General features: G+C 44.5%; 3 protein-coding genes across 9 annotated transcripts in view; 2 read left to right on the top strand and 1 right to left on the bottom strand.

Annotated features, from left to right (window-relative positions):
• The window catches only part of LOC100468534 (cytochrome P450 2C23-like), a 20,470-nt gene extending 8,208 nt beyond the window's left edge, over positions 1–12,262 (top strand). The window contains exons 4-10 of one of the 2 annotated variants that reach the window (XM_019809407.2): positions 1,349–1,498; positions 1,668–1,828; positions 2,218–2,394; positions 3,134–3,275; positions 5,684–5,871; positions 9,753–9,894; positions 10,372–12,262. In XM_019809407.2, the coding sequence (XP_019664966.2) occupies positions 1,349–1,498; positions 1,668–1,828; positions 2,218–2,394; positions 3,134–3,275; positions 5,684–5,871; positions 9,753–9,894; positions 10,372–10,559 (1,148 nt within the window). In that variant the 3' untranslated portion in view covers positions 10,560–12,262. The remainder of the gene's footprint in view (positions 1–1,348; positions 1,499–1,667; positions 1,829–2,217; positions 2,395–3,133; positions 3,276–5,683; positions 5,872–9,752; positions 9,895–10,371) is intronic. The other variant, XM_019809406.2, reaches the window with a different exon arrangement.
• An 11,221-nt stretch (positions 12,263–23,483) lies between these two features.
• LOC100468285 (zinc finger protein 883) lies at positions 23,484–39,702 on the top strand. Of its 5 annotated transcripts, none has more exons than XM_011236575.3 (5): positions 23,484–23,571; positions 26,318–26,472; positions 34,881–35,007; positions 35,257–35,349; positions 37,220–39,702. In XM_011236575.3, exons 2-5 carry the CDS (start codon positions 26,383–26,385, stop codon positions 39,025–39,027), a joined length of 2,118 nt encoding a protein of 705 aa, XP_011234877.2. In that variant the 5' UTR covers positions 23,484–23,571; positions 26,318–26,382; the 3' UTR covers positions 39,028–39,702. The 5 variants fall into 5 exon arrangements, with proteins under 5 accessions (XP_011234877.2, XP_011234875.2, XP_019664958.2 ...); XM_011236573.3 differs by having other exon boundaries at positions 23,490–23,571; positions 24,235–26,472; XM_019809399.2 differs by having other exon boundaries at positions 23,490–23,571; positions 24,238–26,472.
• A 2,550-nt stretch (positions 39,703–42,252) lies between these two features.
• On the bottom strand, positions 42,253–49,548 carry SYCE1 (synaptonemal complex central element protein 1). Of its 2 annotated transcripts, XM_002928695.4 has the most exons (13): positions 49,396–49,548; positions 47,554–47,616; positions 46,668–46,727; positions 46,280–46,354; positions 45,597–45,644; positions 45,291–45,345; positions 44,496–44,585; positions 44,172–44,235; positions 43,336–43,402; positions 43,140–43,263; positions 42,956–43,066; positions 42,712–42,799; positions 42,253–42,388 (listed from the first exon to the last, which is right to left on the bottom strand). In XM_002928695.4, the coding sequence occupies exons 1-13, from the start codon at positions 49,463–49,465 to the stop codon at positions 42,311–42,313; spliced, it is 993 nt and encodes a 330-aa protein (XP_002928741.1). In that variant the 5' UTR covers positions 49,466–49,548; the 3' UTR covers positions 42,253–42,310. The 2 variants fall into 2 exon arrangements, with proteins under 2 accessions (XP_002928741.1, XP_034519441.1); XM_034663550.1 differs by lacking the exon at positions 46,668–46,727.
• Between the last annotated feature and the right edge of the window lie 4,540 nt (positions 49,549–54,088).

A 54,088-nucleotide genomic window follows, 5' to 3' on the forward strand; every position in this document is an offset into this window, starting at 1 on the left:
CTGGTGGCTTTCTGTGGCTCTTCTGAGAGTCAGAGCAGCAGTGGCCGTATCCTAGCCTCTGTCTCAGAACAGAGAGATCGCAGTCTGTTCTCCGCTGAGCTCTCTGGCCACTTTAACTCTGTTTCTGTTGGTGATGTTAAAAACCCTGCAGCGGCCTGGGATGTGCGCCCCACAGCCACTCTCCCAGCCCTCGCTTCCAGGGCTGGCACGTTTCTGTCCTTTGTGCTTCTAACACCGCCAGCCGCCCCCAGTTCCCACACGCGCTTCCGAGCTCCCTGTTTCAGTGTGGTTCGTGCGCACTCTGGAGCGCTGGTTTTCAGTCTGGTCGCGCGCGTTCCCAGGCTCTCTGTCTCAGTCTGCATTCTCACAGGTGCGTCCGGCTGGCGAGTCTGGCTGGCTCCCCAGTGCAGGTGGCTACCGCTTCCCGGCGCCAACGCAGAGGCTCCCTCCCCCTTCCGTTTATCTTCCAATACCTGTGCACGGAGTCACGGCTCCCCACTTTGTATCTCAATACTCAGTGCTGGAGATGTTCATTTATAGGGATCCAGATGTATCTTCCTGCGTCTCAGGCTGATTCCACGGGTGTTCAGGATGGTCTGGTAGATATCCAGCTCGACTCAGGGGACCAGCTGAAGAAGGGGTCCCCTACTCCTCCACCATCTTTTTCCTTCCTCCTCAATATTTGTTGTTTCCTGTCTTATTAATTTTTTGCCATTCTAACTGGTGTATAATTTTTTTCCCGTTTTAGGCTTATTTATTTATTTTTTATTATATTCAGTTAGCCAACATATAGTATATCATTTGTTTTTAATGTAGTGTTCAACAATCATTAGTTGCATATAACACCCAGTGCTCATCACCACATGTGCCCTCCTTAATACCCATCACCCAGTGACCCCATCCCTCCACCCCTCCCTTCTGTAACCCTCAGTTTTTAAATTATCAGAATTATCTTTGTTTCCCCATTGATGGATACGGGCTGCTTTCATGCTGGTGTTTTCCGACAGCCCTGGGGGGGAGGGTTAGAACCTGCTTCAGATCTGTGCAGCTGGTTGTGGGCTGTCTCCTAATGGGGCTTTCCTGTAGGACAAAGGGAGAGAAGCAGCCAATTAGGTTTTTGGGATGGGTCTGAGAGCAAAGCCCTTCAGATGAGCTGCCTCCAGGGAAGAATGGACATTCTGTGGACTTTTAAAAATCTACTTCGTAGCATTAGCCTGAGGCTGTTGTTTGTCTGTAGAAGAGGAAAAGTTTATGACACTCTGATCCTCCGAAAGCAGTTCTCAAGGAAGCCCATCGAGCGCCAGGGCCCCTCTGGTGACCAGACTCCTGTCCTTGGTTCTTCCCTCAGGACTTTCATTCAGCCATGGCAGGCGGTGGGAGCAAATGCACCAGTTCACTCTCACGACGCTGCGGAACTTTGGGATGGGGAAGAGGAGCATGGAGGAGCGCGTCCAGAAGGAAGCCCAGCACCTGGTGCGGGCCCTCGCACAGACAGAGGGTTGGTTGACATGTGACCCTGGACATCTGGTGGGAAGTTAGGGTTACCTTCCCATGCTTCCCTGAGCCCAGCACCACCCCGCTGGGACCACCTTCCCTCTTTTCTATTTGGAAAGTGTAGACCATTCATGGAAATTTTCCTTACTTTTTGTAACCTTCCCTCTAACCAGCTCAGCCTGTGGACCCTGCCTTCATCCTCGTGTGTGCTCCCTGCAACATTATCTGCTCCATCCTCTTTAACGAGCACTTCGACTACCACGACGAGGAATTCCTGAAGCTGATTAGGTTACTGAATGAAAACCTTTCCATATTGAGCTCTTTCTGGGTGCAGGTAAAGCCAATTGTCTCTGGTTGTGAGATTACCCGCAGCTGGTCCCAGGGTTGAGCCGGAGTGCAGAGGCCCAGCCTGGGCAGCAGGGGAGGCAACAGGGAAGGGTGTGCGGGGGTGGGGGTGGAGGGGATGGAATGCAAGTGTCACTTACAGAGCACAGCTGAGGGCCCGTGGAGGGGCAGTCGGGCTTCCCTCTGCCAGCACATCTCCTCTGAGGTCCCCACAGGCTTCCCCAGCTCTTTGTAACACTGGCGGCAGTCCACGCTGAGATCCCGCACCCAGTAATGGGAAGGGGTGGGGTCCCCTGGAACAGAGGCTTCAAGACCACACAGCCCTCTCTTGACTTTTGAATCCTGGTGATGGAATGGGGGTGTGACTTTTCCCTACAGCTCTACAGTTTGTGGCCATCGTTCATTCACTATCTTCCTGGGAGACACCAGAAAGTTTTTAAAAACATTCAGAATATAATGGATTTCATTTTGGAGAGAGTAGCACAGCACCAAAGGACCCCGAAGCCTGTGCAGCCCCGGGACTACACCGACTGCTTCATCGAAAGGATGGAGGAGGTAGGTGGGGAGGCTGCCCTTGGAGCCGAGGTGTCGCCAGTCCCCTCGCGCTTCTGGGCTCCGCACGCTCCGGTCCAAGCCTGAAAACCCCTGTCTGGAAGCCCCTGGGCCTCCACAGTGTGTTTCTCCACCAAGGGGCTTACATGTGGAGCGTGTACGTTTCTCGAATGAACTGACTGGTGGCTGAGCGTTTCGCACCTGCTAGCGAAGTGACCGGAGTGCGACTGTTTGCAGCGAGGCGCTCCCCGGCTAGTCCTACAACTGTGGATAAACTGGCTGATACGCACGGTGACAGTTGGCCCCATCGCTGCTTGGGAGCCCAGGTCACCTTACTCTAATGCCTGAACAGATCCTGCCATGGGACAGATAATAAGCGCATTGGGGACGCTGAGCATGCTTATCTTTGTGTGAGTCCATGCATGCCAACCAGTGCTCGTGTCACGTTAATACACAAGCAGGTCCTGTTTTTTTATCTTTTCTTCAAGACTATGTCAAAAGTGAAATATCTCAAAGTGTATTTTCCACTATGCAAAATGTTAGAAATAATTTCTTTGCTGATTAAAAATTAGGTATCAAATGAAAATCACTTAAGCAAAAAAAAGACAAAAAAATAACCATTCATATACACAGTAAGTATTCAACCTCCTAAAGACTTATTACTGTTTCTAACCTGTATCTGTCTGTATTTAATAGAGGGCCTATTATGAAATCACGTATCTGATTACTCCATTATCTACAGGAAAAACACGATTCATATTCTGAATTTAATTCGGAGAACCTAGCAGCTGTTAGCTTAAATCTGTTCAGCGCTGGCACTGAGACAGTCAGCAGGACACTGTGGCTGGCACTGCTGACCCTGCTGAAACACCCAGAGGTGGAAAGTGAGTGGGGTGCTTCCTGCTGGGGGGCTGATACGGGGGGAAGAAGACAGCATCCCAGTTCTTCAACACAGTTATTTCTTCCATGTATCTTATTCATGTACTAGCTTTCCTTGATTAAAAGTTAATTAACACAGGTCCATCTTGTAAAAATTGGAAAATACAGAAAATTATGTAGACAAATTTTTAAAAATTCAGTTAAGTACTCATATCCAGATAAAATTTATTCTTACATTTGGACAGCCTCCTGACTAACCCTTTTTTTGTGTGCATATGCACATTTTGCAAGTAATTGGAATTTTACTGCATTGAACCTTTTTTTTTTCACTTAGTAATATATTATGGGTTTGTTTACACATTATTAGGTTTTCTTTACTTTTTCATCTTTTTTTTTTTTAGGAAGAGTTTTTTTTTTTAACTTAAATTCAATTAGCCAAGGTATAGTACATTGTTGGTTTTTGATGTAACGTTCAATGATTCATCAGTTCAGCATAACACCCAGTGCTCATCACATCACCTGCCCTCCTTAATACCCATCACCCAGTTACCCCATCTCCTACCCACCTCCCTTTCCACAACCCTGTTTGTTTCCTGGAGTCAAGAGACTCAGATGGTTTATCTTCCTCTCTGAATTCTTCCCATTCAGTTTTCCCTTCCTTCCCCTATGGTCCTCTGTGCTATTCCTTAAGTTCCACATATGAGTGAAACCATATGATAATTGTCTTTCTCTGCTTGACTTATTTCACTTAGCATAATCTCCTGTAGTTCCATCCATGTTGATGCAAATGGTGGGTATTCATCATTTCTGTTGGCTGAGTAATATTCCATTGCATATATGGACCACATCTTCTTTATCCATTCATCTGTTGAAGGGCATCTTGGCTCTTTCCACAGTTTGGCTATTGTGGACATTGCTGTTATGAACATTGGGTTTTCTTATAAAATATTATTTTAAATTAGTATGTAATTTTTCATACTGAGGCATACCATAATTTATTTAACTATTTGTGAAAATTTTGTTTTATATTTTTTGCTATGTCACACATAATTTGAAAAAAGTCATCGTACCAAAAATTGTATATGCACTTGGTATGGCCTTAGGATAAATTTTTAGAAATTGAACTGCTATGTTAACAGGAATGAAAAACTGAAATAACTTTTGATCATCATTTCCAAATTTTGATGTGTACTTTGGAAATCCCTGTATATACATGCTGTCCTATAAAAGTAGGCAATAAATAAACTGGAATATTTAATCGTGATGAAGATGAAATGAAATGGCATAAATAATTTTTTGAGCAGAGAAAGAGGAAGGAATTAGTTTCTGAACCTCAAACCTCATTTCTCACGTGAGGGTAGGCATGTGACACACCTGTCCCACCCGTGTTGCCCATCGGCTCTGTGGCTCAGGACAGGCATGTGCATTCTCAATCCAGTCTCCCCCTTGGTACAAAGCAGCACAAAGTGAGAGCTTAGGGCCCATCTCCAGTGCTTCTGTGTTCTCTGGAGCTATTTCATAAAATTAGAATAGCTGTCTCTTGAAAGTTCTAAGGAAATCAGCACTTTCTTGGCTTAGGAAGTTTTGTTCCAAAAGCAATGTGTGGTTATAATGAAACAGTCTTGGTTTCAATCCTGGCTCCAAAGTAGGATAGAGCCTCCATGAGGTTATTTGATGTCCCTGAATTGTAGTTGTTTCCTCTTCAAAACAAGAATATTGGGCACCTGGGTGGCTCAGTTGGTTAAACATCTGCCTTCGGCTCAATTCATGATCCCAGGGTCCTGGAATCGAGCCCCGTGTGGGGCTCCCCACTCAGCAGGGAGCCTGCTTCTCTCTCTCCCTCTGCCCCTCCCCACTCCCCCATTCCCCACTTGTGCTCTCTCGAGTGTGTGCTCTCTCTCAAATAAATAAATAAAATCTTAAAAAAAACCCCAAGAATATTAAAACCTACCCTAGAGTGTTGTTGAGAGGAACAGGTTTCTAGCCGATTGTCTCTAAAGAGGTACTTAGTCAGAATTTTCCCCTCCACTTCTCATAAATGTTCAGAATAATGGTTGCTGGTGACATCTTAGTCTTCTGGAGACAGCATTTTCTGTGTTCTCAGCTTGCAAAGATCCGTGTGGCACTAAATGGTTGTAACCCTGCCCTCTTAATTCTGGCAAACAATACGTGAACGATTCGGGCACGGACAGGGTCACCCTGCAGAGGGTCCTGAGCACATCCTGCCTTACAGGCAATTTCAGTCAAACCAAACATGTTCTTACCACAGCTTCACACAGCATGACGTACAGAAGGGAATGCTTTGCTTTGTGAGTTTGTAGGGTTGAGTTTCCGTACCCCTGTAGCTCAGTTTCGGATGACATTTCAGGCTGTCATCTGGATGACTTATGCGTGACACTATTGTTTCATGTAGGCAGAGTTCACGAGGAAATTGACAGAGTGGTGGGCCGGGACCGGGTCCCCTGCATGAAGGACAGAGCCCAGATGCCCTACACAGATGCCGTGGTGCATGAGGTCCAGAGATGCATCAATCTCGTCCCCTCCAATCTGCCTCATGTTGTGATTCAGGAAACCAAATTCAGACAGTTCTTCCTTCCTAAGGTCAGTCATCTTCCTCCTTTAATTTTTTAAAATTATGACAATTAAGTGCCTGATTTTTTAATTTTATGGGAAGTAGATTTCTATTAGCCCCATTGGCTGACTCTGTGTAAGTAAAAACTTTACAAAAAATTATTTTTTACTTAAGAGGCATTTAAGTAATCATGGTCAGAATTGTTTTATATCTTTTTTTAAAAGATTTTATTTATTTATTTGATAGAGATAGAGACAGCCAGCGAGAGAGGGAACACAAGCAGGGGGAGTGGGAAGAGGAAGAAGCAGGCTCATAGCAGAGGAGCCTGACGTGGGGCTCAATCCCATAATGCCGGGATCACGCCCTGAGCCGAAGGCAGACATTTAACCGCTGCGCCACCCAGGCGCCCCAGAATTGTTTTATATCTTAAAAGATAGGAGAAAAAATATTTGGGACCATTTTTATTCCAGAAATTTCATAATTTCCATTATAATTTGCACCGAAACAGTACTTAAATAAAACTCCTCTAGAATGCTAGTGAGATAGACCTAAGGAAAAGAAAAGGAATATTGGAAAAGAGAATGGAAAGACTGAAGCCTAATAAGTAAATGATGAAATTAGAAGGTAGAGAAAGAATAACAGTGCAGACACTAAGAGAGCACAAATGAAGTCATAATACCAAAAAGAAAATAATGATGAAAAAAATAAATAAGATCTAGATTCAGGGGAAGATTGTTAAAATAACAAACCTCTAGAGAGACTGATTAAGAACAAAAGAGTTGAGGGAATAAGTCAAATAATCAACTAAAAAAACCAGAAATTCTTATAAAAATTGGAATATATTTGGATTTAAACAACAGTAAGATATAAAAGGAAAATTACATGGACAGCAAGAAGGGAATTGAAAACAAATGCATGCTGCAGAACTCTTCTGTTTTATTTAGGAACAAATATAATATTTTTTGATAAAAATTTATGATCTTAAATTCATATGATAGAAAAGATGGGTTAGGTACATCAGCAATGGTGAAACACAAATTATTTTGTATTTATTTAAAGAATATCCATTTAAAATGGAGTCAAAAATTATAAGAAATAAAGTTATAGGAATTAATCTAACAAAATCTGTGCAGGACATTTGTGGAGAAAATTAACAAGCTATTGAAGGGCATAAAGAAGACCTAAATAAATAGGGAATTTTTGATATGTTAGTAGAGAAAAACCAACACCAAGATGACATTTTTCCCATATTAATCTATAAATTCATTTCAATTCAAATAAAATTTTGAACAGTGTTTTCCATGGAACACAACAAGAATATAGTAGAGTCATATAGAATGAAAACATGCCCAAGAAAAGCCACACAGATTTTTAAAAAGATAACAGTGATAATATTAAGTCAATGTCAGTGTTGGATATTGTGATTGTTTCAAATACTGGGGTTTCCCCCATGGAACAGAGTAGGGAGCCTAGAAGGAGACCCACACCAGTGTGTGTTATGAGGGGATATTATAAATTAGGGAAGGAAAATCCTGTTTAGTAAATGATGATAGAAAAAAATATCAAGTCCCTACCTCACAGAAAAAGTATTTCTGGAAATATTAAGTACGTTCATGTAAAAAGTAAATTTAATTCATTTATAATTATAGATGGGAGAATATTTTTTATGATATTGGGGCAGGAAAAGCCTTCTTAAACACAATGGAAATGGCATGATCCTGAAGAAAACATGGCCAAATGTGATTCTATTAAAAGGGAAAGTGTTCTGTAGAACAAAAGGGAACACAAGGCCGAAGCTAAAGACCGTGGAAAACTAACGGCAGTGCAGATAATTGACAAATAAATTACTTCTTAATTATGTAAAGACCTCCCAAAGTCATAAGGAAATACAACACAGAACAAGGAACAGATGAACGAAACATAAAACTAAGAAATTCACAGACTAGAATACCTATAGGGTCAGTATGTGTATGGAAAGATATTCAAGCTTACTAGTAAGTGCAAATTAAAACTGTAAGTATGGTCTATAATGCCCCAATTAGCTTTTAAAATTTTTATTCCAGTAAAACCAACTTTGGTAAAAATGTGGGTGATTCACATGGATACAGGCTTTGAGAGATCCTAGCAGCTAGGAGCCAGAGATTTGACCCCCATGGGCAATAATGGTGTGGCGGTCCATGTGAGGCAGGGGCTAGACCTGACCCCAGAATGAAGATGGTGGGCTCTATGAGACTCAGAATTCCTCTCACAACAAGCACAAAGGAGAATCATCACTGCCAAGGATTCTGGGTAAGGAAAAAGCCCAGTCCTATGCCATGCCTAGGCTTGGAAACAAACATTTCACTGATATTAGGGTGCAGAACTCACAAACAGTGGATATGCGCGCGCACACACACACACACACACCTTGTACATAAGTGTCTACGGCAGCATTCTTTGTGGTAGCCAAAAAAATGGAAACAACCCAAATGTCCACAACTCACGAATAGATTAAAAAGAAGTGGTCTATCCATACAATGGAATTTTATTCAGTCATAAAAGGACTGATGTACTGATTCATGTTACAACACATATAAACCTTAAAAATAATATGCTAAGTGAGAGAAGCAAGACCACAGGATGCATATCATATGATTTCATTTATATGAAATGTCTGGATTAGGAAATCCATAAAGCCAGATATTAGACTAGTGTTTCCTAGGTTTGGAAGTCAAGAGGAATGGGGAACAAGGGTTTCTTTGGGTTGAATAAAATGTTTAAAATTAGGCGATGGTTACACAACTCTGTGGATATGCTAAAACCAATGAAGTGTATGCTTTAAAAGGTTAGATTTTATATGTAACTCATATCCCAATAATGCTGTTATTTAAATACATATGTAGTTATTTTAAATTTTAAAGGGTAATAGTCGGTCTAAACAGCATAATGAATCTATTATACGCAGCTGAGGAGAGAAATAACGTCCTGACAGATCCGGGGAAGACTATTCAGGATGCACTGCAGGGAAATAAAGGGAAAAACGGTATGAGAGGAGGCTCTGAGACATGGAGGTGGGAAGGGCAAATTGCAATATTATTGTGAGATTTACAAAATAAAGAGAATGTAGAAGAGACAATATTTTAAAAGACAGTGTATTTTGTGACTTAATTTTTTTCAAAAAAACAAGCCTATACCCAATTATCGCTTGCATAACCCTCCAATTTACACTGTTCTCATCACTTTGTGTTTCCTCGAGCACAGCCTTCTCCTAAAGCAGTGTCTTTTGCAGCTGCATATTTACACATACAATATGTACCAGCATCATAGTTCACATCTTTGCTCAGAAAAAGAGAAGTATCGTCTACTCAACTATAACGGTTTGCTTTTGAACAACATCTGTCTTCTCTTTCAGTTCTTTACTAACTGTTGTGGCTCCATTTGTAACCCTTAATAAGTAATTTTGCTTTTCATTAAAAAGTATCAAACATAAAATGTCTTGAATTTAGTTCTGCTGTAAATAGGTTCACAAAATTTCCCTCTCTCAGTAATATTTTCTGTTATTATCTTTCAAGGTTTGCCTTGGCTCTGGGAACTGGCTTTGTGTGGGATGAAGGCAGATCCAAAGATGTGTGTTTTAGAGTCTGTGCTTACACAGTGGAAATGCCAGGGAAGCCTTAGGGTCTATTTTGCTTCCATGGCCTGGACCAGTGTCTTATCCATTTGCTTGGAAACTCCAGCATCAGTTGCCACCTGACTACCCCAAATGTGCCATTTGCCCCTGACCTATTCCTCCCACAGATGCAGGGAATGCTGTGGATACAGCATCGTGACAAGAGCCATTGCCCTCAGAGTCATCCCATCTTCCAGCAATTGACACTGGACTCTCTGGAAAGAAGTTTCTTATTTAACTATTAGATGTTCTTGGTTTTAGGGCACAACTGTGTTCCCATTGCTCTCCTCTGTCTTGTATGACAGTAAAGAGTTTGCGAACCCACAAAGGTTTGACCCGAACCATTTTCTGGATAAAAATGGAAACTTTCGGAAGAGTGACTTCTTCATCCCCTTCTCTATTGGTAAATAAATCTCCACGTTTCTGACCATCTATCAATTTAATCCATTAAAATGGAATCACAGATAAATCAATTCAGTATATTTTAAAATATATTTTATAACAAAATGATTGTGGAAATGATTATGAAATGATTTTCATTTGTCCCTGTAATATATGGCAATCTAGAAAAACAGTAATGAAAAAATCAAATTATTTCTAAACACACGACATTAATCTCCAGATTGTGAAGGAGATTGCCCCTCTAGCTCAATGTGAACTTTTCTGAAAACAATACTCATGTCACTTCCCTCTGGTACCTGGAGATGATCACCCGGGGGAGCTTCCTGTCCCGTCATTCTGATGGGTAACCTGCAGACAGCAGGCTCCAGGTCTCAACCATCCTTGGTGGGCAAAGAACAGAACTCTGTATGATAAAAATTTCCATTTTCCTTTGTCAATCTTCACATAAGTCAATTAATAAAATGATTTTTGCTTCCAGGAAAATGGGCATGTCTTGGAGAAGGTCTTGCACGAATGGAGATATTTTTATTCCTGACCACCACTCTGCAAAATTTTACCTTAAAGCCTGTTGTTGATCAAAGGGAACTGAGCACTGACCCAGTCTATAATGGGTTATTGAGAATTATTCCAGCTTCCAAACTCTGCTTCTTACCCAGACCAAAATAAACAAGAGGAAAGGAGGAGAGTCAATCAAGCAAAATCTCTTTCTACGCATGGGCGTTAGCACCACAGGTTAAAAAACCCTACAAGATATATTTCCTTAATGCAATCAGAGCTCACATAGAATAGATGTTCATTGGATATTAAGTAATTGCTGGTGTAAACAACTTCAGTCCTATTTATGACAAATCACGATTGGGTGTGAACCTCGTTCACAAGTCTCTTTATAACATGGAAGATATTCCCTGGCATGAGTGCACTTCACCAAGGGAAAGCTATTAGGAAAATGTGATTTCTGCTTCCACCAAGAATGTAGAAACTAATGAGTATTACCCTAATGACAAGAAAGAGCCAGACAAACCACAGGTCAAACTTTCCTTACCCTCACAGAGCTATGAAGCAGCCTAAAATCCTTGGAGGGACAGAGCCCTCTAAAGGGGAGCAGGGAGGAAGCCATAATGTGGACAGGAAGAAGTCTGCCCAAATGCTAATGAATTGCCAGAGCCCAAGTTTGGGCTAGAATGCTGGGTGGCTTGGACAGGAAAGGGAGGGGGCTTTCATTCTCTTGCCAGAAGCTTACAAGAAAGATGAGGTCAGGCAAAGCTAAGGAAGAGTGCTCTAAGTGATGCAGATATGCAAGAGGGACTGAGCTGTGTGGATCTGGCGTGAAACCACCACCTACCTAACGCTTCTTCCTCAAGATGCCGAAGTTGTGAGGAAAGGTGCAGGCAATGACCCAGTGCTCCTGGAGACAGATAGAAGCAAAAGCCCTGTGCCCTTGAGGGCAGGGCAGGAAGACTTGCTGGGCCCAGGATGCTATACTGAAACCAAGCCCTGAGGGAGAGCGAGTTGTGTGGCAGGCATCTTACGCCCGAGCAGCATGGGCACCAGAGGGAAGAGGGACAGGAACACCCTGCCCAGGTGCAAAAGCGTGCACAGGGCTGAGATGGATTAGAACACAGAGGATTGTCTGCCCCTCACTATGAGCCCAGAACCTGTAACAAGCAGCCATCCACGACAGGAGAGACGCAAGAACAATGGAGAAGGTCGGACCTGGCACAAGCAAGCTGCAGTGGCTGAAAGCTAAGTATGGACACTAAACCTGAACTAAAGGCATCCCAACACCCCAGCCTTGTGCCCTATGCCCAAGGTGGTGAAATGACTCTCCTGCAGGAATTTGAAGTCTTGGCACAAAAGAAGTAATGCTAACAACAAATACCAAATTTAGCTCAACTCTTGTCTGGATTGTTTCAACTTTCCACATCAATGGCTTGACAGAGTAAGAGTCATGCCCATTTCCAGGATAATTACTATTTACCTCAGTTTTTCCTGTTCCACGCATGATGCTCAGCATTGAATTTAAAGAAATTATACACACAAAATAGCAAGGAAAAGACTATGACACTCAAAAGACAAATCAATAGGACCGGTTCAGAAATGACAGAGATGTTGGAACTCTTAGACAAGGACCTTAAAACCAAAGATCTAGTGGAAAGTGGAAAGCATGCATGAGAAGATGGAAGAGCAGTGATGGGAAATATAAAATCAGAATCAAGTGGAAATGCTAGAAATAAACATCCTGACATCAGCAATGAAAATCCTTGATGGTCTCATCAGTTGCCCCAGTGGGGGAGAGACTTGTGGTTAATGCCAGGTATGCTCTTTCTAAGAATACCATATCATTATCCAAGTCCCCATACTTAATGTCTTCATCTTATAATAAAGTCTGATAATGTTGAAGTTAATTTACTAGGAGAATATTTTTTTAAACACATTATTTTGTGCCTTTAAAAGCATATTGGGGGAGTGAGGAGTCCAGGGTGGCTGAAGAGTAGGAACCTTAGTTTCATCTGGTCCAAGGAATTCACCTAGATAACTATCAGATCATTCTGAACACCTGCGAACTCAACCAGGGATCTAAGAAAATAGCTGCAACTCTACAAATAGAAAAGTGACCACTTTCTGCAAGGTAGGATATGTGGAGAAGTGAATCCCAGATGATATATGGGAAGCTAAACCATGGGGGGCGGGAGCCTCTATAAGCTGGCTACTGGCAAATGATATAGCAGTGGAGCACAATACTGGAACTTTTAGAAGTTTGCTCCAGTGAAGTACATCACTCAGGTGGCTAAGCAGGGGTGGAACCTTAGCTAGGACAGTGTGGTCTCAGGATCCTCAGGGTCACAGGAAGACCAGATGTGCCTGAGTGCGGCAGAATTCCCAAGCATCAGAGCTGGGAAGCTGGCGGCAAGCAGTGAGCCCAGGAATGGGCTCTCAGCTCGGGGTTGCCATAAACTGTGAACTGCAGCACAGCTGGGCAACTGCTTTCTGAGCAGGGGCCCAGTAAGCAGCAGAACCAGTGAGACCCCCTTCCTCCCCTGGGAGGAGCAGCATGGGAGTGCGCCCCAAGAGACTGCAGGGTTGGAGACTCTAAATGTGGTCATGTGCCAGAGATAGAAATGCTCCATCACAGGCGTGGTGAGCACAGAGTGTGGCTGGAGACCAGGGAGACAGGAGTGATTGACTGATTTTCTCTGAGGGCACATTGAGGAGTGAGGCCCTGAGCTTTTGGCTCCTGGGCTGGAGGTTTGGAGGCTGTGATTTTCATTCTCACCCTCTAAAGCTGTGCGGAAAAGCCTTCAGGGAACAAAAGCCACGAAGATCAAACTGGAGCAGATTACTTAGCCAGGCCCTCTGGCAAGGGCCGTACAATTCTGCCTGGGGGCAAAGACACTTGAGAATCAAAGCAACAGACCCTACCCCAGAAAATCAGCAAGAACATCCACCCAAGATCAAGTTTACCAACAATTGAGAACTGCAAAACTCCAGTGCTGGGGGACTAGAGCACACAGAATTTATGGCTTTTTCCCATGATTCTTTAGTCTTTCAACATAAATTTAAAAAAAAAATTTTTTTCCTTTCTCAACCAATTTCTTATTTTATCAATTCCTTTTTAAAATATTTTTTTAATTTCCATTTTTACAGTTACATTCTATCCTTTCATTGTATTTAATTTTATTATTGTACATATATAAGTTTTTCTTTCTTTAAAGTTTTGAGATGTAGTTTCTTCTAACTGATCAAAATACTCCAAAGATAGTGTATTCCTCTGTTCTGTTCACTTGTCTATTTATATCCCTTCCTTTTTGTTGTTGTTTTTTTTTATCTTTTGTTTTTTCTTGTCTTTTAATTTTCATTTTTAGCTACATTCTATCCTTTCATTGTATTTAATTTTGTTTTTGTACACATGTTTTTCTTTCTTTATAATTTTGTGATCTAGTTTTTAAAAAACAGACCAAAATACATACAGAATCCAGTGTATTACTCTATTCTTCTTACCTGTCTGATTATATTCTCTTTTTTCCTTTCCTTATTTTTATTTTTTCTTTTCTATTCTTTATTTAAAACCTTCTTCTTCTCTTTCTTCTTCTTCTCCCTTTTCTAGTATCAGGTCTCTTCTGATTTCCTTAGGGTATATTTCTCTGGGGTCGTTGTTCTCATTTTAGAATTTTGTCCTCTCATTCATCTATTTTTCCCTGGACAGAATGATAAGATGGAAAAACTCACTTCAAAAAAGAGAACAAGAGGCAGTAGTGACTGCCAGGGACCTAATTAGTATGGACATAAATAAGATGTCAGAACTAGAGTTAAGAATAATGATTATAAAGATATTAGCTGGGCTTGGTAAAGCATTGAAGACACTAGAGAATACCTTTCTGGAGACACAAAAGAACTAATATCTAATGAAATCACGATAAAAAAGGCTATTAATGAGACAAAATAAAAAAAATGGAGGTCCTAAATGATAAAATCAATGAGGCAGAAGAGAGAATTAGTGATATAGAAGACCAAATGATGGAGAATAAAGAAGCTGAGAAAAAGAGAGATGAACAACTACTGGATCATGAGGGGAGAATTTGAGAGATAAGTGATACCATAAAGCAAAATAGTATTAGAGTAATTGGGATCCCAGAATAAGAGGAAAGAGACAGAGGGCTGAAGGTATATTGGAGCAAATCATAGCAGAGAATTCCCTAATCTGGGGAAGAAAACAAGCATCCAAGTCCAGGAGGCACAGAGAACCCCCCTCAAAATCAATAAAAATAGGTAAACACCCTGATATATAATAGTGAAACTTCCAAATCTCAGAGACAAAGAAAACATCCTAAAAGCAGCTCAGGACAAGAGGTCTGTAACCTACAAGGGTAGAAACATTAGATTGGCAGCAGACCTCTCCACAGAGACCTGACAGGCCAGAAAGGATGGGCATGATATATTCAGGGTGCTGAATTAAGAAAATATGCAGCCAAGAATACTTTATCCAGCTAGGATTTATTCAAAATAGAAGGAGTGATAAAAAGCTTCCAGGACAAACAGAAACTAAAAGAATCTGTGATCCCCAAATGAGCCCTACAAGAAATATTACCCATCACCTGGGTAAATTCATATCTTTCTTAATACCCATCGCCAGGCTAACACATCCCCTCATCCCCACCCTTCTGAAACCCTCAGTTTGTAATGAGTATTAAGGAGGGCACATATTGCAATGAGCCCTGGGTGTTATATGCAAATAACGAATTATGGAACACTATATCAAAAACTAAGGAAGTACAGTATGGTGACTAAAATAAGAAAATTTAAAAAAAAAGGAAAAAAATTATATCTTTCAGTAGTTACTCTGAAGGTAAATGGGCTAAATGCCCCAATCAAAAGACACAGGGTATCAGATTGGATTAAAAAAAAAAAAAGCAAGAACCATCCATATGTTGTCTGCAAGAGATTCATTCTAGACCCAAAGACACCTCCAGATTTAAAGTGAGGGGGTGGAAAACTATTTATAATGCTAATGGAAATCTAAAGAAAGCTGGAGTGGCAATCCTTATATTAGACAAATTAGATTTTAAACCAAAGACTGTAATAAGAGATGAGGAAGGACACTATATCATATTTAAAGGGTCTATCCAACAAGAAGATCTAACAGTTGCAAATACTTATGCCCCTAACACGTGAGCAGCCAATTATATAAGCCAACTATTAACAAAATTAAAGAAACACACCGATAATAATAGTAGGGGACTTTAACACTGCACTCATAGCAATGGACAGATCATCTAAGATCACAGAAGATCAACAAGAAAACAAGGGCTTTGAATGACACAATGGACCAGATGGACTTTACAGATATATTCAGAACATTCCATCCAAAAGCAAGATAATACACATTATTCTCGAGTGCATGTGGAACATTCACCAGACTAGATCACATACTGGGTCACAACACAGGTCTCAACTGGTACCAAAACATTGGGATCATTCCCTGCATGTTTTTGGACCATAATGCTTTGTAACTGGAACTCAATCACAAAAGGAAATTTGGAAAGAACTCAAACACATGGAGGCTAAAGAGCATCCTACAAAGAATGAATAGGTCAACCAGGAAATTAAAGAAGAATTTTTTAAAATTCATGGTAACAAATGAAAATGGAAGTGCAACTGTTCAAAATCTTTGGGATGCAGCAAAGGAGGTACTGAGAGGGAAGTACATAGCAATGCAAGACTTTCTCAAGAAACAAGAAAGGTCTCAAATACACAACCTAACATTACACCTAAAGGAGCTAGAGAAATAATAGCAAATGAAGTCTAAACCCAGCAGGAGAAGAGAAACAATAAAGACTAGAGCAGAAATCAATGAAATGGAAACCAAAAGAACAGTAGAACACATCATCAAAACTAGGAAATGGTTCTTTGGAAGAATTAATAAAATCAATAAATCCCTGGCCAGACTTATGAAAAAGAAAAGAGAAAGGACCCAAATAAATAAAATCATGAATGGAAGAGGAGAAATCATAATCAACACCAAAGGTATACAAACAATTATAAGACATATTATGAGCAAGTATATGTCAACTAATTAGGCAATCTGGCAGAAATGGATGCATTCCTAGGGATGTATAAACTACCAAAACTGAAACAGGAAGAAATAGAAAATCTAAACAGACGCATAACCAACAAGGAAATTGAATCACTAGTAAAAAATCTCCCAACAAACGACAGTCCAGGGCCAGCTGTCTTCCCAGGGGAATTCTATCAAGCATTTAAAGATGAAATAATACCTAATTTTTGAAGCTGTTTCCAAAAATTGATATGGAAGGAAAACCCAAACTCATTCTATGAGGCCAGCATTACCTTGATCCCAATATTGGACAAAGACCCCAGCAAAAAGAATTACAGACCAATATCCCTGATGAACATGGATGTCAAAATTCTCACCAAGGTACTAGCCAATAGGATCCAACAGTACATTAAAAGGATTATTCACCACCATCAAGTGGGATTTATTCCTGGGATGCAAGTTTGGTTCAACATCTACAAATCAATCAATGTGATACACTACATAAATAAAAGACAAGAACCTTATGATCCTCTCAATTGATGCAGAAAAAGCATTTGATAAAGTACAGCATCGTTCTCTTGATTAAAACTCTCCACAGTGTAGGGATAGAAGGAACATACCCCAATATCATAAAAGCCACCTACAAAAATCACACAGTGAATATCATTCTCAATGGGGAAAAACTGAGAGCTTTTCCCCTAAGGTCAGGAACACAGCAGGGATGCCCACTTTCACCACTGTTGTTCAACATACCACTGGAAATCTTAGCCTTAGCAATCAGACAACAAAAAGAAATAAAAGGCATCTGAATCTGCACAGAAGAAATTAAACTCTCTCTCTTCACAGATGACATGATACTTTATGTGGAAAACCCAAAACACTCCAGGAAAAAAATGCTAAAACTGATGCAGGAATTCAGCGAAGTGGCAGGATATAAAATCAATGCACAGAAATCGGTTGCATTTCTATACACTAACACTGAGACAGAAGAAAGAGAAATTAAGGAGTCGACTGCATTTACAATTGCACCCCAAACCATAAGATACCCAGGAATAAACCCAACCAAAGAGGCAAGGATCTATACTAAGAAAACTATAGAATATTCATGAAAGAAATTGAAGAAAATGCAAAAAATGGAAAAACTTTCCATGCTCGTGTATTAGAAGAACAAATATTGTTAAAATGCCTATGCTACCCAGAGCAATCTACACATTCAATGTAATCCCTATCAAAATGCCATCAACTTTTTCCACAGGGCTGGAACAAATAGTTCTAAAATTTGTATGGAACCATAAAAGACCCCAAATAGCCAGAGGAGTGTTGAAAAGAAAACCCTAACTGGTGGCATCACAATTCCAGACTTCAAGCTGTATTACAAAGCAATAATCATCAAGATAGCATGATATCAGCACAAAAACAGACACATAGATCAATGGAACAGAATAGAGACTCCAGAAACGGACCCTCAACTCTATGGTCAACTAATCTTTGACAAATCAGGAAAGAATATCCAATGGAAAAAAGACAATCTCTTCAACAAATGGTGTTGGGATAATTGGACAACCACATGCAGAAAAGTGAAAATGAACCATTCTCTTACACCATACACAAAAATAGACTGAAAATGGATGAAAGAGCTCAGTGTGAGACAGGAATCCATCAATATCCTAGAAGAGAACACAGGCAGGAACCTCTGTGACCTCGGACAAGCAACTTCTTGCTAGACACATCTCCAAAGGCAAGTGAAACAAGAGCAAAAATGAACTTTTGGGACTTCATCAAGATAAAAAGCTTCTGCACAGCAAAGGAAACAATCAATAAAACCAAAAGACAACTGACAGAATGGGAGAAGATATTTGCAAATGACATATCCGATAAGGGGCTAGTATCTAAGATCTACAAAGGTCTTATCAAATTCAACACCCAAAGAACAAATAATCCAGTCAAGAAATGGCAGAAAACAAGAAGAGACACTTCTCCAAAGAAGACATCCAAATGAACAACAGACACATGAAAAATATTCAACGTTAGTAGGCATCAAGGAAATTCAAATCAAAACCACAATGAGATACCACCTCACACAAGTCAGAATGGCTAAAATGAACAACTCAGGAAACAACAGCTGTTGTTGAGGATGCAGGGAAAGGGGTACCCTCTTACACCTTGGTGGGAATGCAAGCTGGTGAAGCCACTCTGAAAAACAGTAAGGAGGTTCCTCATAAAGTTGAAAATAGAGCTACCCTATGACCCAGTAATTGCACTACAGGGTATGTACACCAAAGATACAAATACAGTGATCCGAAGGGGTCCCTGCACCCCAAGGTTTATAGCAACAATGGCCACGATAGCCAAACTATGGAAAGGGTCCAGATGTCCATCAATAGATGAATGGATAAAGAAGGTGTGGTACATATATACAATGGAATATTACTCAGCCATCAAAAAAATGAAATCTTGCCATTTGCAACAACATGGATGGAACTAGAGGGTATTATGCTAAGCGAAATAATTCAGTCAGTGAAAGAGAACTATCATATGATCTCACCGATATGTGGAATTTAAGAAACAAAACAGAGGATCATAGGGGAAGAGAGGAAAAAATAAAAGAAGACAAAACTAAAGAGGGAAACAAACCATATGAGACTCTTAATCATAGGAAACAAACTGAGGGTTGATGGAGGGGAAGTGGGTGGAGGGGTGGGGTAACTGGGTGATAGGCATTGGGGAAGGCATGTGATGTAATGAGTACTGGGTATTATATAAGACTGATGAATCGCAGACCTGTACCTTTGAAACCAATAATACATTATATGTTGATTAATTGAATTTAAATTTTAAAAAAAGGATATGGGGGAGGTGCCTGGGTGGCTCAATTGGTTGACCACCTGGCTTTTGGTTTTGACTCAGGTCATGACCTCAGGGTCGTGGGATGGAGCCCCATGTCAGGCTCTGCGCTCAGGGAGGAGTCTGCTTCTCCCTCCCCTTCTGGTCCTCCCACCACTCATGCTGTCTCTCTCTGTCTCTCAAAATAAATAAAATATTTTATTTTTTCATTTATTTATTTGTTTTTTATTATGTTCAGTTAGCCAACGTATAGTACATTATTGGTTTTTGGTGTTCCATGATTCATTAGTTGCATAGAACACCTGGTGCTCATGATAAAAGCATTTTGGTGAAGGAAATGGGTGAAGTGGATATAAGGTCAAACTTCCAGATGTAACATCAATTCATTTGGGGACATAACGGTGACTATAGTTAATAACACCACGTTGCATATTAGAAAGTTGCTAAGACAGTGGATCTCAAAAGTTCTTGTTACAAGACATATGAAGTATATTGTTATAATACCAGAAACTCAAAAGGATGAAAAAAAAAGAAACCTAATTTGTTAAACATGAGTGTATTCACCCTCTACAGGGAACCTGAGAACTTATATTTTCCATATATTGTCCTGGATGCCACCAGCATCACTGTAGCTTGTCCTTATTAGCGCTATGACACTGGGTTCATACATATGCCCGGAACCAGAGCCAGTATCAGAGTTGAAAGGTAAGGACAGGATTTTGAGTTCAGGGTCAGGGTTAAAGTAAGGGTCATAGATGAGGGTCAAAATATAGGGTTGATGATAAGATAAGGTCCAGTTTCAAGGATCCAGAGGTAACATTAAGAGTTTAGTTTCCCTCCCACCCTTGCTCTCAAGAGGTGCTCTTTGATGCCATGTCTCTCCAGGACCCAGCCTCCTCCCTGTGCAGCCAAGTTAGGAAACTCTCATTGACAGCACACCCCAGTGTAGACTGAGCATAGCCCTCTTCCCTCACCCACATAAACTGGTTTATCAGGACAAACCAAGGGCTCCTGGGTGGCATAGCGGTTAAGCATCTGCCTTCGGCTCAGGGCGTGATCCTGGCGTTATGGGATCGAGCCCCACATCAGCCTCGTCTGATATGAGCCTGCTTCTTCCTCTCCCGCTCCCCCTTCTGTGTTCCCTCTCTCACTGGCTGTCTCTATCTCTGTTGAATAAATAAATAAAATCTTTAAAAAAAAACTGGTTTATCAGGACAAGCCAAGAAAAATCCCTTATATGTGATGAGTGTATGACTTCAACTTTGTCATTCCTCCCTTCCATCCATGACTCTCCATGTGAAATGTGCAAAAATACTCAACTTCTGCTTTGGCACCATCTTGTGACTTCTGTCCTCACTGGGGCCAGCACAAGGAAAGAAAGAGGCATATTTTCTGCTTGTCAAAAGCGTCTCAGAGAGTGAAAACCAATTGCCCAGGTATACAGTTACCAGTGCCAAGCCTATAGAAGAACCAGAATGTTCTTCCCTGCCCATGTGCCCAGAGCTCTTCTCCTGTCCCACCTCACATGCTCACTGACTGCCCCACATCCAGTCTCAACACATTATTCCCATACTCACTTGAATCAAGCTAGCAGATGAGAAAGTGGTGTTGAGAACCACAGGGGTTAGCAGCCATGCCTTCACTTCTTCCCTTCACTGTAACTGGACACATTGCACCCTAGGGAAGCTGCTGGAAAATATCCACTGTAATCCAAGAAAAAAGAGCAAACATATTTGGTGAACACCTGGCTAGTCTCTGCCTCCTATATGCTCAAGGAGAAGCCTGCCATTCCTGCATCCCTGTGGAAATGCCCTCTGTACAAGCTGCTTCCCTACTGCTCTGTGCAGACGGGGATACTTGGTGTAGGTCACCAGCTCTGCACAGCACAGCAGATGCTAGCTCTGTGTGCTGGCATTGCAGCAGGAAGTCTCCCCTGTGTGTTAGCCTTGGTCACCAGACTCTGGTGCAGCAGTGCTCCTGTTCTGACTCTCAGCTTCTGCCCTAACCCCTCTCTCCTCTGGGGCCAAAGATACTCTTTAGGGCACGACTGGGCAGGGACTTGACACACACACCCTGCTGTCCTCACTTCCCTGCTCCTCTCTGGTGTTCCTCACAGACACAGGAGCACCTCTCTTCCCACCCAGGATCTCACAGGTAATGAGAGGTCTCACCCAGAGGCGAGCAGAGGAAGGAGTGTCAGCAACAAAAATGGAAAGGTGGGGCAGACTGGGAGAGCAAGGAAAGGAGTGTTCCCACCGACAGTGTCAGGTGCCGCAGGCACGCCAAAGTGGATGAGAGCAGCTAAGAGGAGGCTGTGTGCTGCACATGGTGACAGTGATGCATCTTTGCCTGAGTGGGCTCCATGGAGCAGATTGGTGACAATCAGCCCACAGCAGCCCAAGGACCGTGTGGAGTGCCTAAGTTCAGTCTGGACTGCTCTTCCATGAATGCTGGGAACAATGGAGAATGTGCTTAACTGTGTCGAGTATGGTAGATGAGGAGTATGGCAGCCAGCTACCATGTCAATGTCCGTGTTGGGAGAAGGGCCTCACTGACATGTGTAATCAAAACATTCACCACCTCTTTCACCAGTAGGTGAGCAGTGTGACAAAGAAAAGGGCACTTACAGACATGCTTGTGTTACCATGCTTCACTTTGTTGCACTCCACAGATACATTTTTTTTTACGTTTGGAAGGTCTGTGGCAACCCCGCATCGAGGAAGCCTAGTGGCCCCATTTTTCCAATAGCATTTGCTCACTCTGTGTCTCTGTGTCACATTTTGGTAATTCTCATATTTCAAACTTTTTCATTATTATTGTATTTCCTATGGTGATTTGTGATCATGTGATCTTTGATGCTACTATTGTCATTGTTTTTTGGCCCCATGAACTATGCCCATGTAAGATGGTGACCTTAATTGATAAATGTGTATTCTGACTGCTCCACCTACCCGTCTCTGACTGTTCCCCCATCTCTCTATGCCTTCTTGGGCCTCCCTATTCCCTGAGACAAACAGTATTGCTATTAGGCCAGTTAATATCACTATAGTGGCCTCTCGGTGTTCAAGGAGGAGTCACATGTCTCTCACTTTATCACAAGCTAGAAATGATTAAGATTAGTGAGGAAAGGGAGTTGAAAGCTGAGGCAGGCTGAAAGCTGGGCCAAAGAGCCAAGCTGTGAACACAAAGGAAAAGTTCTTGGAGGACGTTAAAATTGCTGTCCCAGGGAGCACGTGGATGGTCAGAAAGTGAAACACCCTTATTGCCGACATGGAGAAAGCATTAGTGGAAAGACTTTAGTGCTCTGGGTTCCAGACTTCAGGGGAGGAAGTCACTGCAGATGTGGCAGAAACAGCAAGAGAACTCAAATCAGAAGTAGGGCCTGAAGATGGGACTGAATTGTTGCGATCTCATGATAAAACTTCAACAGATGAGGATTTGCTTCTTAGGGATGAACAAAAAAAGTGATTTCTTGAGATGGAATCTACTCCTAGTGGTGATGCCATGAAGACTGTTGAAATGAGGGGCGCCTGGGTGTCTCAGTCGGTTAAGCATCTGCCTTTGGCTCAGGTCATAATCCCAGGGGTCTGGGATCAAGCCCCATGTCAGGCTCTCTGCTCAGTGGGAGCCTGCTTCTCCTTCTCCCTGCCGCTCCCCCCGCTTGTACTCTCTCTCTCTGTCAAATAAATATATAAAATCTTAAAAGAAAAGAAGATTGTTGAAATCACAACAAAGGATTAGAATATTAGATAAACCTAGTTGATAAAGCAGCGGAGGGGCTTGAAAGGACTGACACCAATTTTAAAAGAAGCTCTGTGGGTAAAATGCTCTCAAATAGCATCACACGCTACAGAGAAATCGTTCATGAAAGGAAGAATCAATCAATGCAGCAAACTTCATTGTTGTCTTATTTTAAGAAATTGCCATGACCTCCCTCGCTGTCAGAAACCACCACCCTGAGAATCTCCTGCGCTTGTCACCCTAGGATTTCATAATGAACCAGAAAGCCCCGTGTCCCGTGGGTAGAGACCGACCCTCACCCATCACAGCCCACTCCAGCGCAGCTGGACACATCACTTCCCAAGGTTCCTAAAGCCCAGAGCGCACGGGCTTGTGGGAAACGTAGTCTCCCGCCACTACGATGACTTCCCGGGTTCCTTCTGCGCGGGTGCGGACCCGCCCCCTCTTCCGCCCGGAAGTTCCGCTCCCTACCCCGGACCCTGCGCTGTGACGGCGGGCTCTAGTGGTTTGGGTTATGTGTCCCTGAAGATTGCTGCGAGGGTGAGAGGGGAACTGTGGGGCCCATGGGCACTCGGTGGGGGCGGGGGTGTCGTCGGCTTGGCCGCAGCGGGACCTGACGTGCAGGTGCGACCCCCGGCCCCGGGGAGGGGGGATCCTGGTGCCCCGGGCGAGGGGTGGCTTTGGGACCCGTGGGTCCGGGGCTGGGCTCGGGCTGTGCTCGCAGGGGTTGCTTCGTCGGGAGCAGGCGAGCTGTGGAAGGCCCGGCGTGTGCTTTGGGGAGCTTGGCGACGTGGCCGGTGGAGTGCAAGGAGACAGCGGGGGCGGGGGTGGGTCTGCAGACGGCCCGCGTCCACGTCCACGTTCCAGCTCCGTCCCTGAAGCGTCCTGGGCCGCGTCAGCAAGCTTTAGGACGTTCCCTTTGCTCCCCTGTGACGCGAGCGTCTTGGTGAATAGTGGAGTGACCCCGGTTCCCGGAGAAATCATTGTGAAGGGCGTGGGCGCCTGGGTCATACTGTGAGGCAGTTCTGTTTGCGGGGTTTCTTGGAGTGTCCTCAGCAGGCCAGGTGTCAGGTCCCCTCCTGCGCTGGGCAGCCTGCCGAGCTCTTGCGTGTACAGAAGTTTATGCAAGACCTAGTTTCCAGGGACCGCTGGTTCTAGGAGAGATGGTTCGGCCCCGGATGACAGTCCTGTCTTCTTTGGAAGAAGGTAGCTGTTAGGATGCACGAAGGGGAGGCGCCCCGTGAACAGAAAGGCTACCTGAAAGACAACCCCTGTGACCTGAGCCCTCCCACTAGCGCCTCAGAGCAGAGGCGGAAGAGTCCCAGAGAGGACAAGACCCCCAGCTTTGCATGGCCGGGCAGTTATTGATGCTTCTGCCCAGAGTGAACGAGACTTGGGGGATACCGCCTCCTCCAGAAGTTGTGAGAGACTGCGTGTTATTGGAAGGTTGGACCTGCTTTCAGGAGACCTGAGCCAGGCTGAGACGGGTAGGCAAAGGCCCGGGAAGTGTTCTTAATGGGAGGGGTCTGAGGCGGAGGGATAACCTGCTGCAGCTGAGAGAAGCCATCTGCCCGTGCTTGCGAAACACTCCCATGGCTTTCTTCTCCCCTCATTTGTTCCTGTGATCTGAACTCTCTCCACGTACGTAGCTAGCGACGTGCCGATGCTCCCTCTGTCTGGAATGTGCTTCCTGATGGCTCAGGAAGGGTTTGCCAGGGCATCTCTGCCTTGCAAGAACCGTGGGGGGAAATGGATTTAGGGACGTAAGCGGTCTGTCAGGTTCACATGTTTTGCATACATCAGGCATCCAGACTTTTGGATAGTGTTATCTCTTTTGCCACAATTAAGCCACAACATGTTTGTTTCTGACATCATTTTTGATAAATGAGGTCAACTTAGAACAACCATTTCTTAGAAGAACTTGCCTGAAACATGCCTATCCCATTTTCCCGGGTGCTTTTCCTGGCTTACGTGTGCTCAAGGCATTTATAATACAGGTGTTTCCTGCTGAATGCCAGTAACCTGTCAGTGAAAATCAAAAATTCTGCAGTACCATGCCAGGAGCCTGTTTTTCCATTTTTCATTGTGTAAAATGGGAAAATTAGACTGCATCACATTTCCTCTCTAAACCGTTTTGTTTTGTTTTTGGAATGTAAATAAAACACCACACGTGCCCCGCTGTAATCAGCAGACTCCTGTAACGAAGTAACAGTGCTAAGACACAGTCTTCTGAAAGGCAGACAGTTGTTTTGTGTGGTTCTCATAGTCTCTCGTCCAGCAGCCCCACTGAAGCCCGTCAAGTGCACATTCTTTATGCTCTTCAAAAGTCCTGTATGTTCTATTGGTGGTACTTGGTGTGTAATGCAAGACTTTCTCCCCCATGTGATTTTGTTAAAAACATCCTGGGTTTGGGGCTTTAAAGTATCACTTTAGCATTTTCTGGGTAACAGGCCAACCTCATTTAATGACTTTAAACAACAGTCATTTTATTGGAAGTCCTGTGGCTCAGCCCTTGGGGCTAGGTTTGCTTGATCCATCCCTGTGCTAGTGTTGCCTGGTTCACAGTAGAGGCCATAATCATCTGCTGCCATGACTGAGGTTGGTGGGTTGGAGAGTACTTCATTTACTGTTTTGGTGGTTGGTGCTGGCTGTTGGCTAAGCCATGTGTCTCAATCAGGCTAGCCCCAGGCCTCTTCACAAGGTGTTAGTGGGAAAGTGCTCTTCATCCTGTGTCCGGGTTGCATGTGCTGAGCTCCTTTTGACGAAAGCAGGTCAGATGGCAAAGCCCACGTCAGTGTTGGAGGAAGTGAATATAGAGAAGCAAGTCTTTGAGAACCATTACTGGAACAGTGCACCACAAGAAAATGTACCATGTACCTTACATATATCTTTTGTAAAGTCATGGGCCAGCAATGTTGTTTTGCAGGGTGTATACTTTCTGTGAAGATGCCGTATTTAAACTGCAGGTGTCCTCATGGAGACACAACTGTGAAGCCCTGAGTGTATGTCTCTATTAATAGGAACATAGTTAAACAATCATTATTTAAGTAAGCATTTTTAAAATCTTAAATTGATTCTTACTTTAACTGTTGATAAGTCAGTAGGAAATATGTGTTTTGATTAACTAAAGGTAAACGGTATGTGTAAATTAATGGGCTTGTGGGTACTCCTCCAATAGGGTCTTTGCTGCCCTTTCTCAAGGTAATAGAATATTCTTGTCCCACAGAAGGTGCTTTCTCTCTCTCTGTCTCTCTCTCTCTCTGTCTCTCTCAATTGTCTTTTCTAGCTAATGTGTAGAGAGCTTCAGAGGAGAGAACCCAGGATCTGGGAGCAAGCCACAGCAGTCCTGTCATGACCCTAGTCCATTCGCCTTCTCTCCCAGCTATCTTTCCAGAGTCCTCTGTGCGTTTCCAAGAGCAGCGGGAGATGAATACATCTCTGGTGAGTTTGTCTGTTTCTTTATCCCTCAGCTTGTTTTACCTGGTGCTTCATGAGCTTGATGAGGAGGGACTCATACTTTATTATTTTTTTTATTATTTTTTAAATTATTTTTTATTTTTTATTATGTTATGTTAGTTACCATACAGGACATCATTAGTTTTTGATGTAGTGTTCCACGATTCGTTGTTTGCTTATAACACTTAGTGCTCCATGCTATACGTGCCCTCCTTACTACCCATCACCGGGCTGACCCATCCCCCCACCCCCCTCCCCTCTAAAACTCTCAGTGTGTTTCCCCGGAGTCCATAGTCTCTCCCCCTCTGTTTCCCCGCCCCCTTTATTTTTCCCTTCCTTCTCCTAATGTCCTCCCTGCTATTCCTTGTGTTCCACAAATGAGTGAAACCATATGATAATTGTCTTTCTCTGCTTGACTTATTTCACTTAGTATAATCTCCTCCAGTGCCATCCATGTCGATGCAAATGTTGGGTAATCATTCTTTCTGATGGCTGAGTAATATTCCATTGTATATATGGACCACATCTTTATCCATTCATCTGTTGAAGGGCATCTCGGCTCCGTCCACAGTTTGGCTGTTGTGGACATTGCTGCTATGAACATTGGGGTGCATGTGGCCCTTCTTTTCACTACATCTGTATCTTCGGGGTAAATACCCAGTAGTGCAGTTGCTGGATCATAGGGTAGCTCAATTTTTAACTTTTTGAGGAAACTCCACACTGTTTTCCAAAGTGGCTGTACCAGCTTGCATTCCCACCAACATTGTAAGAGGGATCCCCTTTCTCCACACGCTCTCCAACATTTGTTGTTTCTTGCCTTGTCAATTTTTGCCATTTTAACTGGTGTAAGATGGTATCTCAATGTGGTTTTGATTTGAATTTCCCTGATGGCTAATGATGTTGAAAATTTTTTCATGTGTCTGTTAGCCATTCATATGTCTTCATTAGAAAAGTGCCTGTTCATATCTTCAGCCCATTTTTTGATTTGATTATTTGTTTTTTGGTTATTGAGTTTGAGAAGTTCTTTATAGATCATGGATACCAGCCCTTTATCTGTAGTGTCATTTGCATATATCTTTTCCCATTCTGTACGTTGCCTCTTTTTTTTTTTTTTTTTACTGTTTCCTTTCCTGTGAAGAAGCTTTTTATCTTGATGAAGTCCCAATAGTTCATTTTTTCTTTTGTTTCCCTTGCCTTTGGAGGCGTGTCATGAAAGAAGTTGCTGTGGCCGATGTCAAAGAGGTTGCTGCCTATGTTCTCCTCTAGGATTTTGATGGATTCCTGTCTCACAATGGTGTGAGAAAGTGGTCAAGAGTTTATCTTTGTGTATGGTGTGAGAAAGTGGTCAAGTTTCATTCTTCTGTATATAGCTGTCCAATTTTCCCAGCACCATTTATTGAAGAGACTGTCATTTTTCCATTGGATGTTTTTTCCTGCTTTGTCAAAGATTAGTTGACCATAGAGTTGAGGGTCCATTTCTGGGTTCCCTATTCTGTTCCATTGATCTTTGTGTCTGTTTTTGTGCCAGTACCGCACTGTCTTGGTGATCACAGCTTTGTAGTATAGCTTGAAATCAGGCACCGTGATGCCGCCAGCTTTTTCTTTTTCAACATTTCCTTGGCAATTCAGGGTCTTTTCTGGTTCCACACAAATTTTAGGATTGTTTGTTCCAGCACTTTGAAAAATGGCATTGGTATTTTGATCGGGATGGTATTGAAAGTGTAGATTGCTCTAGGTAGCATAGACATTTTAACAATGTTTATTCTTCTGATCTATGAGCATGGAATATTTTTCCATCTTTTTGTGTCTTCTTCAATGTCTTTCATCAGTGTTCTGTAGTTTCTAGAGTATAGATCCTTTACTTCTTTGGTTAGATGTATTCCAAGATATCTTATGGTTTTTGGTGCTATTATAAATGGAATTGATTCCCTAATTTCTCTTTCTTCAGTCTCATTGTTAGTGTATAGGAAAGCAACTGATTTCTGTGCACTGATTTTGTGTCCTGTCACCTTACTGAATTCCTGTATGAGTTCTAGTAATTTGGGGGTGGAGTTTTTTGGGTTTTCCACATAAGTATCATGTCATCTGCGACGACAGAGAGTTTGACCTCTCTTTTCCAGTTTGAATACCTTTTATTTCTTTTTGTTGTCTGATTGCTGTTGCTAGGACTTCTAGTACTATGTTGAACAATAGTGGTGAGAGTAGACATCCTTGTCGTGTTCCTGATCTTAAAGGAAAGGCTTTCAACTTTTTCCCATTAAGGCTCATACTTTAAAAGAGAAAGGTAGAAAGAAGTAAAATACAGCTTCAGAGAGATATACATTAACATGATAAAGATGGCATGTGGATGTGGACAGGTTATATGACCTTAGAGTCATCCAAGGTGAGTGCAGATTGGTCTCTGGTGTTTCTGATGGCAAAAAGACACACACGATTGCTACCTGTTCAATAAGGACCCTTAGAAGAGGCGTGCCACATTCTCATGGGACATGAAAATTGCAGGCACGGAAGTCTGAAATGGTGCCTTTGTTGGTCACACGGATGATGTAGCGGACAGTGTTTCAGTACCCATCTGGAAATAGCACTTTTGGCACTCTGCAGTGGTGATGCTTACCTGGTGCGAAAACAACACGCTTAATAAGCTTTGCTGAAATAGTGTCCCAGACAGCTTTTGGAGGGCCCTGCTTGGTCCACGGCCCTACTCGTTTCAAACCTTGGGATGTCTGCAGGACTGAATCAGCTGCAGGTCTTATGCTCCACATGTTTCTCTCAGCCAGTCTGTCTGTGTAGGTGGTGCATCCGACTGTTCAAAGTTGTATTTTCTTTTTTAATGATTTTTTATTATATTATGTTAGTCACCGTACAGTGCATCCCCGGATTCCGATGTAAAGTTCGATGCTTCATTAGTTGCGTATAACACCCAGTGCACCATGCAATACGTGCCCTCCTTACTACCCATCACCGGTCTATCCCATTCCCCCACCCCCCTCCCCTCTGAAGCCCTCAGTTTGTTTCTCAGAGTCCATAGTCTCTCATGCTTCATTCCCCCTTCTGATTACCCCCCCCTTTCTTTATCCCTTTCTTCCCCTACCGATCATCCTAGTTCTTATGTTCCACAGATGAGAGAAATCATATGATAATTGTCTTTCTCTGCTTGACTTATTTCACTTAGCATTATCTCCTCCAGTGCCGTCCATGTTGCAGCAAATGTTGAGAATTCGTTCTTTCTGATAGCTGAGTAAAATTCCATTGTATATATGGATCACAGCTTCTTAATCCAGTCATCTGTTGAAGGGCATCTCGGTTCCTTCCACGATTTAGCTATTGTGGACAATGCAGCTATGAACATTGGGGTGCATATGGCCCTTCTCTTTACTACGTCTGTATCTTTGGGGTAAACACCCAGTAGTGCAATGGCTGGGTCATAGGGTAGTTCAATTTTTAACTTTTTAAGGGACCTCCACACTGTTTTCCAGAGTGGCTGTACCAACTTGCATTCCCACCAACAATGTAGGAGGGATCCCCTTTCTCCACATCCTCTCCAACAATTGTTGTTTCTTGCCTTGTCTATCTTTGCCATTCTAACTGGCGTAAGGTGGTATCTCAGTGTGGTTTTGATTTGAATTTCCCTGATGGCTAATGATTTTGAACATTTTTTCATGTGTCTGTTAGCCATTTGTATGTCTTCATTGGAAAAGTGTCTGTTCATATCTTCTGCCCATTTTATGATTTGTTTATTTGTTTCTCGTGTATTGAGTTTGAGAAGTTCTTTGTAGATCTTGGATACCAGTCCTTTATCTGTGGTGTCCTTTGCAAATATATTCTCCCATTCCGTGGGCTGTCTCTTAGTTTTTTTGACTGTTTCCTTGGCTGTGCAGAAGCTCTTTATCCTGATAAAGTCCCATAAGTTCATTTTATCTTTTATTTCTCTTGCCTTTGGAGATGTGTCGTGAAAAAGGTTGCTCTGGCCGATGTCATAGAAGTTGTTGCCTATGTTCTCCTCTAGAATTTTGATGGATTCCTGTCTCACATTGAGGTCTTTCATCCATTTGGAGTTTATTTTTGTGTATGGTGTGAGAGAGTGGTCAAGTTTCATTCTTTTGCATGTAGCTGTCCAATTTTCCCAGCACCATTTATTGAAGAGACTGTCTTTTTTCCACCGGATGTTTTTTCCTGCTTTATCAAAGATTAGTTGCCCAAAGAGCCGAGGGTCCATTTCTGGGTTCTCTATTCTGTTCCATTGGTCGATGTGTCTGTTTTTGTGCCAGTACCATGCTGTCTTTGTGATCACAGCTTTGTAGTACAGCTCGAAATCCGGCATTGTGATGCCCCCAGCTTTGTTTTTCCTTTTCAACAGTTCCTTGGAGATTCGGGGCCTTTTCTGGTTCCATACAAATTTAAGGACTATTTGTTCCAGTTCTTTGAAAAATGTCCTCGGTATTTTGATCGGGATAGCATTGAAAGTGTAGATTGCTCTGGGTAGTATGGACATTTTAACTATGTTAATTCTTCCAATCCATGAGCATGGAATATTTTTCCATCTTTTTATGTCTTCCTCAATATCTTTCAAAAGTGATCTATAGTTTCTAGCATATAGGTCCTTTACGTCTCTGGTTAAGTTAATTCCAAGGTAACGCATGGTTTTTGGTGTTATTGTAAATGGGATGGATTCCCTAATTTCTCTTTCTTCAGTCTCGTTATTCGTGTATAGAAATGCAACTGATTTCTGGGCATTGATTTTGTATCCTGCCACCTTACTGAATTGTTCTATAACTTCTAATAGTTTGGGAGTGGATTCCTTTGGGTTTTCCATATAGAGTATCATGTCATCTGCAAAGAGAGACAGTTTGACTTCTTCTTTGCCGATTTGGATACCTTTGATCCCTTTTTGTCTTCTGATTGCTGTTGCAAGGACTTCTAGTACTATGTTGAATAATAGTGGCGAGAGTGGGCATCCTTGTCGTGTTCCTGATCTTAAGGGAAAGGCTTCCAGCTTTTCCCCATTGAGAATAATGCTTGCAGTAGGCTTTTCATAGATGGCTTTTATGAGATTGAGAAATGTACCCTCTATTCCTACACTCTGAAGGGTTTTAATCAGGAAAGGATGCTGTATTTTGTCAAATGCTTTTTCTGCATCAATTGAGAGGATCATATGGTTCTTGAGTCTTTTCTTGTTGATATGATGTATCACATTGATTGATTTGCGAGTGTTGAACCATGCTTGCATCCCAGGTATGAATCCCACTTGGTCATGATGGATAATCCTTTTAATGTACTGTTGGATTCTATTAGCAAGGATCTTGTTGAGGATTTTGGCATCCATATTCATTAGAGAAATCGGTCTGTAATTCTCCTTTTTGAGGGGGTCTTTGCCTGGTTTGGGGATCAAGGTAATATTAGCCTCATAGAATGAGTTTGGTAGCTTTCCTTCTGTTTCTATTTTTTGAAATAGCTTTAGGAGAATAGGTATTATTTCTTCTTTGAATGTTTGGTAGAATTCCCCAGGAAAACCGTCTGGGCCTGGAGTTTTATTATTTGGAAGGTTGTTTATCACTGACTCAATCTCTTCATAATTAATTGGCCTGTTTAAGAAATCAATTTCTTCCTGTTTCAGTCTTGGTAGTTTATAGGTTTCCAGGAAGGCCTCCATCTCTTCCAGATTGCTTAGTTTATTGGTATATAGCTGTTGATAAAAATTTCTAATAATCCTTCCAATTTCAATGGTGTTGGTCGTGACCTCTCCTTTTTCATTCATTATTTTATTAATTTCGGTCCTTTCTCTTTTCTTTTGGATAAGTCTTGCCAGTGGCCTGTCAATTTTATTGATTCTCTCAAAGAACCAGCTTCTAGTCCAAAGTTGTATTTTCTGACAGATAGTTCCACGGCTCATTTACACCTTAACCTCCTCAGTGTCGTCTTAATTCATCTAAGTGAAGAAATAACCTACAAGCTACATGTCAACCCAGATTATAGTTCGATTCAATGACTGTGCTGTTGGCTTTGCCTTACTTGAATCTTCTCCCGTAGTAAAACTACTGTGCAGGATCTCTTCCTGGACATTCTTGTCTGTTAGCTTCTGTGGCGGCCTCCGTGGTGATTTCTTTTGTTTGTTTCTTCTCCTGAACGTAGCTCATTCAGGTGTGCAAGTCTTTGCCCTGTTTTCACACTCTGTGGTTTTCCTTGACTTGTTTGGCCCTTTGTGGTTTGACAGCCCTGACAATTCCTCTCTCCAGCTTGGACCGTTCACTACCCTTTCGATCACTAGTTCAACTCCTTGGAGAGTGGTTTTTCTGTAGCCATCCAGAAGGCACCCCAAAGTGAGCGAGTCCAATGTGAAAAGCCATCTTCCTTTCTTCCCTCATGTATACTTCGTCCATTTAGCCAATGACTGAAACGACCAAAATGGAGTTTCTGTATTCCTTTTCTCTCTCCCGCCAAATCTCATCTGGCATCAAGATCTGGACAAATGTATAATGAGATATATCCACCATTTTAGTCACACACCACTGTAGTCATACAGAGTAGCATCATTGTCCTAGAAATTCTCTGTGCTTCTTCCGTTCATTCTTCCCTGCCTCATAGCCCTTGGCAACTGGTGATGTTTTTACTGTCTCCATAGTTTTGCCTTTTACAGAAAGTCAGGTAGTTGGAATCATACAGTATGTAGTCTTTCAGATTTGCTCATTTCACTTACTAAGGTGCATTTACGTTTCCTCCAGTTTTTTTCTCGCCTTGATACCTCATTCGTCTTTAGCACTGCATAATATTCTTTTTTTTTTTTCTTCAGATTTTATTTATTCATTTGACAGAGAGAGACAGCCAGTGAGAGAGGGAACACAAGCAGGGGGAGTGGGAGAGGAAGCAGGCTCCTAGTGGAGGAGCCCGATGTGGGGCTCGATCCCAGAACGCTGGGATCACGCCCTGAGCCGAAGGCAGACGCTTAACGACTGAGCCACCCAGGCGCCCCAAGCACTGCATAATATTCTGTTCTCGGAGTGTACCACAGTTTATTCATGCATCCATTGAAGAACATTTCGGTCACGTCCTAGTTTTGGCAGTTATGAATAAAGCTGCAGTAAGCATCTACGTGCTGGTTTTTATATGGTCATAAGTTTTCAGCTCCTTTAGATGAATACCAGAAATGCAATTACTGGATTGTGGGTTGAAAGTTTGTGTTTACTCTTGAAGACAATACCTAACTGTCTTCCAAATGGCTGAACCATTTTGGTACTTTGATATGGCAGGCATAGCAAACTAAAACACTGTACTTCATTCCATTACTTTTTTATTCATTTCTCTAAGGGTTTACCATATGAACCTTTATCAGACATACTAGAGTGGTGCTGCCCTACTTCATATAAGATACAGGAACTTTGGAATAGTACGTATCCATTTGCAACCCCTGACCCTTGTACTAGCGATAGTACACGTGTATGTGCGTACTGAGTCTACACACATTATGAGTCCCTTGTGCATTGTTAGGGTGTTTTCTTTAAAGGGTCATGTACGTTATAGACACTGAAAGAAGAAAAATTATATTTTTTATATTTGCCCACACATTTGCCATTTCCAGTGATCTTGATTCTGTCTTAGGGATCCAAATTATCATCTGGGGTCATTTTTTTTTTTCAACCATGGAGAATGTCCTTTAGCATTGTAATGCCATCTTCTGATGATGAATTATCTTAGTTTTTGTTTATTTGAAAATGTTTCTGTTTCACCTCGATTTTGTAGTGTAAGTTTTCAGTGGATTTAGAATCTAGGATTGAAGGATGTTTACTTTCACCACTTTAAATATATTTTCCCATTGTTTCTGATAAGTTGTCCATCATTCATATGTGTTTGTACCTGAATGTGCTCTTTCTTCTCTGGGTGCTTTCAAGATTTCTCTTTATTTTTGGATATTGGCAGTTTGGCTGTGAGGTGCCTAGAGTAGTTTTGTTTTGTTTTGCTTTTTTTTCCTAAATCTAACTTAATTATGGGTCATTGAAGTTAATCTGTAAATTCATATCATAAAATTTCTGAAGGTTGTAACCTTTGTTTCTGAAAACACATAAATGCTCTAGTCTTTCTCCTTTCCTTATGGAACTTCATTTATGTTGTTAGACTGTTTTTTAAATTGTTTCTGGGCCCCTTTTCGTTTTTCTTCATTTTTGTTTCTCATAAAGATTAGAAAATATCTGTTGATCCATCTTCAAGTTCAGTGGCTTTCTTTTGCTGTTGTTTCTAGTCTGAGGTAGGAAATTTCTACCGTGGTATCTCTTTACCCCACAGTACAGAGTACAAACCATGGTGTATTTTGTACAAGACAAAACACACAAAAAGGAATGAACTCCCAGACTCTCTGTTCTGATTCAGGCTGATGCCTTGAACTGAGGCATGTGTCATTATAGGAGTTGGTGTCATTTGAGGATGTGGCTGTGAACTTCTCCTGGGAGGAGTGGCAGCACCTGGATGACGCTCAGCGGGCCCTGTACAGGGTCGTGATGCTGGAGACCTACAGTAGCCTGGTGTCATTGGGTGAGTGAAAGTGTCCTAGTAGGTGTAAGCACTTCTTTCTTCATTGGTTAATGTGTAGCTGTTTATGAAGTTAAATGCCACTTAGCTTTAAGACTCGAGGCCCAGAAGGATGTGAGCGTTCACCCCTTTAATCAGAGGTTCACATTGGCCCTTCATTGTACGGTTCTTGCAGATGTGCTCTTGTCATTCTTCAAAGGCCCTGAAACTTCAGCGGTTTGTTAAAAGTCCCACTTTACTTCTGATCAACAGGGCACTGCATTACGAAACCTGAGGTGATTGTCAAGTTGGAGCAAGGAGCAGAGCCATGCACTGTAGAGGAAGCCCCAACCCAGAGCTTCCCAGGTCAGTCAGTGCATACTGGGCAGGGGTCTGGGAAGAGGAAAGCACAGCAGATGTTGGCCATGCTGGGCTGTTTTCCCCAGTGCTTTTTCCAGGTCCAGACTTTAGGACAGTGAGTCTGTATGTATCAGACGCATGCATTCATCACTTTCAGAGTATGGCTCTCACACACAAATGTCCCCTTCTTTTTTTAATCGCCTGCTATTTTCTTAGACTTACCCAAAATCCATTCGTTGCCTGCCTCCTCTTAGAATTTCTTTCTTCATTAGCCACTGTCTCTAGGTTCAAAGATGCCCTCCTTTCCTCCATTCCCTTGCACTGTTTTCTTTCAAGTATTATTCTTTCAACGCATGTTAAGCATTGGTCATTTGGTAGTTGTGGGGATTGTGATGGTAATCAAACACACGCCCTCCTTTCTAGGAGATTACTGTCTGTTGAGTCAGAGTGAAACAAATACACAAAATATTAAGTAGTGGGTAAAGAAAAAGTGGGGTGTGTTATTTTAGTAAGGAAGCCCAGAGAAAGTAGTTTTGGGGGAATTATTAAGACTCTACTTTGGGATAGTTTAAATTGGAGGTGATGATTTTCCAATTTTGACAATATAGACTATAGGAGGGTATAATGTCTGGAGTAGAGATGGGGTGTCACTATTATAAGATGCAAACTAGAACAGTCTTTAGCCTAACTGGTATTAAAGGCAGAGGATTAGAGGAGGTTGCCCAGGTAGTTGTTAAGAAAATGAGGGAGCACAGGACCAAGCTTTGTCAACCGTGGCATTACAGGTGTCACAAAAGGGTGGGGAACCATGCACAGGTTTCAGTGTGGAAACGGGTGGTCCATGGCATGGGAGGAGAATCTGGAGATCATGTGTTCTCAAGGCCAAAGGAGCCAGGGGTTTCAGGATGCAGTTGCTCCTGCTAAGTAACTTCAATATAACAAAGGGAATCCAGTTTCTACACGGACTCCATTTTCACTGAAGCTAGGACACAGCTGATACTCCAAAGTGCAAAACACAAGCCTTGAGAAACAGCAGATTGTCAAGTAGGGATGCACATAACAAGAAGCAAAGCACGGCAAAACAGGTGAGACCGTTTTTCTAAGGAGGAGCCAGAAAAAGACTTTTCAGAGCTGGTGGGCACAGCCTGGGTTGCAGAACCTAAATTGTTTAGACCAGCAGGAGGGGTAGCCCAGTGTGGATAACTGGAGCTTGGTTGTAAGAAGCCAAGGATGTAGGGTTTCATTAGGAGTTAGCAGAAAGCTGTCTTTGGCTAGCATGGAGAAGGAGAGAGGATGCCTTTGAGAAATCCCACAGGTGCCCGTAGCCACCCCCCAGGGAGGAGTAAAAAAAATAAAGAAACGTGGGTGTGAGTCCTCGTCCCTAAGCAGTATCCCCGTGTAGGTGACAGACAAATGGACCTCCACTGCATCCTAAAGTAGCCGACCCAGGAAGATCTTGCCATCTTCAAAGCTGAGTGATGAGAAAAGTCCAAGCACAAGGAGCTCACAGTTAATTATGAGAGAAGACAGGAACACAAATGGCAGATGAAAGAACTCAGCCAAAAACCGTGGCTAGGGAATAGGTGAATACTATGACCAAATATTTCCTCGTGGATCCAAAAAGGAAAAAAGTAACTTAAAAAAGCAAAACCGACAAATAAAACCATGATTTGATGTTAGAGAATCTGTTACTGTAACTCGTTACATTAATTCATTAGGGAGAAAAATCATATGCTCATCATAATCATACCCATTATTGATTCTTCAAAATTTGTATCCTGCTGTGATGGAAAGAAACTGCTTTATTCTTACACAAACATCCCATTAGAAATGCTTTGTTCTGATTCACAGATATAATTACTTTGTCTCATTTTAGATGTTCAGACTTCAGGTGACCTGATTGAGACCTGCCAGGAGCATCAGAGCAGACATGTGTGGCAAGTTGGATTTGCCAACAACAAAACATCAACTAAGGAGAGAACTGACTTGGGAAAACCATTTAATTTGAGTGCAATCCACATTTCAAACCTGATTATAAATAATGGAAGCTGTTCAGGAATGAAGCCAGAGGAGTTTAACGTGTGTCGGAACATGTTTCTTTCTGGTGACCCTGATGAGATGCGTGCTGGAGAGAAGCCCGAGGACTGTAGCACAACTGGGAGACCCCTCGGGGATGGCAAGCGTCACAGTTTTCATAAGAAGGGTCCAGTTTTGCAGCCAGCTTTTGAATTTGGTGGGCAAGGGAAAGGCTTCAGCGAGGAGGCAAACTTCTTTACACATAGCAGTGCTCACGTGGGGGAGACTGCCTATAACTATGACAAATATTGGAGAGCCTGTGACAAGTCAGCTGTCATTGCCCAAGAGAGCACTCACATAGGGGAGGATCACTGTAGATGTAACGAATGGGGGAACACCTTTTGTGCAAAACCAACACAATCAAATCTTCATAGAGCTGATTTTGAGGAGCAACACCGTAAGCATAATCAAAGTGGGGATAATTTCAGCAAGAAATTACACCTCACATTGCTTTCAAGAACTCCTTTAGGAGAGAAAACTTTTGAATGTGATGTATGTGGAAAAACTTTCTACAAAAAGTCTAATCTCAGTAAGCATCAGAAAATACACACAGGAGAGAAACCCTATAAATGTAGTGAGTGTGAGAAAACCTTCATCAGTAAAACAGTTCTTACAATACATCGGAGAACTCATACAGGGGAGAAACCCTATGCATGTGTCGAATGTGAGAAATCTTTCTGCCATAAGTCACACCTAACTGTTCATCAGAGAACCCACACAGGAGAAAAACCGTATGAATGTTACGAATGCGGGAAATCCTTCTCTGTGAAAACCAAACTCACTGTACATCTGAGAACACACACGGGGGAGAAACCCTATGAATGTAATGAGTGTAGGAAATCCTTTTACCAGAACTCAGCCCTCACTGTACATCAAAGGGTTCACAATAGACAGACACATCATGAATGCAATGATTGTGGTAAAACCTTTCATAAGAAGTCAGTTCTCACTGCACATCAGAGAACTCACACTGGAGAGAGACCTTATGAATGTAAAGAATGTGGGAAATCCTTTGGCCATCGCCCAGCTCTTACCGTACATCAGAGAACTCACACAAGAGACAAACCTTATAAATGTAATGAATGTGGGAAATCATTCTGTGTAAAGCCAAAGCTCACGGTGCACCTGAGACTCCACACAGGTGAGAAACCCTATGAATGTAAGGAATGTGGGAAAACTTTCTACCAGAAATCAAAACTCATTGTACACCAGAGAAGTCACACAGGTGAGAAACCGTACAAATGTAATGATTGTTGGAAAACCTTTTGTGAGAAGTCAGCTCTCAATAGACATCAGAGAACTCACACAGAAGAGAAGCCCTATGAATGTAAAGAATGTAGGAAAACTTTCTACCAGAAGTCAGCCCTGACTGTACACCAGAGAACTCACACAGGAGAGAAACCCTATGAATGTAATGAATGTGGGAAAACCTTCTGTCAGAAATCACACCTCAGCAAACATCAGAGAACTCACACTGGGGAGAAGTCATGTGTGGCAGAGACTGGCTATATATATACCAAGACTTTTGAAACTCACTTTCTCTTTGTGTTGGGCACACAGGTAGCCTGCATTTCTCAGCCTCCCTTTACTGTGGGTGGAAGCATGTAATTGAGCTCTGGCCAAGGAATCATGAACACAAACTATGAACATTACTTTCATGTCTGGCTACCAAAAAACTTGTATTTGCTGAGTTTTCATTCCCTGTGCTCCTGAAGTGTAGATTGCCCACAGGTTTGTCTTTGGAGCCATAGGGTTAAGCTGGCAACCATGACTTAAGGCATAAAAGATTGATTGGGGAGGGCGGAGATCTTCCCAACTCTACCTCAGAAGTCTTCATTTGTACTTACCTGAGTGAGAAACATTCACTGTTCAACCCTTCTATGTGTGACCTATTTACAATGCTGTGAGTCCATTATAGCCAGTTCACTTTATTTGTGGTAGGCTTCTGTGAGAAGTTACCGGTCCTTGTGTAGGAGATTCACAGAGGAAAGAATCTGTGTTGTCACTTTTCATCCCCAAGTCAGTGGATAGAAAAAGCAAACCATAGGAAGAAATTCAGTAAATGCAGGAATGCCTTTATTGGGCAGAGACAGCTCATTGAACACTGAGAATAAAGTAAAACCTTATAAATATCTTTAATGTGTCCAAATTTTCAACAACAGAATGTCCACCTATATCAGTGAATGTCTCATGAAGGGAAAACTATCAATGCAGGTAATGTGGAAAAAAATTCAGATAGAAATGATGGATACTGTATTGAATAAAAAATTTTTAAAGACTATAGGCCATTTGTTCTCTACTTGGGGTGATTTTGCCTCTAAGGGGACATTTGGCAATACTACTCCTGGTAAGTAGCACATTGTCAATTCTGGATTTTTCTATTCAGGGTAGTTACAGGGTCCATGAAGATTCTAAGGGGTGGAGAAACAGACTCCACCTCTAGATATAAAGGCTACTTACGAAAGAGTATGTGGGATGGGATATAGTAGTGTGGCCATCTTTGGAAAATACAGTAGGGACACTGTCCACTTTCTGGCCACAGAGTTCACATCACTTACACATGCAAACTATACTAACAGTCAAAGGATTTCAATTTTATAAAGCTGTTGGGCTGAAAATCTAGGACCTCATCATCTATATCAGGACTAGGTGCACATAGTCTCTTGGGGACGGTCCCTTCTGTGTGGTTGCTCTTATCTGATGCTGTGTGACCTGAAGTGACCCCTCAGGTGCCCTGCACACAACACACAATGTGGCATGGAGATGGGAGACTCAGCCCACTCAAAGGGGAGGGGAATTGGGAGGCACTTAGTCATCTGTAGTGCATAGAAACTCTGACGTCTAGCAGGGCACACCATCAGTTCCTTGATTAGGGTGCAGTGGTTCTGGGAATGACTTCCAAAGCTCTGGATTCTGCACTCAGTCGTCTCTCTTCTTCAAGACATACCCTGATTTTGTACTATCTAGTTTCTCCCCAGAGGGCTCTTTTCATTTGAACTGTTTCTAAACCTTTTATTTCAAATTGATTTAATTCCCTTTAGGAAGTTGGATTTTTGATATATCAAATTATAATCCACTCCATTAGATGAAAGCCATCCCCATACTTCTTCTGGAACAGATTCCACTCTGCCTCAAACTAAAAGTGATGTGGGGACAATGGCCCTAAGATCTGTAAAAGCCCTATTTATCATCTTTGTGAGGATTTACAAGGCACACTTGTAAGAGTCTCAGGGAAGGATCTTAGAGCAGCATCCTTGGTCTGAGATTTACTCTGAGGCTCCACTGAAAGTGATCTTTAGCCTGAAGTCATTTCATACTTTAGGGATCCTTTTTTCTGCCTGGAGAAGCTAGGAAGGAGGAACAGTTTTATTTTCAAAACTAGGTAGTCCTGGCTCCTTGGTATTTTGTCTAGATTAATCTTTAAGACTGAACAGTTTCTTTTAGCTCATCTGTCTCTACCTATACGTTATGGTAAGTGACTCTACCAGCTATGGTTTTGTTTGTTTTTGCCTCAGCTAGGAACCCACGCTATGTTGCCCGACTTTGTGATGATGGGGCTACATTTCTCCTTTTCCAGCTGACACAATCTTTGGGTTTCCAAGGAAAGGGCCTGGAGGGAGATTGCAAGGCTGAGCAGGAAGAAGGATTTTCTTTCTTTGGCAGGTCCGTGTGGTTGTGAGCAGGGGTGGGGGAAGGTTCCTGTCTCTGGCCGTTTCACTATCTGGAGCTTCAGTATGGTGAATTGTATTCGAAGATACCTGAGATGCTTCAGATGCTTTAGCACTAAGCATAAAAGAAGTTACCTTCTATTCCTAGATTTCTTTTTTTTACACAAACAGGTGTTGGATTTTGCTGAAGGCCTTTTATTCATCTGTTGAAGTAACCATGTGTCCTGTTTATTGTGAACGCCTGAAGCTACAAAATCATTTCTAATCATGCACTTAAGTGCAGTTCTTAAAGGTGATGTTTCCATTGTCATGCAGGGGAATATACAAACTTCCAGGAGATACAGGAGTTATTTTGACGCTACCAGTACATTTATGACACAGATCTGATTAACCCCATCTCAGTTAGAAAACTGGGGGGTTGATGCCTAGTGTGTCTAATTTTCCACATCATATTTTTCCATTCTTCCATAGAAACAGTGCTCTTGAGACTGGGGGCCTGTTTGGACCTCTCTCCATCCCACCATGTTACTGTCCTACCTGGATGTGGGAGCCTTTCAAGAGGAATCTCTTCTTCAATCACTGTATTGTGGCTTAGGATCACAGACTCTGACTACCCTTGCGGTCCTTAATTGGGTGAATGCATTTATGTGCTCCGAAACATACTTCAAAAGTACACAATAGTCTTAGGTGATTGACTCCCAGGACACTGAGGAATTCTAACGTACTGTGTTTAGTGACAGGTGTCTCAGTTATATATTTTGTGCCCACAAGAGCACAAATTACACTTGGCCTCCAATTATGTTTCTTTTTCTCAGCTAATTGGTGGGGACTGTGGGCAAGGGATTGACTGCCTGAGAACGCCAGCACCTTGCTCCTCATTTTGGGGATTTCTGGAATTCTGTATAGTCCAGGCCTGAATAAGGAATTGAAACAATTACAGGGTGCGTTTGCAGAACGTGAATCCTTCTGCCTGGAGACCCAGAACCGTGTTAAGTCCTAGATAGGAGCAGAGCAGAGACTGTGAGATCAGGGAAGCGCTTACTGAGTGCTGCTGCAGAACAAGAGGGCATGTGGCCAGGGCTTTACCAAGTCTCGAGGGTTGAGTCTTGGGTCAGACAAACCCTTCTACCCCTGCACAAACTCAACTGAGGCAGTTGTATTGAAATAGTGCTTTTATTTCTTGAAGTTCATGGAATATGCTCCAGGGCAGGGAGAGTCCTTGCCTAGGAGGGCACAAGGCCTTGCTTGGTGGGCAGCTCTGGGTCTTCCTCCTCAGTGACTCCTAGGAGCTTGGGATTGGCCTGTGGGAGGTCAGGGTCTGAGGAGGGAGGTCTCCATGCACCCCTGTGCCCACACCCTCACTGGGACTAGCCTCATTACACTCCACCACTGCCAGTCTCTGCACTTTTGTCTTGGTTGTGCCCTGTGCCCACACCCTCACTGGGACTAGCCTCATTCCACTCCACCGCTGCCAGTCTCTGCACTTTTGTCTTGGTTGTGCCCTGTGAGAACACCCTTCCCAAAAGACCATCCTCTGAGAACTCTATGGTTCCCCTTCCTTGCCTTCCTGTACCCTGCTTTCATGAGCTATCTCTGCTCCCTGCCACCTAATTCCAGGACTCACAGGCTCTCCTGGGCCAGCCCCTTCCTCTTGTTTGCTTTGGGCTCGAGCAGGGATCTGCATCCCAAGCTTTTCCAGCTCCTCCTTAAGCCTGAACAGAGAAGGGTGAGGTAGGAGTGTGGGGAGGGGTAAGGGGAGGAGAAGGGACAAGAGGGTGTGAAGAGACCAGGAGATAAGCTGAAAGGGGAGCAGAGATGCCCTCAGCCACCTTCCCCTTGGGGGCTGGGGGCAGGGCCTCCACGCCCACCTCTGCCTCTTCTGCTGCAGCTGCCGGCACTTCTGCTGTAGCTGCTCGTGGTGATGTGAGGCAGCTTCCAGGAGCTCCTGGGCCTTCCTATTCTCTTCTTCAAACAAATGCCTGAGGGTGGGGCCATCAGCAGTGGCAGCTCCCTCCCTCACCCCATTCCCTGTCCCTGACATCCTTATCTTACACTGCGGCTGCTGCCTCCTGGCTGCGGAGAAAGAGCCCCTCAGCAATGGTTGAGCAGCCACCAGCCCCAAACTGGGAACACAGACGATGCTTCACATCCTCCAGCTTCGCCTCCACAAGCTTCTCTGCAGCAGGAAGGGACAGATGAGCAGGGCAGGGCAGAGCAAATCAGGGCCTCCCCATTCTCCAGGCCTCACCTTCCTTGAGCAGTTGCTCCTTGCTGCTGTCCAGGGTGCCAATCTCCCGGGCCATCTGCTCTGGCCTCTGAGTAGGTGGAAAGGAGGCCTGTCCATGTGTCCCAGCCTCCTCCCATGCACCTCAGAGAAGCCCACCTGGATCTGGTCTCTACTCAGCCTGCCTCACTTCCTACTACTCTGGGCCTCTGGGCACACAAGGCACGCTCCAGCTTCAGGGCCTCTGTACTGGCCATTTTCTCATCCCAGATACCTGTGATGCTGCACTTGAGGGGCTCATGAGGTGGTTAGCATTCAGGAATTTTGCAAGCTTTGAAATCGGGTCTGAGGCAAGTATTTCTTATAGGGAATCCGAAAACATTACAAATCAGAACTGTTCCCTGGAGAATCAGTCACCAGACCTTAACTACAGCTCTTCTTCCCTTTGTGGGGCCTCCTCACTGAGCCCCTCCATCCTAACATTGATCCTTTCTGCCCCTTTTATTTGGCACTAGGGATCCTTGGTTTCCCACTGTCTGCCCTGTGCCAGTCATGGCTGCAAACACATCCACGGATCTTCCTTATGGATAACCTCTCCTTGGTTCATCAAGGTTGCTCCTGGCCACTGAAGGGCCCAGGGGAGCAGCAGGGATGGATGGGCAGGACCAGTGAAGTGGATGACACTGGGTGGTGCCAAGGGACTGAGCTGAGGGCCATTCTGATGTATGACCACCAGGTCTGGCTCAGGAGCTAGGGGTGGCAGGTGAGAGGAAGGTGGCCTGCAATGTGACCCTGAATTTTGGGTCTGGGACTTCCAGTGAAGATGTGGAAGGTGGGAGGAATGGCTTTGAGTCACTCACATGGAACTTCCAGAGGTCCTTGTGCTGGCCCATGAGATCCTCCAGCTGTTCTTCAAAATCCAACCTGCAGACCAACCACGAGATGAGGGGCCATGGGCTGAGACATTCCTCCCCACCTTGGCCCAGGCCAGGGGTCTTCATGCACAGACCTTGGGAGGTTTGCCCATGTTCTTTGCTCTGTAGGAAGCACCTTCACCACCTTGTCCCTCCAAGCCTCAGCTCAGCCAGCTCCTCTTCTAACCCCCATCCCTGATATTACCTGCATCCACAAACCATCCCAGCATATTGCCCCCACCCTGCCTGGCATTGGGCACTGGGCTTTACCTCAGTTGCCTCTGTTTGTTCTTCTCTTCCTCAATCTGGGAGTTCAGAGCAGAAATTCGTTCCTTGCACTCCTGCAGCATGGTCTGCTTCCTGGGAAGAGGCAAGGCAGCTCTCAGTCATATTCTCTGAATGTCTCCCCAGGACAGGGCTGGGGGTGGGGCTTCTGCCTCCTCTTGGGGTCTGTTCTGGCTTTCCAGATTGAGGTCCTTCTCTAATAACTTCATGGGGGGGGCATGAGCATGTGTCCCCTGGAAATACTGTTGTGAAATCAGGGAGATCAACATGGACACAAGTCAGGTGCACGAGCACACATACATATTAATCTCATCCAAATTTCCCACATAGTTCCAATGTTGGTATGTGAGGGCTTGGGGACTCTGGTCACAAAATGAGCTAAAATCAAGGTTCAGGAATTGGAGACATGGATTCATAAACATTGAGGTGGATGGAAGGAGAGTGAATGAATGGAGAGACACTTGTGGCTTGATGCCTAAATGAAGGGACAGAAGAGTGAACAGAGAGCCAAGGAGCCAATTTTAGGAAGAATAACAGGCATAGAATAAAAAACAGCTGAACACATTTCATATTCTAGTAAATGAATGATTATCCCAGTGAGTCAGAGTACCCTTAACACTACTGTGTACTGTTGGGGCCAAGGTGTGAAGACATGCATTTGGCCTCTCCTTTTTACAGAGGGCCACAATGTGACCTGTGAGTCCAGGACGGATTTTCCCTCTCTCCTTTCCACCACAAAGAACGGGGAGGGCAGAGCAAGTCCCAGATGGAAGGTCTTACCTCTGCGCCTCACTTTCCTTCTCCTGGCAGTGGAGCCTGAGGATCCGTAGGGTCTCTGCAGGGAGAGAAGCCAAGGGCCCCAGGACAAACCATCAAAGCATCAGGATTGGGCATAGATAATAGGGTCAGATCATGTGTGGTCATGTGGACACCTGATAGGACTTTGTCATTTACTGCAAGTGTGGTGGAAGCCATGGAGGGATGCAAACTAATTCAGGTTTCAAAGGGCCTCAGCTGTTTTGGAGATTGACCTCGGCAGGGTGACAAGGGCAAAAGCCTGGATGGAGACAGAGTAGCTGCAGTTACCTTGCTTTTTGTTCAAGATCTCTTTCAGGCGTACTTTCTCTCCACTCACTGGAAAATACAGTAACACATTCAGGCATCAGGGTGCATCACTGCACCCTCAGGGAGTGCATTTGCCCCTTGTCACACAGGCAGTTTGGGACAGCTCTACCCCAATCCTAAATGTGGACCCCTTGAGTTGAGCCCCCTCCCCTCTTGAGCCCACACTCCCTGTAAGCAGCAAAGGGCCCTGGGGATGATTAAGGGTGACTGTGAGGATCCTGTGGAAGGCCAGTGCTTACACGGAGGGGAGAGAAAAAACACATCACATGAACTGGGATATGGGCTGTGAAGAAACACACCAAGCAGTAAGGGGAATATGATCAGGTGGGGACAAGGTGCTGCTTTCCATGGGATGACTTGGGGGAGGTTTATCTGAGAAGGGGACATTCAAGGTGAGAGATGATGACGTGTGGCAATAGGAACCTGTACTGGATGGGGCAGGACAGCCTATCAAAGGCCGTGAGGTGGAAGTACGCTTGGAGAGTCCTTTGCGAACACTCCCACCCAGAGTGGGAGATTGGCAGGGCCTCATGTTGGAGAGGGGGTAGAAGCCCTTGGCCACAGCAAGAATGCTAAGTGTCCAGAACATTGAGCTCAGGAAGGCATAACACTGAAGTCCTCTGGGTGACCCCCAGTATGCTTACATGAGTCCATTTCCCTCTGCAGGGCCTCCCACACAGTCCGGGCCTCTCCCAGCTCCTCACTGGCTTTCTTTTTTGCTGTCCCAAAAAGCAGAACAATGTGTAAGTGCAGCCTCCAACTGCATTATTCCTTGCAAACGATGACATTTCTCATTTGTCTTCCAAGAAATCTGGGTTGGGGGGCAGATTTTAAAGCAAGAAATGAGGCTTCCAGAGCACAAGCCTTTCTTGTTGGGCTGTTGACAGCAGCACCAGGTTCATGGACATGTGACTACAGCAGTTGCATTTAGATGGACCCATCCTTGGTTTAATGATCTGCTGCTATCATGACCTAGTCAGTAATCTTTTAACAAGGAGCCCTGTAAATCATGTAGCTGGTCCCTGAGCTCACCTTGCTGAACCTCATTAATCCGATTAATCAAGACTTCAACCCTGGGCTCTAGGCTTCCAGCTGCAGGAAGGAAAGGAAGTTGAGTGGAGTTGACAGGGCAGGCAGAAGGAGTTGGGGGCCCTACAGGGACTCTCATTCTGGGTAGGGGAGACAAGGAAAAAATAGTTACTGAGTCAGGTTGTAGTAACTGCAGCCAAGAAACATAGAGGGGCAAGGAATTAAAGAGTTAAGGAATGGGGCATGCTTTCAGACTTGGGAAGACCTCCTAAGGGCCCAAATCACGGGGAGGGCAGTTCCTGGGTGGAGTGGGAGGTAGTCAGTGCAAAGGCCTGCCCTGAGGTGGGAACATGGCTGGAAGGAGGCTGGTAAGCAAGCAGAGAGCAGAAGTAAGGCGGAGGGGGGCGCCTGGGTGGCACAGCGGTTAAGCGTCTGCTTTCGGCTCAGGGCGTGATCCCGGCATTGTGGGATCGAGCCCCACATCAGGCTCCTCTGCTATGAGCCTGCTTCTTCCTCTCCCACTCCCCCTGCTTGTGTTCCCTCTCTCGCTGGCTGTCTCTATCTCTGTCAAATAAATAATAAATAAAATCTTAAAAAAAAAAAAAGGGGGAGGGAAGGGAGGTGAAAGTGAAAATCTGGATTTAACTGAATGCAGTTGGGGCCAAATGGGTGGCTAGCAAGGGAGTCTGGGAAAATTCTCGCCTTCCATCTCCTCATACTTTAATTCTGAATTATGGGGCTATATTTTTACTTCAGAGAATTAAGTTTTAAAGGAGAGAGTAAATGAGTTAATTTCCCAAGGCTGTGAACTGTTGGGCCTCGAACTGAATCCACTTCTGCCTTATCCCAAAGGTCAGGCTGTGCCTCAGTTACAGAGGAGACATGGGACCTTTCTGCAACTTCTTCACCATTTCCAGCAAGTCTTCAATTTTCTCTGAGGATTTGGCTTGCTCTGTGGAGACAAAACCAAACATTTTAGAATCCCGAAGGAGAGGCCTGAGGAAGGGTCCACCAACTTTAGTCTGGGACTGAGGGGGCTCAGGTCTCCAGCCACAGTGGCGCCCCTGCTCCCTGTCCTGAGGTGGATGCGAGGGGTGAACTTTCACTGCCTGTAGTATTCAAGATTGGGTCAAATTTATGATTCATCTCCACAACAAAATACTGTGCAGCCACTGAAAAGGAGGTAGATTTGTATGTATTAACATGGAAAGACATCCTAGATGGTAAAATAAAGTGAAAGATGGTGTGTAGCGAATCCCACATGGCTACGAAAAGAGATGAAATATATACCTGTCTGTCTACAAATATATGTATACCATCTCTAGATAACTTCTGGCCAGAATCACACAAAAAAATTCAATAGTAGTTACCTCTGGAGGGTAGGACTGGAAGGAGAAGAAAGAGGATGTTTACCTTTCACTATACACAGTTCTGCATATGGCTATATTTTTTAAAGTTAATAAATTTCTCTGAGTGACCCTCAAACTATTTTTTTTTGTTTGGGCAAACATTTTCCCAGGCATTATTATTATAGACCAGGCAGTGAGATGCACTGTTTTTATTTTCTGTTGCATGTCTAGTGCTCGCCACAAGGTAAGGCACACGCTGGCACTAAATATCTGTTGAATGAGGCAACTAATGTCTTGTCAACAAAAAATCCAGGGCACAAAATAGCCTGTGTAGTATGAGCCCCCTAGTTTTACTTTTTATTTCAAAATAATTTCAAATTTCCTAAAAAGTTGTGGAAATAGGATACATTGCTCCTATCCCCCATTTGCTAACATTTCTGAACCCGGAGAATGAGTTGCTGACAGTGCTTCATTACCCATCATGTACACAAGGACAAGGACACCCTCCTAGGCAGGAGCCACCGGACAACAGGTGTTGAAATAGTGTGGTCTGGGGGCGCCTGGCTGGCTCAGTCGGTGAAGCGTCTGCTTCCGCTCAGGTCATGATCCCGGGGTCCTGGGACCCAGTCCCAAGTCAGGCTCCCTGCTTAGCGGGGAGTCTGCTTCCGCCTCTGCCCTCCCCCGCCCCTGCTCGCTCTTTCACAATAAATGAAATTAAAAAAAAAAAGAAGAGACGCCATGGCCTGATGTGACCGTGTTAGGAGACGGGCTTGCGGAGCGACTGGGTCCTGACGGTGGACGCAGTGCCTTTACAAGAGGGCGCGGAACCGCCGGCGCCTCCCGCCCTGCGAGGGCCCCGCGCGGACCAGGAGCTGGTCTTCGCCAGACACCGCGTGCCGCTGCCTGCGTCTCCGACGCCCGGCCTCCAGAGCCACGACAAAGGGCGCTCTGCCGTCTCCGGGGCCGTGCGGGCTCCGGGGTTTCCGTTAGGGCAGCCCGCTACCGCTCTGCGGGCGCCCCTTCGGCTCCTGGTCGGCGGGGGCTCCTTCCGTGCGGCCCTGGCCACGGGGGTGTTTCATTCAAGGGACGTGCCCAGCCGGGTCCCCCGTCCCCTGAGCCGGGGCGTCTGGAGGAAAACCCGCGGGACGCTGCGCGGAGCCGGTCGGTCTGGGCCGCCTGAGGACTCGTCTGGGGCCGCGGGGCCGCCCCGACGCCCTCGAGAGCCGAGCGACGACGGGGGTTTCCGGAGGGGCCTCGCCGCCGGGGGACAAACGGCCGGGGGGGCGGGGCGGCTGCCCGACCTTCACTCGGCAGCGCGCTCCCCGTCCCACCTGCCTCGGCCCGGCCCCCCACGGCCGCCCCTGCCGAGACCCCTGCAGTACCTCCGGCCTTCTCAGCCCGCTCCGGGGCTCCCGCCCGCTCCGCGTCCGAAGGCCCGGGCCGCCCCGCCATTTCCTCCGCTCGCAGATGCCCGGCGCGTGGCGCCCGGGTGGGGATAGAACGAAACTCGCGCCCGGGGCGGGGCTTCCTGCGGCACGCCTGCGCACTGCGCTTCCGACCGCGGAGGGCCGGGGCTCAACGGCCGCGGACAGGCGCTAGTGCGCATGCTTCAAGCCTCTGGGGGCCGCGCGTTCAGAGTAGAGGAGGTGGGGGCTGGGTGCATGTGGTCTTCCAGGCTTGCGATTGGCCAGTTGGGGAGTCAGTAACCTGCACTTACATAGACCGCTCTCGAAGAGCCGCCCCCACTTCACTGAGCCTGTGGAGGTTGGGGTAAGTGCGCCTGTGCCCTGCGGTGGATCTAGGGTTTGATTCTTGTCTCCGCCAAGTTCCTCACGGCGCACGTGGGGGTTAAGCCCTGGAATGTACCCTTTACGCAACCTGGAACTTCCTGGAGAAAGGAAATTTAGGGTTAGGAAATCCTAAACACTGCATTTGTCAATATATTTTTTGTTTTTCTTCCTGTTCCTTCTTTGAGCTTGCTTTCCTTTGTTTAGTTCAGTGGAACTGTCCTCTGTTTGCTACATGGGATGCTGCCTGCGTTAAGAATCAGTTATAAAGCTAATTAGATTTTTAAATTTACTCATTTGAAATTTCTTTTAACACCTCCCTCTAATAGAGGACGGATGAAGTAGAGAAGAAACAAGTTTAATAACGCGGATTCCTCCTATACACAGGGGAGAAACCGAGGGAAATTGAGGAATTCCCTGAAATGGTTAAAGCCACCACCTTACATGCTATTATGGGCTAAAGATGAAGATATTGGTGGGAGCAGGAGTCATCAGGCAGCCAGAAAAACAGGGTATGGTTGTAAGCTTCCTTTCCAATGGATAAAAGTTTCTAACAATTTAGTCATGCCTTTCCTCCTCGTACAAATGGAGATTTCCTTTTAAATGTAAATGTTTCTCACCAAAGCACAACTTCTGTTCAGTTTTCGGAGGTTCTATTGTGTTTGTTGTCCCTTAGAATTAATCATGCCTATTAACCTTAAAAATAAAAGTGCCATTTATTACCAGAAAAAGATGGATTTTTTGGGGTAGAGAATTACAACTGGGACAAGCCAGGTACCGCAAAACCACAGGTGAATCTTAAGAACTAGCAAGAGGAGGCTCTTTTATAGAGGAGGCGGGGTTGGGAGGGGCTTTTGTAAACTAAAAGCCCTTTGGAGTAAACGGGGGGGGGGGAACTGGAAGAATAGTGGCTTCTCATTGGCTGGGCCCTGACGGGCTCTCATTGGCTGGGCCGTGGCAGGGGAGGACGAAGCCTTCTTTCCTTCTTCTGGGTTCGTGAAGTGTATCCAGCTGCGAGGCACCTCTTCTGTCGGTGGGGGTGAGAGTGGCTCCTTCCAAACCTTGGGACTTAACATTCAAGTCAGGTTTCCCGATAGCTTCACGGGCTCAAACAATGCTGGTGCCAGAGGTCGGTGCTCACTCCTGTGCAGTAGGCTTTCCACCCTCCTGGACGGGACCCGCCGGAAGGTGCCGCCGAATCCTCAGCTTCAGGGAAACTGGCGTCTGTGGGAGGGAAAAGTGAGAAACGTGGAGCGGAGGCTTGTGTCGTGAATAGTAAGGAGGGGTCGTCGTCAGAGGACCCAGTGGAGGGAAGGCCTGAGGGGGAAACCTGTCTTTGTAGTTACCTTCGTGTACGGCGGGACCTGTGTGTTCCGCAGGCTGTGGCTCGCTTTCCCAGCAGTATTGAATGAGGACACTGTCCTGTGTGGGGTGCTCTTGGCTCCGTGCAAAGTAATTGAACATATGTGCTTGTGTTTATTTCATTCTGCTGCGCTGATCCTTGTGCCTGTTTTAATCTCAACACTTTCAAGACTGTTTTGTTTACCATAGCTTTGCAAAGCCTTATTCTTTCTCAACGTGGGTTTGGCTGTGCAAGGCCCTTTCTGGTTTCATAGATACTTCAGGATTGTTTATGTTGTTTTGTGAAAAATGCCTTTGGAATTTTGTTCGTGATTACATTGAATTTGTGGAATGCTTTGGGCTGAGTGAACAATTTGACAATATTTTACAATCTACGAGTATGAAATATCCTTCCATTTACTAGTCTCTTCTTCAATTTCTTTATCAGCATCCTACAGTTTAGATGTTACAGGATTTTCACATCTTGGTTAAATATTTTCCTAGATATTTTATTATTTTTTGATGAAATTGTTAGTGGTACTATTTTCTTAATATTTCCTTGTGATGGTTTGTTATGAGTATGTAAGGAGTGAGACTGTCATGTTCCTTCAAGGTCCTACTCGGTGGACTAACAATCAAATTGACATGAGACAGAGTAACAGGAGAAAATAAAATTTAATTTTGTACATTTGGGGAATCCAGAGAGACGTGGAAACTACAAAGACACTCAGGCAAAATGAGGTATATATATCATCCTGAACTAAGGATAAGGGGCTAGGGGTCAGGAACCTAAAAGGGAAGGATTACACTTCACAAGAAAAAGAAAGAGTAAATGTTTGGTAGACAGATGTTTTGATGCCTTCTCAGACGCAATGAGAAACAGAAGACTGTTCAAACAGTCCTTGAGAGGTTCCTCCCGTTCTATCATAATTTAGTTGTCTGTGCTGATAGCACTCTTCCTGGAGCCAGGCCTCTGGGAATGGAACTCTCCGACACAACAGGGGTTATGGTTAGAGCCTAGGGGATTGGCAGGTCCAATCAGCTGCATTTGTGGTGACCTTCCTGGGGGGCTGAGTTGAGGGTGTGGGTTAGGGTGACTGGCAGGCTCAGCGTTTGTGGTCAGGGGGCTGCTGAAAGTGGGGGTTTGCTGTGATGGGCTCAGGTGGGTCTTCAGATTTCTCCTGCTCTGAATCCTTTCTGTAGTCCCAAATGGCGCAGTTTCCTTCTGTGGGTCAGGCTGAGTCCCCGGTCTGGCTCAGGTGTCCCCAATCCCTGGGGCTTTGGAACCAGGCTTCTGGGGATGGACTTCTCAGAACTCCACCTAGGGTTAGGGTTAGACCCCAGGAGCCCAGCAGGTCCATTCTGCTGGCTGTGCAGTGAGCTCCCCGGTGGGCTGAGTTGAGGATGTGGGTTAGGGTGAGTGTCAGGCTTAGGGTTTGTGGTCAGGGGGGCGCTGAAAGTGGGGGTTCATTGGGATGAGCTCAGGTGGGCCTTTAGATTTCTCCAGCTCTGAATTCTTTTTGGAGTCCCAAATGGCACGATTTCCTTCTGTGTGGCAGGCTGAGTCCTCTGGTATTGCTCAGGTGTCCCCAGTCCCTGGGGCTTTGGAGCCAGGCATCTGGGGTTGCATCTCTCAGAACCCAACCTAGGGTTAAGGTTAGGGCCTAGAGGCATGGCAGGTCGATTCTGCCAGCTGTGTTGTGAGCTACCTGGAAGGTTGAGTTGAGGGCATGGGTTAGGGTGAGTGTCAGGCTCAGGGTATGTGCCCAGGGGGCCGCTGAAAGTGGTGGTTCACTGGGCTCAGGGGGGCATTCAGATTTCTCCTGCCCTGAAATCTTTCTGGAGTCATAAATGGCACATTTCTCTGGCCTTGTGTTGTGAGCAATGGTTTTGCCCTTGTGGTATGTCTTCCAGGTTTCCACATTTCCCTGATTTCTGTGTGGGTCACAGGTGGAAGCAGCTGTGTCCTGTCTGGGGTCAGGCTGTGGTGTCCCAGCAGGAACAGGGGCATCGGCTGCGAGATTGTGCCCATAATTCCTAAAGGAGTCTCTATGATTACATCTGAACTGTGATCCATAGGGGATTTCAATATCAAATAAGGGAAATGCTATGTCAAACACAAGAACAAAACGAGTCCTCTTTGGAAATAGGTGGGCACACACGAAGGCACCTATTGCATGATTCCACTTACAGAAACATCCAGAAGAGGTAAAGGAACAGAGATATAAAGCAGCTTAGGGGTTCTCAGGATCTGGGCTGGGGGAGAAATGGACAAGGAGGGTTTCTGGTTCAGGGACTCCTTTGGGGAAGGAATATTCAGCAGCCGTGTTCTGTGGTGTGGTGGCACAGCATCGGGAATATATTTAATGTGCATGACATATTCAATTGAAAACAAGTAATTTTATTTAAAACAAATAATAAACAGTATGCAGAACATAAAAAAATAAAGTAAGAGTCAATATGTACCAGAGAGAAAGAACATAGGGAGAGGGGATGAAACATGCCGGTGGGACCTCGGCTTCCGGTGAAGGAACTAAGGGTAATTGCACAAGGATCCCTCCCTGCAGGGCTGTGGGCCCTGGATGCGGCTCTGGGAGCCCTGCAAGAGCAGGAGTAGGGGCAGGGGTTGGGATAGGGGCAGGGACAGGAGCAGGGACAGGTGCAAGAGCAGGGACAGGGACAGGAGCAAGGGGAGGGACAGGGTCAGCAGCAGTGGCAGGTGCAGGATCCAAGGCAGGAGCTGGGTGAGNGGTGAGGGGCAAGAACAGGAGCACAGGCAGGGGCAGGGGGAAGGGGCAGCAGTTCTGGCAGGGGAGGGGGCAGGATCTGGGGCAGGAGCTGGTTCCGGGGCAGACACAGGAGCTCAGGCAGGGGCAGGGGAAGGGGAAGGGTCAGGGTCTCTGGCAGGGGTAGAGGAAGGGGCAGGAGCAGGAGCAGGGGCAAGAGC

Source organism: Ailuropoda melanoleuca, chromosome 6 (genome assembly GCF_002007445.2).
Source record: "Ailuropoda melanoleuca isolate Jingjing chromosome 6, ASM200744v2, whole genome shotgun sequence".
Classification (NCBI taxonomy): domain Eukaryota; kingdom Metazoa; phylum Chordata; class Mammalia; order Carnivora; family Ursidae; genus Ailuropoda; species Ailuropoda melanoleuca.

What these genes read in the sequence shown, in the direction of transcription:
- SYCE1 (XM_002928695.4), bottom strand. Translation starts at nt 49,465, where the DNA reads ATGGCGGGGCGGCCCGGGCCTTCGGACGCGGAGCGGGCGGGAGCCCCG. An exon ending in GGTGAAGAAGTTGCAGAAAG is followed by an intron (nt 46,728 to 47,553) that starts GTCCCATGTCTC and finishes TCCTTCCTGCAG; the next exon opens with CTGGAAGCCTAGAGCCCAGG. An exon ending in AAGGAAAGTGAGGCGCAGAG is followed by an intron (nt 44,586 to 45,290) that starts GTAAGACCTTCC and finishes GCCTCTTCCCAG; the next exon opens with GAAGCAGACCATGCTGCAGG.
- LOC100468285 (XM_011236575.3), top strand. Translation starts at nt 26,383, where the DNA reads ATGACCCTAGTCCATTCGCCTTCTCTCCCAGCTATCTTTCCAGAGTCC. An exon ending in CAGTAGCCTGGTGTCATTGG is followed by an intron (nt 35,008 to 35,256) that starts GTGAGTGAAAGT and finishes TCTGATCAACAG; the next exon opens with GGCACTGCATTACGAAACCT. An exon ending in CCCAACCCAGAGCTTCCCAG is followed by an intron (nt 35,350 to 37,219) that starts GTCAGTCAGTGC and finishes GTCTCATTTTAG; the next exon opens with ATGTTCAGACTTCAGGTGAC.